Raw genomic sequence first — 63,873 nt, 5'->3', positions numbered from 1 at the left:
TATATTAGATTATTACACATTTATTCAGATAGGCCAATGAAATTGAAATAAAATGCATTTCACTCATAAACAACTGGTTTATTTTTAGTTGAGTGGATAGGCCAGGCCTACATTTTTACATCTGACCACCTGAACCAACTCACCACACTAAACTCAAGTGGGAGCTATGAAGAAAGTTAACATCCTGCCTTAAAAATGTAAATGTGCAAATGTATGAAAAATAAAATAAATTTAACAAACATAAGTTAGCAGTGCATGAGCAATACGATCAACTGATACGATTAGGTTACATCAGATCAAATAATTTTGTAGGCTAGGTGGCGGTGCTGTGTAATAGGCTATCCACCATAAAGGCCAGATCCTGCACCCATTCCGGGCATTTAAATTGCTACTGGTCTGCCTTTTTTCTCCAAGAACTGTCCAATTTCCTCTCGTAGTTCAAAGAAACCCTTGAGTACGGCACCTCGGCTTAACCACCCTACTACAGCGTGGTATGGTAAGCCAGAAAGAATGCCATTATCACTAAGAAAACAGTCAAACTGACGGTGAGTCAGACCTCGCGACCTGATTAAATTTACAGTTTGCACAACCACACTTTAACATGATCCAAGTTTAGTGTTTTACAACACAACACTTCCTGGTGCAAAATACAATAAAATGCCCAAACATCTTGTCCTCCGTTTGCAGGCTGCACTTTGTCTCTGAATTTTGTCGCAACGCCTGCTTTTCTCCCGACAATGTAGCCAAACTGACAGCACAGGACCAGTCAACTCCGAACTTTTTTTTTGTTTTTTGGCTGCGCCTAGCGGCTGAATTGAGCATTTCGGTTATTTTTTTTAAAATTCATAACTCCTCACAGGAATGGGCTAGAGATTTTTTTTTTTGACATCGTCAGAAATGTATTCTCTACAAGTCTGGGCCGGATTAAACCATCTAGCGGGCCGCATCCGGCCCGCGGGCCGTATGTTTGACACCCCTGGTTTAGTCAGAATTTTTTTTTTTTTTTTTTTTTTTCTTTTTCGCATGTCCAAATTTCTGTCAATGATTCCCGGGACACTGAAAGACCGGGGTAGACGAAACTTGGGGGGCATGCAACCCCATATGGATAGCATGGAACCATCGTTTTTCATTTTGATCTGTAGCCTGTCAACCCATCCCATTACCACTTATTTCATGTATAGGGCCACCTAGTTAAAAATTAAAAAGCAAAAAATTAGGTGTTTTCATCACAATATCTCTGGCTGACAAGGTCAAAACTGCACGAAATTAAAAGTGTAGGATCATTATGACACCCTCCGAATGCATGCTAAGTTTTGTGTACTTTCGTTCATAAGGGGCCTTACAATAAAATAATTTATGTGTACATTTAGTGACGTACACCAACAAGGATTCCCGGGACACTGAAAGACCGGGGTACACAAAACTTGGTGGGCATGTAACCCCACATGGATAGCATGGAACCGTCGTTTTTCGTTTTGATCTGTAGCCCCCCAGCTGGACTGGACCCCCGAAAGGAGGGTAGGGCAGACACAGTTCTCTGTGAATATCTTGAGAACTGTAGGGACTAGGATGACCATTTTTTTCCGTATGTTTGCCTCCAGGGGTCATGTTAACCCATTTCATGTGCACACATGTGCACAAACAGCTATACACACACACATACATTCACAGTAATCATACGTATGACACATACTCACACAGTAGACATATGTACGCTTGCATGCACATACGCAGGCACACACACAAGCACGCACACACACACACACACACACACACACACACACACACATAACATAAACATGTACATGCACACATGCACACAATTCAGTATTATTACTCAGAATTATGAACAGGCAAGATGGAGGTGGGGTTGTATAAAATTAATTTTACATGTGAAATCTATGAACTAATCATGTTTTGGTACTTGTTGTCTAGCAGATATCAGTGAGAATTGAGTGTGGATAATGCAATTTAGTGAGACAGTTAGAATCATATAGGCCTTTCAGCGTGATTTATTTTTGTGGAAAAAATACTGGACTGGGCGGCGGTCATATTTTGTACCACTCTGCGGTACATCTAGTTTCTATGAAAGTAGTAATATAGCCTGCTTCACTGTTGAACTCATTCCATCTTGCCATCTTTTGTGGCCTTGAAACCAGATGAATCTTAACGGCAATTAAAAAAAACCCGGATGAAACAGATGAGTTAACAGCAATTATAACTATAAACTGATCAAACGCAAAAAAGGGTAATTCTAATGTATCAAACATATTTAATAACTTGCCTTCGGTTTACAAATCTCATTTAATACAAATTAAGTAGTCTTATAGTATTAAAGTCAGTCTTCAACATGGTCTTCAGCATATTTGGCCCGGCACATAATCAACAAAGACAAAAAGCTCAATGATAGTAGACCCAAAATCGAGTGGAAATAGAGGAAATGGTGTGTGCTCTGGTGATCCTAAGAGTAGCCTACCGGTAATTGTAAAATAATTTTACGCACTTTTATTAGATTTATTTTGGAAGACATCAGATGTAATGACACAACCTCAAACAGAGAAATGTTCTCTCACTGTTACAGTATGAGTCACAAATAACACACTGCTGCCCTCTCATCGCTGAGTGATGGAGGTGTAAGTGGTGTCTTTTATATGCTAGAGAAATATGCCTGTGATGTCAGAGAAATAGTCCTCAGGAAAGTGTTAACTGTAGCAGTCACTGTCACCATATAATAGACTGCTCAGAGAGAAAGAGAGATAGTTTGTGTGTTGAATTGTATATAGCCTATGCATTTTTACATCTTATACAGTATAACCGCTCTTGGACAGAATGTTATGTGATGAACATCTTTGCTGAGCTTGTAGTCAGCCTCAGTTTAATATGCGATACAATATTTACAATTTATTTTCATTTGATTATTACCCAAATTATAATCCTCTTTATAAACTGAGATTAAAACTCAAATTTGGTCCTTGTCTCTCTGATAGTAGCCTAGCCTACGTCATTATGCAGTGACATTTGTCTTTAGGTCTATAGACCCCTTTGTTCAAGTGATGTCAGAGAAAGCATCTTGCATTCAATGTACATTCAAGAGACATGTAAAATTGTTCTGATAGAATGCAAGGAATAGTACACTATATTTGGACATTTGAATATATAAACACATACTAATACACTAATGGCCAAGTTTTCTATAATTTACACAGTCAACAGCCCACAATGGTCTTTTTCAATCGATAATCTTAACAGAGAGCTTACTAAAATTGTATATAGGCACATCCTATATATACATTCCTTTATCCTGTTTAATTATTATATTCATAGACAATGATGATAAATATGACATAATGAGAGCAAGATACATGTGTCATTGCCATTATTTCAATGAACTGTTTGAGCTAAAATAAATACATTTCACATGTCAGATTGGGTCCCTCAGGTTAGTTCATCCCCTGCAGTCCCGTTTCCCTCCCGGTGTACTGCTCGCGTCTCCTCTGTTGCTCTGTGGAAAAAAAAAGAAAAAGATTAAAGGCACCCTCTAGATCAGCTTTCAATACAACCCACATGCTGCACAAGCACAGCACATACCACATAATCACTCAACAGTCTCACTGATCCAGCACTTAGGCCACGCTGGGTAAAGATTACCTTTCAGGAGAATCCCCACCTCCTCGCTCTCCTCCAGCGCCACTGGCCTCACGATCAGAGCAAAGAAGATTGCCACGGCTATCACCTGCAACATTACCATAAGGATTAGCTTCACAGGGAACACTCTCGCTCGCCTGTGAACTGAGGGATACTGGGAATTATGATGATACTCATCTTCGTTTGAGTTCACAGAACCAAACTGTAACAAGAGCTGAACTGGAGATTGATTGCAGGACTACCCAAGTGAGGAGAATGTATTTCTGATATGAAAGGAGAGTATTTGAGAGTTCTCCTCCTCCTAACCTTACCATTCTTTCCCAGCAAGATGGCTGTGACCGTTCCAGGAAATAAATTTTCAGACTACTAGCTGGTGAAGGTCATACCTTAAGTGGCTGCAGGACAAAGATGCTCTGGAAAAGTGACAGTCCGAGGGAGATGACCCATTGAATGGACATCTTCTTCCCGTAGACGAAGCCGTAGAGCAGGGTAAAGAAGGTGGACACTCCACTGATGGAGAACAGCAGGAACCAGCCCACAAACACAAACCACCAGGGGAGCCCACTGCTGGACTTCCTCCTGTGTTCCACAAGCACTGGCCTGGCCGAGAGGGTCAAAGAAACAGGCTCACATGGAGGAACACAGGCAAGTAAAAGTTTACACACACACACACACATACACTCACACTCACACTCACACACACACATGCACACGCACACACATGCACACGCACACACTGGAATTTATCCAAAAGGTAGAGCTAATTAAAGTAATAAAAGTGTGTGTGTGCCTGAGCGTGTGTGTGTATGTGTGTGCCTGTGTCCCACCTCTGAGTGGTGTGAAACATGGCCACCATCTCTGCCTTCTTCAGCAGCAATCCCATCATGCTCCTGATGCACTGGTACTCCTCTGGGCAGGAGAAGGCTCCAGCGCCCAGACGCTCCAGGCGCTCGGACAGGCGGGCCAGGGAGTATAGAACAAAATGGCTGCAGTGGACCCAATGGCAATCGCTCTCAGTCTCTCCTAAGGGACCAAGGGTAAGGACTCAGTAGCAGCAATGCATATCTGGGCGATTCTACCGAATTCGTGCAAATTGCTGTCCCAGACCCTAAAAAGTAATTTAAAAAGCATTTACACAGAAAAATATATGAAGTATGAAGATCTGGGTATTATCTATTAAGAACTAAAACAATAGTTGAGGTAGCATCAAGCTTAATATATATAAAATCATCATGTTTAGGGTACTTTCAATTGAGAGGTGGCTGTCCCAAACCCTAAGGCCTTTCACCTTATCAAAAAAAATATGAAATCATTTTTGTAATTTTTTCCACTGATGTTTTTATAAAGATCTTTTGAATACCTATGATAAAAGCAATCAAAAAAATATATTTATTGCATATTTTTTTCAAAAATCATAAATTATTATGTAAAAAATGTTGTCACACATTTTTGTGTCACAACCGAAACACTGTAAGGTTTAGCCCATAGGATGGTAATGATTTTAGCCACACCCCTCCACTTTGGACCAGGAAGTGTGTGTGCCTCCCTCTCTCTCCTTGCCACATGGTGAGTAGATCAGTGCAATAATTTTTGAGTAAATGCATTCAAAAGTCTCAAAATCAGGCTGGAACATTTAAGAACGTCACTACCGAACACATATTTATTTCAATTAATCAAGTTGTTTTGGTTGTTTTTTTTGAAAATTTTTATTGGTGTATAAATGTTCAGAACTGTGCTATCTAACCATGTGCTGACTAGCATATTTGAGATAGGCTCAAAAATATATTTTTTCGTCACTACCGAAACAGTCACAACCGAAACATGTATTGAAGTTTCGGTTGTGACGAGATTGTTTTGGTAGTGACTAAATGGAACATTAGGTCCTATATTTTGGTAAATCAGTGATATGTCCAATTGCACATTAAATAGAATGCATTTTAGGATATTTAAGACTAGGCCTACAACCTAAAATACAATTTTAGTTTCAATGATTAAGCTAGTGCTATTCATGGGTTTCATCGTCCCTTTCCACAGGTGTATTAGTCAAGCACCATGCACTGTCTAAACATGTCTAACCATAAAAGAAAACAGTGCATTGAGGAACCAGGCGCGACACAATTGTTTTCCTAGTTTTAGGTCAGCGCATTTTATCATTGTTCCGCCAGACACCCATACTGTGTGATCGATGAAAAAAACAGGTGTGGTCAGGCATATGATTACAAATTGCTATTTTGACACCACAAAAAATGATAACACCAAGGAAGATAGGGCTCAAAGAATGTGATCTAAATGGGCATTATTTCAGTTATTTTGAGGGTGCACTGTCAGGAGTCTAACAGCCTGGTAAGACCTAAGCCAGTTTTTCTTGAACAGGGGGTCGGGACCCCCAGGGGGGTTGACAAAAATATGGGAGGGGTCGCGAAATGATTTGCAGAAGGTTTTCAGACCAACATGTTTAAAAACTGGGATATTCAGTAGGCCTAGATATAGGGTTACAGTTCACAGTGTTTCCATAATGTTCCTCCGAATGTGGATGCTTTTTTTACGCAAACTCAAATCTCTATCTGCGCCTCTTGCAACGATAACTTTAAAGATGCTGTGCGTAAGCTTACCACAGGGTTCCCACGGGTCATTGAATTTCTGGAGTATCATGGAATTTTGGAAAGTCTATTCCAGACATGGAAAGTCAGGGAATTTTATCATTTTGGGGCAAAGTCATGATCAGGGAATTTTGAATTCAGAATTGGTGTATATCTGGTTATTAGCTTTACTGCTTGCTTGAGTACTGTAGTTGTGGTTAGGCCAACTTTGTTCATTCAATACCTACATTTATTCATCTCTCGCTCTAAAAAAAGTGAAAAATTCTTGAATGCTACACGACTGTTCTGAAATCTTGTACCCTTCATTATAATAGAAATTTAGTTTTTTGTCAGGGAAAGTCAGGGAAAAGTCATGGAATTTTACATTTCACTTAGAGTGGGAACCCTGTTACCAGTGACAGAACATTATGCAGCCTTTTCTTGCCACAGAACTGCCAGTTATACATTGGATGAGTGCTAATTATCCTTTGGAAAACAATAAATCAGATTGTCAAAGGCTTGGTTTTGATGTTGACATAGCGTACCATTTCTGCCTCTGCCTCCAGTGCCAGTCTTGCAACATTTTCCAAAATGAAACCAAATTTCATTGGCTGGAGAGAAGGGGGTCTCGAGACTTGGCCAATGTTTTTTGGGGTGTCGCCAGTCAAAACGTTTAATAACCACTGACCTAAGCAACAAGTCCCTGGCAACACAATTCAAAGTCTGTGCTGGTGTGCTTAGATGAATGTCCTTAGCATTTTTAACATTCATTGTAATGTTATCGGGGTGTTAGGAAGCAAAGTGCATGAGCGTAGACAGTTCAGACACATACATACTCCATACACCTGGGGACGCTGGTTTGCCTGTGTAATCTGTGTTGTGTTGAACCACGTAGCTCAACCTGTCACTCGTCTGGAAACCCGCAAACAGCAGCACCTCGGATCAGGAGTCGAGCATGCTAGCAATAGCAAAGCAAAAGCCAAGGCTGCAACACTACTCTATAGGCGTCTGCAGGGAGGTTTACCAACATACTGCACACCTACTGTTACACTCCTAAAGCCCCCTAAACCTAAACTCCTGATCCAGGTCATGGTCCAGACCTCCTACACAGTGGACCACCCCTCCACCCTCGTTTTGTTTTCATTGTTGAAATTTGGGAAAGAACCTTGTCTTACATTTAAAAAACAAAAACTGAACTGCGGATTTGCTTAACTACTTGGGCTGTCTGACCGAGTGGGTCAGAGTTTAGGCTGGCTATGGACGAGGCAAACCGGTGTCGCCTGGTTTCAAGCATTCCAACAATAGTTCCATACATACTTTCACATTTTGTTTTGCACACTTTCACATTTGTGTGAGTACCTACAGTAGTAGGGTTATACCTAACAAACATTCATGCTTAAAGGGATACTCCAGCGTAAAAACAACCAAAACAAAATAGCCTTACACTTCGGAGGTAGTGTCCATGGGCATCCTACAGATAAAACCGAAATATTGTAAACTTAAACCCTAGGTCGTTTTTACTTTGAAGTAGCCCTTCAATTAAGGGGCGAGGGACATTAGAACAATCCTTTTGAACAATGCACCTGCCGTCTGATCACTTATTCGGCTGTCAAACTAGGAAAAGTGAACTAGACACTCCTTAGATACTGTACATCTGAACCATATGCTTCAGATCATGCGTCTTAGGTTGTCAAAATAGGGCCCTGAAGGTAACAAATTGAACACTAAAATGAGATCTGGAGGTTATGTGTTCTTTGAGCAATTGTCAACAAGTTAGATACTAATACTTTTAAATGTGACCATTTTTGAACACTTAATAAATCTTTCTTGAAGGATTATAAAACCAAGCATACATTTTCTATCTTGCATCCCATAACACCCAAACTATCCATCAGCTGTTCAGTGAAATATTAAACAGATTTCTTTAAATATATATATATATATATATATAGCTGTGTGAATGAATAATGTATGGGTTAGCTGTGTGGATGGCAGACCTTGCATCACATGAATGACCACATGAATGATGTCCAACGCTGCGGACAGGTCTGCAGACGACTGCAACCTCCCTGCCAGCGGCTTGATTTGGTTTTTGGGGCTTTTGCTGAGCATATTCACCACGTCCTCCGTTTCCTGGTTAAACAGCAGCAGAGTTGTTCAGTTGTTCAGCTGTGTTGAATTTGTAAGATTTATATTCAAGCCTTGAGAGTCATGGAGGGTATGTCAGATAAATTCACACAGCATGCATTAAACATTCAGTTCTAAAAAGAAGATGAAGATCACAGTGAAGCGGCTGAGTGACTCAAGACTAAGATTTCATGAGACACACACACGCACACACTCACATATATACATACACACACACACACACACACACACACACACACACACACACACACACACACACACACACACACTGGCCATCATTTCAAAGTGGACCTTGAGAAGAGTTGGCATGGCAACAGCCACAGCCTTCTGGTTCTGCGTGCCACTCTGCGGGGCCTTTGGCGGCTGGAGGCGTGGCCTGATGCTGCGGAAGATGGTGATTATGAGGATGTTGATGGGGAACATGAGGAGGCCGCTCTCCACACCGATGATGACCTCCGCCCAGGTGATCTCCAACGGACCTGTGTCACAGGAGCATCACGTGCTACAGCGGCAGTTTTAACGGGACCAGCGACATTTGCAGTGGCAACATCTAAGCAAACACTCATCACTGCTGACTGTTCTGGAGTGTTTTCAATATAAAATAAAATATTCCCTATTTGAAATGTTCTCAGATCCAGTGTTATTATGCAAATGTAGTAAAAAAATGATCCATCATGATGAGACCCCTTCATTTTATAGCTCAATCCCAGTCTTCCAGTGTCAGCACCATTTCAATAGTACCGTCCACTCCTATCCAATACAATTGTCCTGTCAGAATACACAGTCTTTTTACCTAAGTACCAAGTTGACCATAGCAGAGGATGACTCACCTATCTGGACGATAACAGGCGAGGTTTCGTCGACCGGAGCCTTCCAGAACATGATGTTGATGGCCATGGTGCAGAGCAGCAGGCTCATGCAGCAGGAGACCCTCTGGGCACGGGTGAAGGGGCTGCGTCGTGGCGGGTCCACGATGGACACCCAGATGTGCTCATCCCTGAACCCGGAGGAGGTGCGCGTCTGGAAGATATTGCTGAAAGGAATGGTGGTTGTTAAAGGTGTGAAGGCAGTTGTTAAATGCGTGAAGGCAGTTTAAAATGTTCTGATCAGCTGCAAGAACGTTTTGCCACTAAACAGAAAGCACTTTGTGTAATTGCATCTAGTGCCTAAATCCACCTGATGGGCATCTAAGATATTTAAAAGTATTGTGAAATACTATATGTGTGGAGCAAATACATTCCACATATCTTTGAAAACATGATATGATGATTCTACAGATTAATGACTAAAATACCACTTACTGCATAACATGACAGGTATTTAATAAATCCTCCAGACCAGTGAACCATGGAACACCATGACTACTTAGCTAGTTAAACTGAGGGTATCCACCTGAAGCTGGCGAGCTCATTTTTCTTGGCTGGGGTGAAGGTCCTCTTGATGAGCTCATCCCCTTTCTTTGAGCTCAACCAATTGTAACACAGAAAGTGCCAGACTTTACGCGTCTGCAGGTCCTGTATGGTGACTTTATTCAGATACCTAACAAGAGGAAGACATATTTTGATTACTGTAATGCAATGCTTCTCATCAACGCCTGGTTTGACGAGCCGATGGAACAGAAGCGCACTGCTGTGTGAGAGCCGATAATGTACTCTGTTCCCCTGTGCAGTCACTTAAGGCACACTGCTCATTAGTGTGTAGCAAACACCTTTCATCAGAGCGCAGCTATAATCAGCTTCATTCACTCGCTAAGCTACTTTCGAGACAAAGGGAGCTGTGTGGGTAAGCAGAACAAAAGGGTGAATGAAATGGTAGGTCAGCTCCGTGACGTTTAAATACCGTCTTGAAATGTCTAAAATGAGTTGAAGTGGCCAAGCTCTTTTCTGGTGAGTGGATAATAGCGTGATAATGTCACTCCCAAAATTCCACCTTTTAAGACTATGAATGAATCATATCACAGATGTATCATAATTGAAAAAAAAGGAAAAAAAACAAGAAAAAAGTATCACATTTAATTTAACTTGAGGCATTATCTTCACGGTGGTCAGAGGAGATTTTAGAAATATAGCTAAGAGGTAAAAGTAGAACACGTTGGAGGCTTTTCAACTCAGGGGGTCTGAAACTAAAGTGGGGTCATTGGGGTTCCTCCTCACCAGGCAGGGTGTCCTCCTGCGTTGTCATGCCAGAGCCGGATGCTCTGGAGCTCGCCCAGGCAGAAGGGTGTGGAGAGCATGAACATGTCCACTCCGCCTCGCTCAAACACAGGCTTGTCCGGGTCAGTGAGATGGTGGGCCTCACTCTCTCCATCCGTCCCTTGAAGGACAATGGACACCTAGGAGACAAGTTAGCACACACATGAAGAAACATCAGCAATATAGTGCCTAATGGAGAAATGATTAGGTTTCTAATCTTCTAGAGCATCTTGTATGTTAATATCAGAAAATCATGCTTAATGTATGTCCTGCTAAAACTGTGACTGTTTTGACTCCATGGTGTCACCAACTTCATTTGAACTTGCAAGTTTATTGGGGATTTTTGTTGTCACACAACACAAATAAAATAAACGCTTATCTGCGATTTTCAGCCTGCATCTTCCTAGGTGCTCACCGTGGCAGAGGTGCCTGCCCCACTGCGATAGCCTGTCTGAATGTGCAGAATGTAATTATAGTTGGCACACGGATGGTTGTCTTCCAGAAGTGTCATCTTTCTCTGAGGAGCACAAATCCGACACGCATCAGAACATTGAATATCCTTCAGTGTGTCTATTTTTAGTGAAGGGGAATGGGGTGGGGGGTGGGTCAGGGTTGAAGCACTATACCTTCCTCAATGCCCGCCGGTCTGCATAGCAGGCCCAGAGTAGAGTCAATATATACAGGCCAAAGAAACAACTCAGCAGGACCACAACCACGTAGTTCTGCGACACAGTGGCAAAGTACTCGTTTATGCGAGACAGGTCGATGTAGTTGGGTGCCACGAAGAAGGAACTCCCGAAAAATGTCAAGTGATTACAGAAGCACTGGGTCAAATTAGGCTTTGTGTTTGGCCCCACCTAGACACACACACACACACACACACACACACACACACACACAGCAACCCTAAATATGTAAAGACGTATGAAAGACAGCATGTTCATATGACGCAAAATAATATTTACTGAGCATCCATAGGTGCTCCATGTGGCATTGTCCTTGTCCCAGAACATGCACTTCGTGGTGAAGATCGTGATTGCGACTTGGAGACCCTCGCTCCAGCTGGAGTTGAGGCTGGCGTTCACAAACCAGGTCCCGTTGATGCTGCCGCGCAGCTCTGGAGTCACTAACCAGCGATAGTTATCTAGTCAACAAAACACCCAACGAACATGAAATAAAGCAGTGACTGATAGAATACAAATAGCACACTGTAGCTCAGACAATATGTATACAGGATTTTAAAAGAGCCTGATCAGTGCAATAAAGCTGATCTGATAACATGGCCAATTAAAATAACACAAATCATTTTGACAATTTAATACCATAAGCAAAGCAAAACCCTAAGTGCAAACGTGAGGGGGTCAGTGCAATGAATCTGTGGGCTGGACACACCACCACATTTGCTGAAGTGATAGAATGAGCATTTGGGCAGGTTTTGCTGTTTGATATTTACTGCCAAGTTTTAGCCACGTGTTTTTCATTGTACCTCTGGAAGTCAAGAAAGCTTCCTTCTTATATGTTGTGTCGTTAGGCGAGGAGCCCTGTGCTAAGAGGAGGCGCAGAATGACCTCCTTGTTGGGCTTCATGGTGAGGACCACTGTTGTGTTCGGGTCTGTGACGTTGAATGAGGTGATGATGGCTATTTCATTGTCAACGTTCATTTCCGTGGTGGGAGGTATTGATGCATTCGGACGAGACAGATAAATCTGTTTCAGGGTGAACATAAATATTAAACCACAATGTGAGCAAAATGGGCTCTTTTATTTCATATATTCATGTATTTATTTTTGGGCCTTATTTAATTCATACATATTTACATTTTAATCATATATGTCTGTTGTATTGTATATTGTCCATAATACTGTCTGTGCTGCTAGAGTGACGCCATCGGCTGGAGACAAATCCCTTGCGTGCGCTAACACCCTCACTTCAGATTCTGATTGAAAAAACAAATGTACCTCAAAAGACTCAGCTAGGTTACTGACGCTGATTTCGGCTGAGCCATTCTTCAGCTCCAGTCCGCTCACGGTCCCGCTGATAGGTTCATCTGAGTCCGTTTTGAATGGGTTTTCCTTGAAGCTGTACATCTAAAACAAACAGCCTGGACCATCAGTTTACTTTCACAAGCACCATGAACAGGGTTTCACCATCATGACAATGCAGCGAATCTCTAACCTCAGTTGTGACAGAGGCATACTTGTCCAAAAATCCAAGTGAGGAGGGCAACTTGAAGTACGTGCCTTCCATCTCTGAACCGATCACCTGATTCTTCAACTTTTCTGGCTTATGACTAAAGAACATGTAGAGAACACAGGTAGCAACCTTCAACAGAAGTGACACATGGGGCCCTTATTTAAGTGATTGGCAAAGTGGGAAATGCTAAAGCTCATTTAAAAATGAGGCCAAATGTATTTGCTAATTTAATAACATGAGCAAGATCCTAAACACAAACAGCAGCTTTTGTACATGTACATGTACAAGACACTTGTGTTGGTGATACTTTGAGTTTGTGCTTACAAACCTGCTGGTATAAATAGTGACTGTTGGAGTGATTATAACAACTTCATTGTTTGGGCCACTACTGCCCCCTGTAGGTGTGACAGCTCCATGTATTTTCAACACCAAAGAAAATATGTCACCATACTGAGAGAGGAACACAACAAAAACAGAACTTCATCACTGGTTGGCCTCATCAAGAAACAGTTCTTTTAACAAATGTGTGCATTTTGATTTAAGATTTCCCTCTTGTTGCAAAACTAAACTACAATGCCCGCAATAGATGAACCGCACAAAGTGATTTTTAGCTTACCTCCTGAACAGGGTTACCTGAGCCTTGCTTACACCGAGACGCCAACTGGGAGAGTATGCCCCCCGTGCAGCTGATGAGCAATTGGATTTGGTTGTCCTCTAGCTGACTGGATTTGCCAGCTGCATCGAGGAGAAGCTCCATATATTGCGTCTGACGGTGTGAAATGAACACGGATGTTACTTAGCCAACATGGTCACCCTGCACCAACACCATGCACCAACACCATGCATGCACCAACACCATGCACCAACACCATGCACCAACACCATGCACCAACACCAACACCATGCACCAACACCATGCACCAACACCATGCACCAACACCATGCACCAACACCATGCACCAACACCATGCACCAACAGTAGCCTACACAGGAAACAATGCAATGGTCATACCATCTTGCTATGTGGGGGTCCTTCTGCCATTGTCTCTAGCGTGTCTAGGAAGTTAACGGCTGCCTGTCAGGAATAAGGCACAGGACATTCATGTGGCAGTAATGCAGAACAACAAAGGATGTGAGAATGTCTTAATGAAATCTGACCTCTAGGAAAGCATCAAGGTCATCCATTCCTAGCTTTGACGACATTGTACTCAAAATATTGTCAATTTCTGCCAAAAGAGAAAGAGGAGGTGGATTAATGTTTTGCCTATAATAAAAACAAAGCAGAAAGTGTAGGCTACATTTCTTAATAAAAAAGCTAAACTGACATCACTGACCATTATAGGTGTTCCGCTTGGCTCTGTGAGTTGATCTCTGACGAGTGTTGTTCTATAAGGATAAACAGTGATTTGTGTGATCTTAATAGTAAAAGCAAAATCACCAACAACTGCAATGCATGATTGTTTCATAAATATACAACTCACAGCACTCTGAAGTTGTATTGAAGGTTTCAGATCTATGAGGACAACAAAAAAATTTTTCAAAAGATTCTCTGTGAATATATTTGTTATGTCTTATTATTGTTGTTGTGCAACATGTTGCTTTGTACGAGTTAAGTGAGATCTGATGCATGGTACATTACAGAATAGTATTATTCAGAAAATATCATACCTAGTTGACAGATGTATGAAAGGTTCATGGTGCAATACTGCGTGGTTGCCAGTTTGAATGGATCCATGACCACGTATGAGCAGTAGTAGGATGTCTTATTCAAAGTATTCACCACTGATATATATATATATATATATGAAAACAATTTTAAAAACACTTGAATCAATATAACACAATATGAAAATATTATGATGCAATTCTTTTCAAATCCGCTTTTAAATTTTAGGACACCCCTTACTCCTGCCAAAATGTTATTTTATTAGAGCACATGAGAAAGGATGGATGAGCATGCATTTGCATCAGATGCTTTGCTTCTACTTCAGACAGTGGAGCTGAGTCAGACTGCAGCTGTTGTGATTTTCTTACCAGGTGCTTCCTCCTCTCTCCCTCGCAAGACTTTCTTCCCAGTAGATTCACCTGACAAATACAAAGGGAATCAATTTGTTAAGAAAAATCAATAACCTAAAGGAAAGATAGAGTTTTTTTAAAACATTATTTTTTTTATCAAAGAAGTGCATGATTTGTAGCATGATCGCAGGTAATGAATGCATTCTGAAGAATGGAGAAAGCACTGGAACACTCTCAGAAACAGAGTTGTAGAGCAGTGTTTGAATAACTATACCAGTGCCAGTAGTTAAGGTTATGAATGGTATGTCAACAATGTTAGATTTATAATAACATTGATACTAATAATACTGCTACAAATAACAATAATAAGTAATACGTAGGTACATAGTAATAATGGCCTACCAAGTGGCAAACACAATAAATTGAAACTGCCCTGCTGTTGTATGCATGATGACATACTGTAGACATTGAATGGTTTGGCACAGAACTAGATGATGGTGAAATAGATCTATCTACACTCTATCTACACAGTAAAAGGGCTTGTTTTATAAGGGAGTTATTTCACATTCAGACATTTGACAATACAATTACTTGTGTGTGTGTGTGTGTGTGTGTGTGTGTGTGTGTGTGTGTGTGTGTTATATTCTTCAAAATTCTTCATCATCTTTTCCTATGACGTGGTGGCACAAAATACAGTCAATAGTATGTGTAGGACCGTGGAAATGACTGGGAAATGTCATGATTATTCCAGTCATCCCTCTCTAAACTGGTCTGACAGCCAACCTGCAGATCGTGATATGTTCAGTGGTGACCTGCCCATCACAATACACTTCTTCTTGGCCTCATAAAAACAACACTTTTGATACGTCCAGACGCCCCTTCTCACCCTAAGTGACCCTGACAAATGACAACTGCAGTTTATATCCCAGTACTATGGCGTAGTCCAGTAAACACTCACACTCCGTCTTCAAAAAAGTCCTCTGCCTGTGATGAACACTGTCAGTCGATTTATATAGGAGTCAGGACGTCCACCTGCCAAGTCACTTTACGTTGTCCTTATTTCTCAACTGCTCTATTTATAACTACAACTAACCATAACCAACTACACAACACACCAAAACAGGATTTTTTTGTCACATTAATTAAAATATCATGATCACCATCATCATCACCATCACCATCATCATCATCACTATCACTATCATCATCATCATCATCATCATCACTATCATCATCATCATCACCATCATCATCATCATCATCACCATCATCATCATCATCATCACTATCATCATCACCATCATCATCACCATCATCATCATCATCATCATCATCACCATCATCATCATCACCATCATCATCACTATCATCATCATCATCACCATCATCATCATCATCATCACCATCATCATCATCATCATCATTATCATCATCATCATCATCATCATCATCACTATGGCCATCACCATTACTCACCATTTAATGGATTTTCCTCATATCTGCCCATCAGGCTCTTGCCTACCCACCAAGCCTCTGATCTCCTGCCCCTTGCCACAGTCATGTCCTGCAGAGCGTCTCTAGTCGGACAGCTCAGGGCCCGAAGAAGCCGTCCTCCCCGTTTCTCACAGGCACCGTTGGCCTTGGTCCAGGGCATCGCCTTGGAAGAGAACTCATAAACCACATCATTGAATTCAGTCCTTGGCTTTCCTGTATAGGAATATGACTGCTCAGCACACGCGCTTCCATCTGCTGACGAACATCTATCAATCCACAAAAAGACACAGAAAACTATTAAAATGGACATTTCTGACAGAGACCAAAAACAAACACACTTGTGTATATCAGCAGGTGAAAAAGACAGTGAGGACATGTCTACTCCAGCTCAACTTATGCAAAACAAGTAAATCTGGGAGTAAAAACAGTGACTGTGAGATCACTTGATTAGGGAAATAGCAACGCAAACTCAAACAACATGCAAAGTGGAACTTCTTGTCACTCCATCCCAGACTTCAACAAGTGCTGGTAGAGATTCACCATTCCAGAGAAGACCATGGAGCATCTTAAAGACTACAGTAAATGCATACCTAAACCTTTTGAGACCTCTGCTATGTTTGAGGTTTAGGACCAAATTATGCTATTGACTGAAGTAATTACACATAATGTTGGCTTTTGTTATAGGATTGTTTGTTTATATAGCTCTTATTATTTCCACAAAAAAGATGTGATTAATCGCCTACAAAAACTGTTTTTGTTTACATCAGTCTACATCACAAAGGTCTACATCACTTTGAGTAGTTTTACCCTTAAGCTAAGTTTGAAGGGATCATCAGAGTGATGCAGAGTAAACAAAGAGACCCAAGCAATGAAGAGAAAATTCCAAATAGACTAGGCCTACAAATAACAACATACAGTATGAATCATGGGATCATTAAGCTGTCACAATAGTTTAAAAAACGGAACTTCTTTGTAATATACCCATAGACAGTAAAATAAATGTAGCCTACTATTCTTCAGGACTGATTTTTTTTTTTTACACGTTGACGTCAGAACAGTCACACTGTCGCGAGACCAACTCCCGGAAGTTGCTGCTGCCTATGTTTTGAAGTTGTGCAACACGAACATGCTTCTCAATGTGATATAATGGTATGGCGGGCAAACTGAAGGTAATGACAATATCACTGGATGATCGTAGTAAAGGCATGACTTTAACACTATTTATTCTGAAATGTCCTTTCATATCTCCTTCGCCCATTTAATTGGAGAATACATTTATCTTGAATGAACATCGATAACCTAGCGAGCTAATATTAACTTATTTTAACCTGATAATCTATGTGGCTAACACAGCTAACTGTGTTAGGTAACTTTTGAGTAATATAATAATTTTGTGATATAACGTTGGAAAGTGTTGATTATCATATCGTCAAATGACATGGAGTGTTGAAATGTCTGGAGAATCATACTTTAAAGGAAATAAGTAGCCTACCTTAGCAGTATCCTCTGCCAAAACTGTGGGCAAAGTACCATACCCATAGATAAAAAGCAATGTCTAGTCTTGAGTGTGTGTTCGTTGTGTTTTAAACGTGCTACATAGATTTTCATACAAAACTGAATCAGAAAAATCAGCAGATTTATTTGTAAATGTGTTCATCTCTTAAAGTTGTTTTATGGAATGTGCATTGTATGTGTAGGGCATGATGCTCTTCTGAACTGTCTGTTAAAAAAACTTGTTTTATCCACCACAGAAACAGCTGAAGGAAGCCGCCGGTATAATTGGGGCGGGCAGTTTTTTGTTCGCCTCATACCTCACTGCCGTTGGAGATGAGCGCTTCTATGCCAACAGTCTCATGCCCTTGCTCCAGAAGGTGGTCAGCGCAGAGACGGCCCATGTTCTGGCCGTACGGATCCTCAGCTGGGGTCTGGTACCTCTGAACAGATACCAGGATCCGGCCTCACTGGTTAGTGTGTGAAGAAATGAACGTGGGTTATGAGTCTCATGCCTGGCCTTCCCCTCCAGATCCTGCTTTGCAAATCTTTCATCAGATGAAACCCTACACGTCTCCTGGCTAATTGTTTAAATGAAAAATGTTGTGTGTGGTAATCATCAAGTTAGAATTACCAAGGGAATTACCATGGACTTCATGTCATTTTTTTTGGCCAGTAAAAACTCCATTCAAAATGCTCAAATAGCATGACAAATATTTTAGGCCAAAACTTGAGCTTGGAATGTGTTTCAAGTGCTCTCCGTTCCTGTGGTAGTTTTGGGTCGTTTAAGAGGGGTCTAAAGACTTTCCTGTTCAACATGCACTTAGTTCTTTAAAGGAGAATTCCGGTGTGATTTTGACCTAAAGTGTTTTGAAACATGATACCGAGTGTGAACGTATGTCTCATAGCCCATCTCGGCTTGTCCCCTGCACTCCGAAATCTGGCGCTAGTTAGCCGATGCTACCAACAAGGCGGTCAATGGTGGTGCCTCGGCATCGGCATAGCCATGCAAATAAATCACTGTTTTACACCATTTACGAGGCTCAATGTATCTCCACACTTCATTGGTAGACTTCCGAGGGCCCTGACATTTAAAACGAGACATTGAGAACTTTGAAAAAGCACTGGTAGTTTACTTACAAGAAGATTTATCCAGACAGCATCTTCACGAAGTTTAGCGTTTGCAGCCATCTTGAATTTAGTCACGATAAGTCGAGCGACGAGTAAGAATGAACAGGTATGATAAGGGATCAGATTCCAAAAATAATTCTGTGGAAATGCATGGATTACAGTTTCTTCCAGTAGCAGCAACTGGAATCCATGCATTTCCACTGAATTATTTTTGGAATCTGATCCCTTATCATACCTGTTCATTCTTACTCGTCGCTCGACTTATCGTGACTAAATTCAAGATGGCTGCAAACGCTAAACTTCGAGAAGAGACTGTCTGTATAAATCGTCTTGTAAGTAAACTACCAGTGCTTTTTCAAAGTTCTCAATGTCTCGTTTTAAATGTCAGGGCCCTTGGAAGTCTACCAATGAAGTGTGGAGATACATTGAGCCTCGTAAATGGTGTAAAACAGTGATTTATTTGCATGGCTATGCCGATGCCGAGGCACCACCATTGACCGCCTTGTTGGTAGCATCGGCTAACTAGCGCCAGATTTCGGAGTGCAGTGGACAAGCCGAGATGGGCTATGAGACATACGTTCACACTCGGTATCATGTTTCAAAACACTTTAGGTCAAAATCACATCGGAATTCTCCTTTAAGCGCTTCTTATGCGTTATGGTTCGTATAATATTGTTTTATTTCCATTAGGCTGTTGATTAATTTGACATTATTGTTTATTATTGATATTCTCCTTAATATAGTCTTACCATGTCATTGTTTTTTATATTATTGATTGAATGGACACTATTTTTTTATTACTTTTCCCCTCATTTTCATTGCTTATGCTCAGGCTATTTATTGAATTCTCCTTATAGTTTGACCAACATTCTAATCTGTTCCCTGTTATATTTTAAATATTAAGTTGTTTTTTTGTATTTGTGTGTCGCATTGGCGTCTGCAAAGTCCCATAACCATAACCAAGTATCTATTCATATTGGCAGAAAACAAATAGTTTTTCAAGGATGGAGATCTGATCTGGCTGTGGAGCTGTGTACTTTCTGATGGCCTTAAATTGCAGGGACATGCACAGTAATACAAATGTGTGTTCAATAATATTTCATTTCACTGCTGTTGACAATTTAAGTTTTCAGTCAATACTCTACTTTCAAAATGTAGCTCTCAGATCGGTCTGTGTGAGGGCATCTGTCCCTGAGATTTCCGTATGTAGATGTCAGTACCAGGCTGCTTGCATTGTAAATAATAAAGCTTGCTCTTAGATTTATGGATGGTAGATATTTCTGCAGTATCACTTTTACTCATCCACATCTAGGGCAAGCTGTTTAACCTTGTTTATTTTATGTTTGTTTATGTTACTGTCAGGCTTTTAAAAAAAACAAAAAAACAAAGACAGGTGTCAAATAAAGACGAAAAGGCTCTTGTCTGAAGCCTCTGTGAGATTTTCATGCAAAATGATGCAGCCTCTGATTCGTGCTGACCCATGGCAAGCAGACCGATTGAAATGCATAATGTGAGTTACCATATCATAGGCGACAGCAAAAATGCAGTGTTTACTTGGCTTAGATGGAACTGTCTTTGGAACAGTAACCCCTAATCAAGCACCTGTTTGTTAGATTTCATTGCTCCAGAAGAGCTTTTACTTTCCTTAGCTGGATTTATCAACAGATTTCATCGAGGATGTCTCAATGGCAGACCTTTCAAAAAGTTGGTTGTTCTCAAAGGCATTAAGCTGAAGAGACCCCTGCAATGCAGGCCTAAAGACACACACACATGCACACACACAGTCATTACACTCCCTCTTTCATATATGTGTTTGTAAATGTAAATGTTTTCTGTGTGTGTGTGTATATAGTTACAGTTGCAGTTATAGTTATGGAAATTCTATAAAATAGAATCCCTTTTTTTGACAAATGTGTTTATCTGTCATGCCAATTACAAAAGCCATAAATATCTGGATGAGCTGTGACTGCACTAAATAAACAAAAACTGTTAGGATCTATCATTTAGATCAAGGAATATTGGCCTATGTAGACTTTCATGTCAACATCCATGGAAGCATGTCGGATGTCGAGAGCAGCAGTATCTTATTGTGGAAATACTTGTGCGGAATGTCTGATTTTTTTTTTATTTCTGTGTTAAGGAAGTGAACGTCATGGGTCAGAGGTTCAGAAACCCTGTTGGCATGGCGGCTGGCTTTGACAAGCACGGAGAGGCAGTGGATGGCCTGTACAAGTTGGGCTTTGGGTTTGTGGAGGTTGGCACGGTAACACCAAAGCCCCAGGAAGGAAACCCTCAGCCACGTGTGTTCCGCCTGCCTAGCGACCAAGCAGTCATTAACAGGTGGGCATCACGTGATGTGGTTCATTAATCATTAGAAATGCTGCTCCTTTGCCTGGAATGCATGGCATAAATGTCCAACCTGGAATGAGACACTAGTACACTATGGGAGGTGTTTAAACATTCACCTCTTTATAAAGGTGCTCTATCAGAAACAGGAATTAAGACTGTTCCAGCAAAGCTGGTCTGCTTACTATATACACAGATACAGACAGTGAGTATTTCTACATTGGGTTCATGGGGTAACTCTTATTTGTGGTCATTTGCTCTCTTGTAATTTGCCCTTCTGCCCTCTGGTATACAGTCAATATTGTCCTTGGGTGTTCAAGGGTGTAATGAGAGAGAGGAAATACATGTGTCTGCCACACACATTATTTTACCTTTAAAATACAAGGCCACTGCATTTTACACTACCGTTCTAAAGTTTGGTAAGTAAAACATACAGAGAATGGGGTTGAAGAGGAAATGTAACAAATTGAATGGGAAATACATTGACACCTTGTTGACACAATTGTAACCATTGACATGGTTAGAAATGATGATTTTGAATTGAAATAAGAACTATGTCCTTTAAACTGTACTTTAGTCAAATGATCTTTTATGTGCTTGAACCCCAAACTTTTAAATGGTAGTGCACTTAAGATATTTTCCATAGTCCAGTGGTGTGTCCAGTGGAATCAGGCGAGCTTTTTGGAGACTTCACACACAAATTCAAGCAGCGTGATTTGTTTTTGTTGTTTCAATATGTTTGAATAGCAAATTCGGTCTTAAAAGCCAACGATGTGTACTAAGTGAAAGGCTTGTGTGTCTCCCCTTTTTAGGGTAGAACACACACTCAACTACCATAAAGTTCTCTCTGATGCTCTCACGTCACATGCCACCAAGCACAATGTTTGGCAGGCCTCATGTACTGAACTAATAGACTTGCCGCTATACATTCTCAGTGGACCTACCATGCTCAAAGTAGAGCAGGTGAGGGAAAAGTAAAAAATCGATTTAATACATTTTGAGTTGTTTTGCTGAATGTGGTGCCCTAAAAAAATCATCCTTTTAGCCTTTTAGCCATGACGTCTCGGTTTTGCCTTTACGTGCTGTAAGTGGCTTGATTTGTTATTGTTATGGTTGAGTTTTGCATTTGCTGGAGGATGTCTTGTCTGGCGGTTATGTAATGTGGTGTCAAGTTCATTACGTTCTCCTAATGATATTCAATAAGTTGCACTGCTCCTTAAAATGATATCTAAACATCTCTGTGTTGATCCGTGCCCTAAGCTTTCTACATGACTGAGTGAATCCCCTCATGGTGCCTCTGTGTAGTCACCTGCCTGAAAGCTACTTATGTTGATTTGAGTGCTTTTGCATCAAAGGCTTATGAGTGGTAGCAAATGAACTAGTTTGTTGTCTTCATTCTTATTCATTTGTGTGAGTGAAGTGGAAGGGCTTCTATGGCGAACACGATAAGAGTTTTAATGAGATGGGTTTATGCACAGACAGTGTGTCGCTCTACCAGAATATTTGGATATGCTGATTAAAGGTTGACCTTCAACACCCCCCCCCCCCAAAAAAAAAAAAACACACACATTCACACGTAAACACATTTACATTTACAAACACATATGCACTTGGGTGTATGTCCAATAAGTTGCTGCTTTAAATCGTAGCAAATTTCATGTCAACATTCTCATTCATAGTGTGTTCAATGGTGTACATGTGTACTTTTCACAGCATGACCTTATTGAAAAAAGAATCTCACTGTGTTTCTAGGACTTACTGTGTGTGTGTGTGTGTGTGTGTGTGTGTGTGTGTGTGTGTGTGTGTGTGCGTGTGTGTGTGTGTGTCACAGGTATGGCTTCAACAGTTGTGGCCTCTCTGAAGTTTTCGAGAGATTAAAAGCAAGGGAGACAAAACAGGCAGAGCTTACTAAAGGTAACAGTCCGGACTGACTGTAAGAATTGTTTACATTAAAACATTAAAAACACATTGTAACACAATAGCTTTGGACACTTCTCTGATTTTTTCCCCCTTCATGTTAGTACCCATTTATGAGAAACATTTGTTACGGTAGCCTGTAGAATATAATTTGTGTTTATATAGATTTATATGTGTGAAGATTTAATTTACAAGGCAGTGGAAAGATAGCCACCACCTTCTTATGCTGCTAACAGTCTGACGGCACTTTTAGTGGGCCTTCCTCTGGGCATCAACCTGGGCAAGAACAAGCTGACCGAAGACGCGGTCTCCGACTACCTGAAGGGGATTCAGACGCTGGGCCCGCTCGCGGACTACCTTGTGGTGAACGTCAGCAGCCCCAACACACCAGGCCTGAGAAACTTGCAGGCAAAGGGTGAATTGCGCCACCTACTGGTTAAGGTGAGAGAAAAACAAACAAAATGACAGCATCATTAAAGAGCTTAGACAATGCCATGAAGATGTTTGAGTCGCATATGCATGCAACCTGCTTGCACAGCTTTAAGCTAAGTGATGCATCACATCCGTATGATGGAGTTCTGTTTGTGTTTCTGTGATTTCTGAGTGTATTTGTATTTTGCATTTTGATTGTTTGTAATGATGCTTTGCCTGTGTTATTGTGTGAGAAAGACAACCTTCACAGCATTATCTGCCATGCCATGGAGGCGTTTGTGTCATGCATATGAATTAATGCACCACCTTGCACTTAATTTGCACAATTTAAGAAGGAATGACATTAAATGTTTTGAATTTGAATATGGAATCAGTTAAACTATTGCATGATCTATCAGTAATACAATTGCAATAGCTTAGGGTCACATCCTAATGGTGTGTGTGTGTGTGTGTGTGTGTGTGTGTGTGTGTGTGTGTGTGAGTGTGGTCCTCTGTCGTATTTTTATGTTTGTGTGTGTACATGTGCTTTGTTTGTTTGTATGTGTGTGTGTGTGTGAGTGTGGTCCTCTGTCGTATTTTTGTGTTTGTGTGTGTGCATTGTTTGTTTGTGTGTGTGTGTTCCTGTCTTGTGTCGCAGGTGCTGAGGGAGCGTGACCTGCTGCAGGGTAGCAGGAAGGTCCCCGTTTTGCTCAAAATCGCCCCTGACCTCTGTGCTCAGGACAAGCAGGACATCGCTGATGTCGTCCGGGAGGTCAGTACCAAAGGGACACACAACACCTGCAGGGATTGTGTGTGTGTATATGTCTGTGTATATACGTGTGAGCTTGTGTGTGTAGTCACTGGCACTGTTCTGTCTGGTGCCAGACAATAATTCTCACACCTTGCGCAATCGTGCATTAGAATGCATTGCATAATGGTAGTCTCCATGTTATTCTCCAGCCTTAGTGCTCAAATGACCTTCAATTGCAGCCTTGTCATTTAAATAAAGATGATAGGTGCAGTACATTAGAGGAAAGCATTCCCATCATGTAATCATGTAAGACATGTAGGCATCTCCGATTATTATGTGAGCAGATATTCATATATACCGTAATACCCATAGTGAGCATGGTCGGTCAAACCAGCCGGAGGCAAGTAGATGTAAAAGTTGGATATCGTCACAGAAAGTGATGTATACTTGTAGCATTTCTGCGTGCTATGGCTATTTCATTCCAAGCTGGCTAGAGAATGCGTCCCACCTTGTGTATGTGCTCTTCATATGGATAGATATATAGATAGATAGATAGATAGATAGATAGATAGATACTTTATTGATCCCCAGGGGAAATTCTTTATATGTATGTGCTTCTTTCTTTTCAGTTTAGTTGTTTTTTTTTTTCCTTTTTGCAATGTAGCTCCGTGTCGATGGAATCATCGTCTCCAACACAACAGTGTCCCGGCCCGAGTCGCTGAGGGACTCTTCGAGCAAAGAAGCCGGCGGTCTCAGTGGTCAGCCGCTCAAAACCATGGCCACTGAGGTGGTACGGGACATGTACCGCATGACCGAAGGTAGGCTGATGCCCCACCCACACACACATCCTCCCTCTGTTTACTGCCAAACACTAGCACAGGGCTACTCTGGGTTAATACTACAGAAACCCCCTGACAAAACTGCACCGGCTATCTTTTGATCAGAGCTGTGTGTCTGTGGTAATGTTTATCGTTGATTGAAATCAGCTAGAGGTGGCCAGATTCCCCTCTTCAGGGACTTTATTTGGTGAGGAGAACAGTAAATGAATTGGGGAAAAAAGGCTGTGATTTTTTTTTTTTTTTTTATAGCTATATCGGGTGTAATGTTGTTGTTTGCTTGTGTGTTTGCCCGCAGGGAAGATCCCCATCATTGGTGTGGGTGGCATTGCCAGCGGGCAGGACGCCCTGGATAAGATCCGCGCCGGAGCCTCGCTGGTCCAGCTGTACACGGCCCTCGTGTACCAGGGGCCTCCGCTCATCACCAAGATCAAAAAGGAACTGGATCAGCTTTTACAGTGAGTGAACTGAGCAAGAGTGTTTGAAAAGAAACCGATAAAAACACATCTGCTTTCATGTGTGTGGAAGAGACACAGATGGGACACACATACTGTAAGAGAGACACACATGATAGATAGATAGATAGATAGATTATTGATCCCCAAGGGGAAATTCAAGATCGCAGAATCGAAGAATACGTGATCGCAGATCTCTGATGTGGGTTTGTTTCTTTCCCTCTCCTGTCTCTAGGGAACAAGGCTTTGCTAGTGTCTCTGAAGCCGTGGGAGCTGACCACAGGTCAGCAGGCACTACAGTAGCAGCAGCAGCAGCAGATGATGCAGCGTTGGCAGTAACACATAATCTAGAGAGCAGAGAGCAAACTCACCCAGTCTCAGGTGCCTCTGATCCAGCGGTCAGTTAGAGGGGGAGCAGAGCCTAATCTAAAGTCCTGTCCTTACTTGAAGCCAATACAGATGTGGCATTGTCTCACTGGTCCATACAAAACAGTATACCTACATGTATTTGGTGCTCAGGGTAGGTTATATAAGAGAGTGACTCTTGAAATGTTTCAAAATAAATATAAAAAGTAAAATAATGTTGGTCAAACAATATTTGACAATAGATGTATGGCAAGTCACTGAATGTGTATCGCTTGTTCTGTGCACTATGATTAATGGCATCTTTGAAATGATTATGTGTCAGCAGTATGTATTGACATAGTGTATATCGCCCAACAGGAATAATTTAAATTTAGCTTTAAAATTCAGTATTTAATGTTAAATGAACAACCTCTCCAGAGGTCAATTTTGTCTTTGAAAAAGTCCTTCAATGACCTTTTAGAGGTTTCATGTTTTGCCAAATACAAAATAAGCAAAATAAGAAGCTGACCTTTGGATAAATTATGAGAGGAAGAGGAAACCAACCATTTCTGTTTTTTAGCAAATAGAAATGTAATCATAGAACACCCACTTGTTGTCATGCTTGGCTTTGTACAGTTTCATGCTACTCACATGAAGGGAGTTGTTCATAAAAGAAGTGGAACGAGTTCAATTAAATTCATGGCTAAATGTCATTGAAACACATGATTAAACATATTTATATGTAATCCTGATATTTGATATTCCTTTGTTGTATTTGTTGATAGATGACTGCTATAGCTGTAGAACTTTTGTAACTGTTAAATTTGAAAATATTTCTACTATCTTCTAATACCCTACCACTGATTACCCTGATTTATCAACATTCTATCACACAATGTCCAGAATAATGAAACGTGAATTGTTCAGGTAATTCAAAATCTCTGTGCCCCTTTAAATCTGTGTTAACACTGACCCATATTTCCTGGTACACGTAATTTTTCTGTGCCGTCCGCCTCAAGGTCTTTGACCTCAAGGAAAATGACAGAAAAGTGGAAATACTGGCAATACTATTAGGAAATGTTGGAATTACTGCCAAAGGTGGAGCTTCATGATGAAACGTGAGCACACGTTAAACCTGCTGCAGTGTTAGGTAGAGAATAATCTAGACAGCCTTTATAATAAAAGACATCTGAGGCTACATGAGGTAACCATTGTGTTTAATTCATCTTGCCGAAGGAATACTGTAGAGCTGACAAGACATTCACCAATTTCCTTTCTTTCTAAGGACCTTGTCTGTCTCCTTACAACCTTTGGATCTATTGTCTGTCTAAAGCAGGGGTGGGCAACTAATTTCCCCAAGGGGCCACATGACAAACTGGGACTTGAGGAGGGCCGGACCCAAAATACCGAACTCAAGTCTGAACTCAATTCTGTTTAATTCTATTCTGTTCTTGTATAACATTAAGTAAATCATATGGTTTTGATTGCTACTCGTAAGAACAGATGGAAAATGTAAGGGAGACGATGGAAAAATTTAATATATGTCCAGTATTTAATCCTCATTCTCGAAAATATTTTTTTGACATTGACATGTTTTTTTTTTTCAGTTTTCAAAGACTGATATAAAAAAGTAGTACAATATTTATATAATTAGGCTAGGCCATGAAAATGTGAAGGAGTCATTAAGACCATAGGCCTGTGCCACCATTTCATCAACAATATTTCATCATTAAATCATTACCACCATTAAATTAACTCTATGCAGAATTAGACTATGAACATGTGGAGCAGACAATAGTAGGCTGTCATTAGTTAATCAACATGCACAAAGAAAACTATTTTGAAAATGTAGGCTATGTTTTTGCTTTAACTTTATACACAAAACTGTGATTGGTCAACTCGCCCTGTGTGTTGAGCCGGCTGCTTCAAGCAACCTGTGGGTAGTAGCATCATAGTCGCTAACATAAGCTTTGCAAATAAACTCGGACATATTTTGGTAAAATAAAAGCAACGATATTGATTTGCGTGCATTATGTCTATGATAGGCTCTTGACTACTGTTTTTTCACAGACCTTACGCGGGCCGGTCAGGGAAAGCCCACGGGCCGGATGTGGCCCGCGGGCCGTATGTTGCCCATGTGTGGTCTAAAGTATCTGTGTGTGTGAGCTTGTGCGTATGCATGTGTGTTTGTGTGCGCATGTGTCTGTGTGTGAGAGAGAGACCTCACTACACGTATTACACTATAAACAGCTGCTAAACGTAGGTCTGAGCCTCTACCAAACTCCTGAGGATATTTTGTAACTATTCTTGTGTCTCCTTGTATGTGTGATTGGGTGTGTGTTTGTGCCGTTGCACACTAACATATTTCCTCAAGGCATGGCCTGCTTTGTGACTTGGTGAATGTCAAACAAGCTGCGTGTGACAATCTCAGAATAGATTTGGGGGAGTTTTTTGGTTGTTGTTGCCCAGAGCCTCCTAGTACAGCTAATTCTGTTCTTTCATCCTCAAGGGCTGTACCGGTAATTATACCCATTTTTTAGCAATCATATACAGTATATATCCTGTAGGGGCTTAATGAAGTAAATATATTTTTATATCGTAATTCAGTAGTAGTACAGTAGCAGTAGTAGCAGCAGTAGCAAGAATAGCATATCCTTACAATTCTGTTTGGATTCTCTATAAGCCACATTATATACTGCAAATGATTTTACACTGCATTGATCCTCTTCATCCTCTATGTAGTGAAACAGATTGACTCTTCAGACTTAAATATTTATCTGCCTGGCCTCTCCATTCTATTCCCTCTGCTTCACAGGCATAATCTGTCAAGCCAGTCGTACAGATATGTACCCTAAAGAGATGCACACACTTCCAATCCTTCCTGCATGCAAAAGTCAGCACTGGGGAGTAAATCCCCAGCAGCAACTCAGGACCATACCTGTCAACATTTAGCTTTTTTTTGGGGGGGGGGGGGTCAGTGTTTATACCGGATCTGTGTTTGCATATTTAATACGTTTCATACACGTGTTTCAACACTGCATTTCGGTCGTTGCTTGCTTTTACCTTACCATTACCTTACGCATGCCAGTTATGTAGGCTATCCACCAGTTGCCTACCTGCAGCCTACTTCCAAAACTCCAAAGCTGCTTGCTGTCAGATTTGGTTCCGAGGGAACAAGTTCAGTTTATCAACAACACTCAATAACAGTTTATGTGATGTGTTAATCAATTAAATTCCCAACTATTTCACAACAGCTAGTTCTGGAGTAGGCCATTCATTTAGCCCGCTTGCTTACGACGAGACTCAGGCTGCGCAGTTGGCACCCGCTTCCTTATTTGGGTTTTGGGTTGCCAGGTTTTAGCCTATGACAAAACGGTTGAAATTGAAACTAAGTGATCGTGTATGTGTAGGGTGTATTTCATGCACAATCTGGCAACCTGAATGCATCAATGATTTTAAAATTAAGTTTGATGGCCATGCAAATTACGGGAGTTTTCCGGGAGAAATAACAAAACGGGAGGGTGCTGGGAGATTACCTTAATTGAAATACGGGAGAAACTCGGGAAAAACGGGAGTGTTGACAGGTATGCTCAGGACAAATTTGAGCTCCATCACCATGGCAATAAATAGCAAAGAGGAAATATATTTTCCTATCTCTGGATGGCCCTCACTCTGAGTTCCCCTTGCCAGCATGACATGTTGCGTCACAGTTTATATTTACCTCAAGGAACTCACTCAGCTCCTGGCAACAATAGTATGTGTGTGTGTGTGTGTGACTGTGTGCTTTTTTGAGCTCCAATTGCTTTTGGAGACTATTAACCCTCACTGTCGCAAGCAAAGTAAACCCATGGGTCTTCTACAGTTCTCGCTGGCAAGAGAACTCGATGTGTCTTCATCCTTCATACATGAACTTTGTACTGTCTTGGACAGTTGTTGAACATGCCTGGCTCTACAGAGGCCATGTTTGTGTGACTTAATGTCCCCAGTGAGTGGCTGGCTATTCTCGGAAAATCTTGAGAGAGAGAAGGAAATTGGACCTTGATTGAGGTGTGATGACCGGTGTGGAAATGGTTTCCATTAAATGAATCAAGTCCTTTCAAGAATGTGTATTGGTGTCTTTAATTGCCAACCATTAGTTTTGTTTTTCTGTGAAGAGGCGAATATTCCTGTCCTTTTCACTATGCAAGAAATTGATTTGTCAACCGCATACGGTTGTTATTACTGATGTCTTGTATGAGCCATAACTACAATGTTATATCTGATGTCAAACTATGAAGCCCCCCCCCCCCCACACACACACACACAAAATCCCAATAAAAGGTAGACCTGTCTTAACCCTCCATCACCACCTGATAGCTTCGTACACACTAGGACCTGAGCTGTATCCAAGCGTGGCATCCAAACGCTGTATCTGAGTGAGCACCGCCGCACATGTAACGGGCACCTGGGCTATTTCAGGCGGCCTTGTGCCAGCTCCCTGGGTGCCCTCCACCGCTTGCTTTCTCCGCCGCGGCCCAGGTCTGTAGGCGCGCACCGGGGGACTTGGGGATGGCGAGACGGGATGACATAATCCACAGTGCCCATGGCAACCCCGGAGGGGGTCCAGGATTTGCCGCGGCTGGCTGAGTGGATGAGAAGTGACAGCGCTGACCCCGACGGGTTACTGTGGGCTACCCACGCGGGGCTGGTGTACGGAGAGGCCCATCGAGCTGTCGTTTCCTCACTCTGCCCGTCGCCAGTGCCCTCGCCACACTGCAGGTGTGAAAGGCAGCCAACGCTTTAGACTGCAGATCCAAACAGCTCATTCATTTTGCATTGTTGGAGTATTGGGAATTCAATGTTGACAAATGTGTGAAATAGAAAATGTTTATTTAAAAGTGAACACTACTATGAGAGACCAAAGTAAAAAAATAAAAAATAAAGTGTGATACACACATCAACATCATGTCTTTATATGACTTCTTATCCGCAGCTGAATTTTTCCAAGACCTAACAGATGGTTGTGGATTTCTGGAGGCCCATGTCCTGTCTGCAACCGGTCAATGGGTTGGTTGATGTGGAGGTGGTCATGGCCGTTACTGTGTCTTCAATATTGGGGGGGGGGGGGGGGCTGGCAGGGACAGATACTACAGAGAGTTTAAAACAGTGGTCACCAACCTTTTTGAGCCCAAGATCCCTAACCTCGCCCTGAACAAAGGCAAGATCTACCTTGAAGCGTCAAAAGAAAATCAAAGCTAAAATACTTCCAATTTAAGGCCTTTTATTTAGGCAAATGTATCAGGTCAAAAATATCACATCCTCCACCCCCTTATACAGCCGTCAATGAGATAACAACACTTTAACATAGTCTTTACTTACATGATTTTGGTTTTGATTTTCTAATTGGAGTAAGTGTTTGTGACAATAAGTCATGATAAATTTGATGTTTGATCGCTGTTTTGGTATGAAGCATCTTTCACGTAATTAATGCGTAGCCTACTCTAGAAAGTGAAAGTAACCTAAGCCTAGGCCTACAATGCACTCCGTGTCTGTGCACGTCCGCAATCGATTACATTCTTCAAATGGAGATCAAATTCCTGATCGCTAAACTTTTGTTTTAGCAGTTAGCAGTTGATATAGAAGCACCTAACATAATTTGACTTCAGCTGTGAAGTCCTGTTGCGAGAGAGAGACAGAGAGAGCACCTGCAAAGTGGTGCTGTGCGCGTGCGTGTGTCTGCCTGGGGTTACGTTCGGTTCAAGTCAGAAGTTGGTTCGTCCAGTCCCGCATTCACGCTGCTACATTATTAGATTAACTTTATCAGACAGCACTGCAAATGTATGCAGGAATTTCTCGCATTATGATCGCTAGGTCTTGAATAAATCATGCGCTACCCTATCCCACGCTGAAATGTAGGCTACGCCCTGTAAACGTTGGCGAACATGTGGGAATTTGGTGACTGTTTTTAATTGTCCTGTTATTCTCGGGATCTACTGGGCAAGTCCTAAAGATCTAGGCCTACTGGTCGATCGCGATCGACGGGTTGGCGACCACTGGTTTAAAACATTCGCTTAGCCTTAAACTCAGAGGGGGTTCGGGGCTGTCACCCGTAGGAAATTTTTTCGTAAATACTGTTTAAGGAATTATCCGGAGTAAAATGCACTTTAGATCAATTTACGGATGATTGGGAGTACATACGTTGAGTTGACATCAAAATCATGTCATTCGGATGTGTTTTGAGAAAGTTCGATTTTACCGTTTTTAGTCAAAACTCGTTAGCGTGGAAGTGAGAAGGGCATATTATTTCGCCGCTACAAAACGCTATCTCTTCTACAGTTCCAAACAACATTACACTTACGTGGTAGTGAGTAGAGGGTCCCTAAAGCCAAACCGAAGTATCCCGAGGTCTTTATGTGCCGTTTAAAAAAAAAACATAGTCCAGTCCATACAACTTCATTTCAATTTCAAAAGAAATACTAGACTATGTTTTTTTTTTTTTTTAAACGGCGATGAAATTGTGAATTTCCAGAGCGTGTTACTCCACACTTGGCAATCGACTCCTACGGACTTTCCCCTAATAATGGCAGCAAAGATGGCAGCAAAGATGGCAACATTTCCGGAAACGTACTGGCTTGATGAAATTCGTCTCTATCCGACCACATAAAGACCTCGGGATACTTCGGTTGATGGCGTTTTGGGGCCCGGGCTGATTACTCTGAGAAAATGTTCATTATGTAAGAGATATTGGATGACACTCCATTAGATTATCCGAAAATAAACGCACGTTCAAGGTTGTAATGCGGCCACGAGTTTATTTTTCGGATAATCTAATGGAGTGAAGTCCATTATCCCGCTTATTCTACTGTTAACAACATGTTAAATATTAAGTTAATTTTACATTTTTTTGTTATCTAATTTGGATAGTTAAAACTGTTAAATAAGTAGGCCTATTTATTTCAAACTGCTACTAGTCCCGCATGAATGGTTGCTACGCTGGAACACTAACCAGCGGGTCTACCACCTAGGCTATACTGTATATAAAACAGTCAAATAATTGATGGAATCAAAATAAGGCATTTTTATTTTTGTAAATTGAACTGCACGTTCCCATTGATGGTGAAGTTTGATCTGCCGGCTCTCCAGTCCAGCCTCGGACAGCAGCTGAACGGCGGTAGCCACTCAAATGGACCAAATTTCCCTCACGGGATCAAAAGAGTATATATACTTATACTTAGATACAAAATATGTAGGCCTAAGAAGGTCAAAAAAATGGAACTACTTCATAGCCGTGCAAATTAACGATTTTTAATTGCACGTTCTAAAGAACCTTCACAATGGGAAACTGAATCAAGCAGTAGAATAAATCCATAAATTTAAGTCAGACACCACCGTTTTGAAAGTTGAGGGTGACACGTCCCCCCTGTCCACCCCTTAATAATGCCCCTGCTACTACCTGGAACTGCAGCTGGACGATAGACTGGGGTGGTCATTAAACACTGATATTCTCAACATGGAAGGGGCAGAGACGGCTGTATTTCCTGAGGAGGCTGCGGCCCTTTAATAACTCTTGCTGATGTTATACCAGTCGGCCAGCATTCCTATCGTGTGGTGGGCTGGGAGACGACATTCGACTGGACTGGCTGATGACGACAGCTGGCTCTGTGGTGAGAGTTGGATGCTGGCAGAGACAAGGACCTTAAATAAACTATACATCATGGACAATGCCCATCACTATCTGCACAACACAACCACTACGATGAGGAGTATGTTCAGTGGCAGACTGCTATCACAGTGTCAGTTCCTGAGGAAAACTTTTTGTCCCTCAGTGACTTTGTTTTTGAGTGGTTTTATGCAGTGTAAACAAACTCCACACCAAAACCCCATGCCAACGTTTAGCAACCATCGCAAATGGATTAAATTGTGTGATTGAGACGCGTCCCTTTGGGGATCTTTGCCCAGATGGCACTCCTGAGAGCCGTGGAGATGGTGTCTATAAGTCTGACATAGGTGTGGGTGGCACAGCCACACGCTATGACCCACAGCATCCCTTCCCCACAAGACACATAGAAAGACACATGAGAAAGACACATAGACTTTTAGTTTGGAGTTGATGTTAGATGCCAGGTAGTAGTGAATTAGTCTGATTAGTTAACTGACCCTAACTAGCCATTACTGCCTGCCCTTCTTGTGCCTACTCTAGGTCAGTGTGTGGGTTCAGGTCCTAAGTTCGTTGAACTTATGTTGTGTTTATTGCTGATGATGCTACCATATCCATAACAGAAAGGAGCGTTATTTTGAAAGATTGTATTAAATAGCACCAGGTTGTTGACTATCAGTGTGAAATAATTCCAGACTGTATGAAGAAATACCTCACAATTTTCTTGCATGCTACCAAGAAACAATTTGCAAACAAAACAAAAGCGCTGAAGGGTCCACATGTTCACTCCCCATTTGTGCTAAGTGATTTCTCATCATGAAGAGAATTCTTATTTGTCTTGTGTCTTATTTGGTAAACATTGTGCTCACAGACCAAAACAGCACTTCAAATGTTTTCTCTCAATGCCTTTTGATTTGAACAAAGGTGAAACAAAAAAAAAATCTAATTTCCCTGAGCTTTTATCTTTGCCACACAATGGCTATACAATTCATTTCTGATAAAGACAGCGGGAGAACTCTTCGTCCTCAGCCAGGAGCAAATCAGTCTCCTCTGAACATCCCCCCCCCCGGAGCACAAATGCAGTGCGGGGCCACAGGTGGCTGTCGTTACGATGTTCCCTAAACACAGCATTTCCCCCTGAGAGGTTTCCTAAATAATTAAAAACTCATCAACCACCCTCCCCCTCCCCCGCCGCCCAAAAAAGACACAAAGAAATAAAAATACACGCCTCTGACTCATCACACAGCCGGGCTCGCAATCTGCCCTAGACGCTGTCCTTGCCCCCAACCTCGTTTTCAAAGAACTCATTTTTATTCTCTTCACATCAGGGGCAGAGGAATGCGTTCCCTCAGTGCCCTGGGATGCGTTTTTTATTCAAAATCTAATTGTGTTTTTTGTTGTTGCAGTTGTTTATTTAAACAAACACATGGGCAGGAGAGCGATATTCTATTTAATGTCTTGAATGAATGGCTGTCCTTAAGGAATGTCACAGAATTGATAGTGGGAAGATCAGATGAGTGAAGCAGCCATTTGCTTTGGGAAAATAAATAGGAATCTGTTGCAGGTCATCTCTCTGAATGCTGTGTTTGTGTGTTCATTTATTTTAGAAACAGTGCTATGCCTCATTATTTGGAAAGCGTCCGACTCTTGCTGCCATCTCACAATTTTGTCAGACCAAAGACGCGTGCATTTGCGACCAATTCCAGCTGAATTCATCTCAGGTAACACGGTTAATTTCAAAGCAGCCATTCAACGCATGTATTCATCTGCAATTCTTCCAGCTCAAGCCATGGGATTCTCCGTCAAGTGCATCTGTTGCAGCTTTGTCTAACTCCTGGGTTTCAATATTACATTCCTGTTCACTCAGTATAATATTTGCCGAGTTCCTCAAGCTTACTAAAGCATACTCCACAATTTTTTTTACAAATTGTTACCTTGAGCTTTTCTTGTTTGTGAGGAATGCAAGGTGTGCTGGCTCGTCAAGGTTGCTGAAAATAAAAAATGTGTTGGGATTGGATTGCTTGGATTGCTTCTGTTCAAAGCGTCTCTCCTAGTAGTGAGCAAACCCTCCCCTAGACCTTAAGGGGGAAAAATGTAGTCTGGAACATGTCCAAACCATTTACTTTTCCACTTCATATACTAAAACAAAATGCATACGAATGTTGAACAATTCATTTAAACTCTTGGGGAAACCACACTCTGGAACACAAAATCCTCCACAGGGTTAAAAGTCTTGACACATAATTTTTGTACATATACATGTAGCTTTGCGTGGTTGCACCGAACCTCTATAAGATAATCATGAAAATAACACTACATTACCATAATAAATATACTGGTTGAGTCATAACATGGAATTACCTTTTTGTTTTTGTTTTATTTAGTCTGAATTTTAAGTGTTTTTTTCACCATATGCTGAAGGAGGAACAAATGTCATTAAGGTCATCGGGTTTGTATTTGTTTATTTTTGTCAAGTGCATTCCCTCTATTCCATGAATCTGGCAACCAGTCATGCATTTATGCAGGCGGTCTGCAGATAGAATAATGATACGATCAGTTCCTTTAATGAGCACTTTGCTTGGCATGCAGACCTCATCAGATGGATGCCACTAAGGACATGCTTGCAGGTACAACTAGGGACAGTGAAGGAGGCTGCAATTATCCACTGCTGTTATAGGCTGTAGTGTCCTCCATCATGCAGATGATAGTCACTGCCGCCTGTGTGTGTCTGTGTGCCAGTGGAACATTGAGAGTGCCACTCTCACCCCAGCATGCTGAGGGGGTGAACATCTGTGTTTCAAGCAGGTAAGAGCTTTGATGATCACACATGTCACACTCACATGAGACTGAGAGGTTAGAACACTCTACCCCATGGACAGTGAAGAGAGTCATCATGAAAAAAATCAGTTGTGTAAGCATCATATTCTATTTTTGCATACTAGAATTAAAAAGTATGCAAAAACTAGCGAATATTCAAAGGTTGTTTTAGGGCAGCTTTTTCTTGATATATTCCCTGCTAGCTGATTCATTGTCCTTTTAGTCGGTAATATAAATCCATTATGATGAACAATAAAATGTTTCTTGGAGAGGCAAATTGAATAAAGATAGTTGTCAAAGGTCAAACAAATTAACACAAATAGACTGCTAGATGCAAGGGCTTTGGTTCCTATCGATCTTGGTTTAATCTCTCCACTATCTGCTCTTGCAGTTTCCCTGCTGCTAAGAATGCCTCCATCAATGTTCAATTGAAAAGAAATACGCTTCTAAAAGCCTCCATTAAATATTGACATGAGGAAAGGCTAAGCGCAGCCTTGAACCACAGCCTGACCATAAATTCAAAACAATCAGTTTCATTGGTTACTCCTCATACAATGATCAGCCAGGCATAATTGCATGGCATTGTAGCTATGCTCTCTTTCATTCTCTCCCTCTACAGTATTGTCTCTCTTTCTCAGTTTCTCTTTAACTCTTTTTTCCCCATCATCTAGCACTTTGCTTGTCACAGTGCAGCTCTGGCAACATGTGACTACCCATGTGTCAGATCATGTATGTCAAGTGGACTGCTGCAGAAGGAATATGCTTTGCTTCCGTCTCCTCTCCTCAACCATAGCCTGTATGAACCACCGTATATGCCCACATTCCATGTTCCTTTGAAACATTTCAGGGTTCTTGGGTCCTCCTGAGTCCTTTTCAAGAAGAGACGATCAATATGGTTTGCAGCAACAAAGTGGATGATTTTTTTGGCTGATTATTATAAAGACAAGAAATCATCACACCTTTTCACAATCCAGTAAAGAAATCTTTCTGCGATATTCAGTTTGTATCAGAAAAATCAGCAATGTCTTCTTCTAATCATTCTCCTGTACATTAGGCTATGATTTGAAGGTGGACGAAATGTTGTGTGTGTTCCTTTAACATAAATGTGATGCGACCACACACTGAACATCCCAGTACTGACTGAGTAGCCCCCTCCGACTTGCACTTATTCTTATTTTGCTTTCTGATTGATAGTTATATGCTTTGTTTCTTACATATTTCATATTTCATTTTTGGGAAATAAACCCATCTTTTTATTTAACCCTTCAACCTGTGTCCCTGTGTCTATTGCACGATCCATCACAATAAACATATACATGTCATTTAGTTACATGAGAATTGCAGGCAATTTCTTCTCCAATATTACCATCACGGTTCCTCATTGCTACTTCAGCTTTGACTTTAATTATTCATTTTTTCGGGGTAAAGGGAGGCCTTGAATCTCTCGAATCATCAAAACACAATTATAAATCAGCAAGTTCCCAGCCCCCGTCCTGCCTTACATAAGGAGGGAGTGAGAGGTTATGGCCAGACAGAGTCAGTGAGATGGGTTTGAGGGTGAAATGTGTTTTAATGGCGAGTCTGTCGCAACTGTGACTGCTGAGCTTAAGACTTTCGGTTGGGCCGCTCCGAGAGACATCCAGAGCTGTCTGCTAGTGTTAGTGTCGCTGGCTGCGTCGCGTCAGAGAGAGCAATGATTTTCAGAGGTGTTTATTTTTAAAAATCTGAGGTCATCATCTGATCAATAATGCAATACAAGTTTACACAGTTAAGAGTATTGACCATGACAGACAGAGATAAAACAACAGAACAAAATCCTATTTACTTTTTAAAACAAAGTTTTCATCACAGTTAGCATGGTCTGGAAATGTTTACATGTTTGCAGTTGTTTGCAAAGAGGTCTCCTGAATAAAAGACCGAAACTAATTCATTGATTCCTAATCTATATATACCCTGTTCATTTTTTGCATGTCAACATGTTGCCCATTTATGAACACATAAAGAAGTCTACACTTTTGACAGACAACAGTAAATGCGACAGAATGAGTCAAAAGTACAGGTAGGAATGGCAGAACATATTTGGTATTGTGAGCAGGTTGGGTTTCTCTTGAAGGCTTACATACAGTACCGTATGCATGAAGATTTGAACAATAAGGCAATTATCTTAGCTTGTCTCTGTCGCAATGTCATTCTGAACCATGATTCCGTGCAGTCTGTATGAAAAGTTGAAAAATCCATTTAGTGCATTCAATTATGTTTATGTTGATAACAAAATCACATCACTGTAAGAGTGACAATCATAGAAAAAATAATATTATAAAAATACACAGAAGTTGTGTAAAAATGCAACATTAAATTAACACGATCTGGAAAGGAAAATAAGACATTTTAATATTAATGTAAAGTGCATGGCAAGATAGCGTTCTTGATTGTCCTTGTAATTTCTAAAACAAAGGTGAAGTCCGTCATAGTTGTGCCTCAAATGTCAAGAGAAAACTGTGCAACCAATCCATAGAGTTCAGCTTTCCAAATGGTCCCTGAAGTTGAGATAGTATTCAAAGCCCTACAGAGAGAATAATTATTCATCCTCCATGCGATCAGAGGAAGTTCACCTGGTATTTGTGTGTGTGGTCTTGTTTAGGGGGAAGAGTGGAGGGGAGGGATTTGACACTGGTCGAGTGGTTTCAGTTTTTTTCCCCTATGGGGATAGAGCGGTCCCTCTGAAAGAGCAGTGTAACTCCCTTACGGAACCGCTGGTCCCTTACGCTGTAGATGACCACATTGCAGCAGCTGTTGCCGGCCAGAATCCAGAACGCGAAGAAGGAGAAGTTGCACCAGGTGTAGCCCACCACGTTGCCCAGCACGAACACGGCAATGGGCGAGAAGGAAGCGGTGAACGCGAACGTCAGGATGCCGATGGTCTTGGCCGCCTTGATGTCAGAGAAGGACGGCCGGTGCTGGCACCAGCCCCCACTTCCTCCTCCTCCTCCTCCTCCACTTCCTCCTCCTCCTCCTCCTCCTCCTCCTCCTCCACTCTCCCCGCCCAGGCTGCCCTCGGCCAGCAGCTTGCGTTTGCGCGAGTACCGGCGGATGCTGGTGAAAGAGATGATGTTGACGGCTAGCGTGCCCCCGAGCAGCGTGAAGTCGAAGGCGGGGAAGAGGAGCATGACGTGGGCGTCGCTGGGCTGCGGCTGGCGCAGCACGTCCCAGAGCGGCGCGTAGTTGCACATGCGGCTGCACGCGTTGTACTCCAGGGTGAAGCTGCGGCTCAGCACCAGCGGCGCCACGGCCAGCAGGAAGCTGCCGCCCCACGACAGCAGGATGAGGAGCAGCGCGCGCCGCCGCGTCACCAGCGTGTCCTTGTGCAGCGGCCGCAGGATGGCGATGCTCCGCTCCACCGTCATCAGGAAGATGGTGCTGATGGAGACGAACGTGCAGCCGGCGAACACCGGGCCAATCAGCATGCAAGGTTGCCATGGCACCGACAGGTTGCCGTGACCCGGCGCGTCCACAGGAGCCACCGACGACTGGTACCACACAGGGGGAGTGCTGGTCACCATGAGTGAGATCTCGGTGTAGACAGAAAATGGCACGACCAACACGCCGACCAACATGTCAGCGATGGCGAGAGACACTGTTGGAAGAAAAGAGTGAGAGGGTTGGGTCAAAAGAGTGAGGGGGTTGGGTCAGTGGTACATACTGTAGCAAAAGAGTGAGGGGGTTGGGTCAGTGTGACATACTGTAGCAAAAGAGTGAGGGGGTTGGGTCAGTGTGACATACTGTAGCAGCTTATCAAGGCCAAAGCCAATATTGCAATTGCTTTTCTCCTTCTCAAGTTCTCAGGTCTATTCTGTCACTAGTGGCATTGATGGCAGTCTGAAGGATGGAGGTGGGCTATGGCATTCAAGCTGCTCGACAAAGGCTAGCAATGGCATCTTACTTTGCAACATTCTTGTACTTGACTAAAACTTGACTGGCAAATACTGGCAAATCCTAAATCCACTGGTTATTTCACAGATAGCAGCATTGTAATGGGAAATTCAAAGAAACAGAATCACAGCCACAGGTTTGACATGCCTCCGGAGAGACCACGTGCGGCCGGACACCCTTACCTTTGAGGTAGCCCTGTGGAGTGCGTGACTGGCGGGTCTGCATGAACACGGTGAGTGTGATCACGTTGCCCGCGACGATGGCGAACGCCAGGCTCACCATGAACACCACGGCCAGCGTCCTGTTGAGCAGACCGCAGCAGCAGAGCGTGCAGAGCGGGTCCTGGGACTGCCCGTCCTGGTGGCCAGGTGGCATGGGAGCGTGTGCCGTCAGGTTGACGCTGTCTGTGGAGCCCATCAGTGCCTCCGTGCCCCAGGGCATGCTCAGGTTGGCCAGGAGGGCCGTCATGATCCTCACACACACTCACTCACACTACTGACTGGAGGAAAACCGTTGGGGTGTGTGTGTGTGCTTGAGTTGGTGGAGGGATTGAATCTAGGTTAGTCTCCTCCGCATCATCTTGTTGAGAGCTAAATGTTGACCCTGTAATGTTAACAGAGAGGGAGAGAGAGAAGATGTAAATATGATTTAAAAAACAATGGGTTACACTTTACTTGACAGACATAAGAGTGACATGACAAACATGTCATGAACGTGTCATAAACAAGTCATAAACATTTATGACATAACATTTCTGTCATTAAGTGTCATTCGGTTTTTGTCATAACAAGTTAGGGTTAAGATTAGGGTTAGGTTTAGGGTTAGGGTTAGGGTTAGAGTTACGGTTTGGGTTAGGGTTAGTGTTAGGGTTAGGATTAGGGTTAGAGGTTAGGATTAGGGTTAGGGTTAGGGTTAGGGTTAATGTTCATGTGTCATGACAGTGTCATGTCACGGTTATGTCGATACTGTCAAGTAAAGTGTTACCAAACAATGCAAAGCAAATGACAGTCTCAATCCAACCAGGAAAGACTATTGTGGCTTAACTGTGGTTTAGAATGACTGTGTGTGGACTGTAGACATTTCAAATTGAATCCCCCTCAGTACAACAAAAGAGTTGCATCAGCTCGGGGGAGAATGGGAAATCAGAGATAATGGCTGCAGGATGGAGGTGATGTAAGAATTACAGGCTTTGACAGGCATATGAAGTTTCCCTCTTTCAGACATTCTCCTTTAACACATTCACCATCCGGGAATGAACAAGGCCTGTCTGATGTGTCCACAGTTGAAGTTTTTAGAACTTAATAATATAGAATAAACCATTTGGTGCATACAAATATTTTTTTATGAAAACAATATAAACACATTGTTGGTGTTTTTGTCGAAAGAACTCTTGGACCTTGTTAAATCTCGGTTGGTGAATGTGCTAAAGGAGAATGTTTGAAACAGGGAAACTTCATATGCCTCTTTTAACGTCTCTAGCTTGCATTCAGAGCGATGCCAATGTCCTAAATTCTCACGATCAAGGTCCTGTACTTAAATAGCCTGGCGAGTCAGACCCACATTATAATGTAGGGTCTGGGCACTCACCGTTCGCAGTGCTCAGTCCGAGGGTCGGGATAATCAGTTGTCTTTCAAATTCCCTCTGCACGCAATAGGACGCAATAGGATATTTGTTTTCAAGTAGCAGGGAATTCAAGCCAAACCGTTGCAACTCTGCCATCAATCATTATGTTAAGCCCAACAAACGACTCTATACACGATTTCAATGCCAGATTTAGTTTAGATTTCTAGAGCTCACAAGTCAACGGAGAGTTGCTAGACTAGCCCTGGCAGCAAATATAATTTGCCGCTAGGGGCGCGTCTAGATTTCTAGGCTAGTACTTAAAGGGAAACTTGGCAGGATTTCCCCCTCTGCTGGAGAAATTGTGCATTATGCTATTTCAAACTGTGGAAAAAGGTAACGATAAAGCACATGGATTTGTTTACAAGCTAGCAAAACGGTTAGCATAAGTTCGGCAGACAATGTGGATGTTACAAGTAGTGATGTAGTACTCGAGTCCGGTCTCGAGACCAATTTCTGCTTTCTCGGTCTCGTCTCGGACTCGTTCCTTCAAAGACTCGGTCTTGACTCGGTCTCGGGCCACAGTGGGAGGAGAAGGACTCGTAATTTCAGACCGAGTCCTCGAGACCAACACATTTTTTTATGTTTTTATAAAAAAAACAGACAACACATAACAACAATAATAATAAAATGCAATGTTGATCGGCATTATTTGAAAATGACATCGGTCTTGACTCGGACTCGACTGTATTTGAAAACCAACAGGTCTCGACCCTTCAAAGACTCGGTCTTGACTCGGACTCGGCATAGGCGGTCTCGTCCCCATCACTAGTTACAAGGTAAGAAACACGATTTAAAACGAGTTTCTTGTTTCTCACTTCTCTTTCCGGGACGGTAGTCTCAATGTTGCAAGGTTGGTTTTCCGCCTGGGGACGCTAGGGGCAGCGGGAAAAGTCACCATTTTCACCAGAACAGGTCATTTAACCATCCAAATGATTTCTAAACGGGTTTATTACGTTGAAATAGTTGCCAAGTTCCCCTTTAACTTTCCTTTCAGCTGACAAACTGGTGCGTCCACCTCTCAGTCTCCTCGAGCAGTCACTCAACTGGAATGCGAGGACAAACCCGAGGAGGCAGACATCGAGAAAAATAAGGGCGACTGGCAGGGACGCTAACAGACCTGAACAACCAAAGCTCTGGATTTAGCTGTAATGACACATTTGGTGATGTTTGGAAGAAGGAACAGGGAACAGGAACTGCACCCAAAAACAAAGGCTTTAAAGAGGGATTAAAATATCAGAAAATTGGGATACTAGGAAGTGGCCCAGGGGGAGAAGACAGGAGGCCAAAAGCCTGCAGAGTTATTTATTTACTTTGACATTGTGTATTGGTACGCAGGGATTTTATTACATTAGAAATGGATCATGTAGTTACAGCTTGGACACATTTCCATCTGAAGTGTCCAGACATGTTGCTCAACAACAAGGCCTGACAGTTTATAGATACAAAAGAAAAATAATTAACAAAACCAATTTAAATTTGTCATTATCATCCTTTGGTCTCTAAATGATGTTTCATGCTCGTTATAAGGCAGTGGTGTGAACCAGGCCTAATGGTAAAAATAAAATAAAATAAAAAAAAGTGTGTGTGTGAGTGAGTGAGTGAGAGAGAGAGAGAGGGAGGGAGCAGTGAAACGTGTGATGCCTCAGTCATTGAGTCACGCCTGTCACACTTGTCAACTATCTCTCCTGGTGGCCCACCTTAACAAGTGAGCATCAATGCACCTGCTAGGCTCAAGCACAGCACAGCACAGCCACACACACACACACACACACACACACACACCAGGGGCCCTGGGGACTCCAGTGCATGCTTAGTTTGGCCTGCATCTAAAGCCACCAAACACACACACACACACTGTGACATATGGGATGTTTATTTTCCCAAAGAGCACCCCAGTGGAACAATGACACACACACACACACACACGCACACACACACACACACACACACACACACACACTAATATAAACTCCACTAATTAGACTTGAAAAATGCATCATCCTCCTCATTATCATGCAGCTTTGCATACAGATTGGGACTCATGGGTGAATAAAATGTGGGTTATCATTGTGTGAGGCTGTGTGCATAAGCAGACATTACCGGTTTAATGATCATGTTTTTTGCATGCATTGTCAATTAGTTACTTGAAAGAAGATACAAAAACAGTAGGAAATTCCTAATCTACATTTGGACCGTTTAAATGCTAGTATAATGAAGTAAAAAGACCCAAGAGTACATCTCACTTATACTTTCATTTATATTTATTATAATGTATTGATTTATCTATTTATTTATGTGTTTGCTTGCTTGTTTATTTTCTTGATGGTGATAGAATCATTTCAAGAAGCCAGATGCTTCCCCCCTATTTCTGATGCATGTACTTGTGCTTGCACACATGTTTGAACTTCACCAGTTTACCTGCTGGCCCCTCCAACATAAAAGCAATCATGCCAAGATAGCAGCTGAAATTCAGTCAAATGAATTCTGAGATGATGATCTAAGAATCTTTCCTGTCACAAATGGAAGCTGGTCGCCGGACAGCCTGAAATAGCCCAAGCCTGCTAGCAACAAGAAGCAAGGCAGCATGCTCGAACCACACATGAACCGAGAGAGGACCTCATGAACGCTTGACTCATTTCACTCACTAGTGGGGCTACGAGCTACAGGCCTTCTCCCTGGAGGACACAAGAGAGAGAGAGAGAGAGAGAGAAAGAGAGAGAGAGAGAGAGAGAGATAGAGAGGGTGAGATAGGGGAGTGAGAGAAGGAGCCAAGGGCTAGGTCAAGACTCTGGAGCAGGGCTGTTTGCAGCAGCGAATGGTCATCTGGAATAATGGACATGCCACACAGCACAGGGTTCCCCGCAGCCTGGGGAGGCTGCGCTAACATGGCCTGCACGTGCTCTCTTTCTCCCTGTTCCTCTCTCTCTCTATCTCTCTCTCTCCCTTTCTAACCCTCTCTCCCTCTATTACTCCCTTCCTGCACACAAAAAAAGCTTTTTTGGCATCAATGTTTGGCATTGTGTTGCCAAAGAATTGTGTCCCAGTTAAACAATGATAAAGATTCAAGGGGGGAGGGGGGGGTTACAATCTCTCTCTCTCTCTCTCTCTCTCTCTCTCTCTCTCTTTCTTCTTTTCCATCTCACTCCACTGACACTTGTTCCTCTCTTTTCCACCCACCGTTTGTCACTCAACTCGTGTTGTTCTCACTTTTTACCAGCAGTCCATTCCGTTCCATTCTTTTGCCCATGACTAACACACTTCTATTCAAAGACTGTCGTCATTGTTCGATCACTTCCACCCGTCTTACTAAATGATTACAGATAATTAGGTCTCTCGTCGATTGAGTAATTCATCTTCCCCAGCGCGTTTACGCACATAGGAAGTTCCTGTCCTCACTTGATTGATGATCTGGCTGTAGTGTAAAGACTCTTTGGCATCATAAACACAAGCATCAAATCCTACACTTGTGATCCGGACTGACGGGTTTAAGGTATCTAGCAAAGCAGAACAGGCAAAAAGAGAGAGAGGAGCCACAAGCCTCTTTCTGCCTGTGTTTTCCCTGCAACCATTTCACCTGTGTCTCTACTGTACGGATTTAGAGAGCATGCAACAGCCATTCAGTTAACTCGCTCTTGACTACTGCATGCTGTCCCCCAAGCAGCTCCAATAAAACTGCCTGAACATTTGAAATTGACATCTGGGTGTGTCGAATGTTTTGAAAACACAAGAAAATCTATTTTGAAAACACAAATGCATCTGTCACACACAGTGCACCACACATCAACACACACACACACACACCAGACACACATGCACCACACATACACTGCACAACATCTACGCCTTCACCATTGCTGCATGTAGTCCTCAGCAGCAACAGGATAGAACTCAGTCAACCAAATGAGCAAAAGCCGTCAGAAGCTCTCTAATTCCACATCTCCTATGTTTCAAGTGTAGCAAGTCACTGAAATGAGAAGAAGGAGGCTTAACCCTTACCTGCATGTCAGCGGACTCTGGAATGCTCTCAGGTGTGGAGTTGTGGCCGGTGGTATCCAGTGGTGTGCAGGTCCAGCTGTAGAGGTGTGTGTGTGCGTGTGCTGTGTGGAGGCGGCTGTGAGGAGTGGTCCGTGGCTCTGGCATCACATGCTGCCCCCCCCCCCCCCCTCCTGTGACTCAAACTGATGTCACCGATGTGTCCACGGAGGCTGAGGTCCACACACACTGCTGTAACACAACTCTGAACTCTCCTTCCTTTTTTCAGCACCCTCCTACATCCACACACACTTTCTCCCTCACTCACAGCCTCTCTCTCTCGCTCTCTCTTTTCCTCTCTTTCTCTCTCTCTCTCTCTCATTCTTCTCTCTCCCTCCTCCCAGCCAATCTCAGTCAGTCTCCTCCTCTCTCTTTTTTCCGCCTTCTTTCGCGCTGGCTTTCTCTCTCTGTTGTTGTCATTTGAGCCTCGTTCTTTGTGAAGCTACTTCTATCCATGTCCTTCTGTTGTTGTTCTTTGTGAAGCTACTTCTATCCATGTCCTTCTGTGGTTTTCAGTTCTGTGGTGCTACTGACCACTGTACAATCTCTCGCTCGCTCTCTGATTTGCTTTCTATCTGTGGACATGTCTCTGCCCTCCCCATCCCTCTTTGCCTCTCGCTTAACACACACACACACACACACACACACACACACACACACACACACACACACACACACACACACACACACACTCACACACACACACACACACACACACACACACACACACTCCCCCTCTTCCCGCCTTACCACCACTGACCCTGCCTCTCTCTCTTTCCTTCTCTCACTCTTTTGATGTTGTCCTTTCACATTTCATCGGAGCCCCCTTTCCCCCCAGTCCATGTCCTTGTGTTTAATTCCTCATCAGTTCTGTCGTGCTGTTGATGGCTTTGGAGAAGCATTGGCATTCTGCAAGTGCATGACCCTCCTCCCCAATGTTCTGTCTACCTCTCTCTACCTGTCTCCCTCTCTCTACCTGTCTCCCTCTCTCTACCTGTCTCCCTCTCTCTACCTGACAGAACCCTGTTCCTCCCTTGTCTGCTGTACCAACTCTCACATGAGATCACTGTTTGCTGTCGTTAACCATGTGACCCTCGCACAGGGGTCGTTTGCAGTCCACTTCCAAAAACTCCTTCCTTCCTGTGCTGAAAGGAGACCTCAGTTACCTCTTGTCCTCATCACATACTCCACTGCCATAACCCAATTCAAGTGTGTGTGTGTATGTAGGTCAACAGATTTTTATTCATCATTATTTCTTTGCACACTTTTCCTCTTGTTTAGTAATAACACAGACATCGTACAAGTATTTGAGCTGTGTCTGTGCTTTGGGGAGGTCGACTTTTGCGTGAAGCGCTAGCCTCTCATTAGTTGGCTGCAGCTTTACTGAAAGTCTGGTGGATTTTGGGTTTGCAGTGAAGAGAGCAGTCAGATGCATGTCTCCCTCCTGCTTTCATTACTTCCGTACTCCAGACTCCCCATGATGAGCTTGACCAAAGCACAGATTAGCGATTCTGCAGCAGCAGCTGTCTGCATGTTGGCTGCCTCTCAGTCACACTTAATGACTCTACTCCATCCTGTAAACATGGCCGACCTCTGAGGGGGAGATCTTTCCATGAAGCTCGGGGAAGATGAAAATGAAGGGATGAAGGGAGCTGGAGAAAATTTGAAAGGAGTTTAATAAAATAAACATAGAGCGAAATCCCCCCCGCTTATCATTTAATCATCTAATGTTCTGAGCAAAGTCATTAACCCATCAAACAAACTGAGCTAACCAACAAATTTGAGGGGAAATAAAGTGTATTTCTGTACGAGGAGGTCATTAGAGAGACGGAAACACATGAACGCATGCCAGAACACTGCTGTTAGCATAAACCTGCTAGCCAACTTTGCTACTGAATTGTCTAATAAATGTATTATATTGATTGATTTTATTCATGGATAGAAGACACAATATAAATCTAAGGAATAACAAGTAAAAGTGAGAATGCTTGTTTCTCTGGTGAACAGACCTACTGTTTCAAATCCAATCTCATTGGATGGTCCACAGCAATGGTTTTGTGGTAAATGACAATACATGCATACTGATGAGAGACTGGTGGAAATGGTCTAAATTGGCTTTTCAAAATTGGGGTGTGACGGAAGCAAAACAGATTGTAGAGTTTCATTCCAGGCAAGCATGTGTTCCCCGTGTCTTCAGCATTTGCCCACTTTTAGAGTAGCTATGGAGATGCTTTCTGTCTCCGTCACCGTCAAACAGTCCTCAGGGAAAGAATATCACATTGCTTCATCTCTCATCATATTCAGTCTAAGCAATTTGACTGCCCCCCTTCATCTCTCTCTCTCTCTCTCTCTCTCTCTCTCTCTTTCTTTTTCACCCTTCCATTCCCTTCGTTACAGAGCATGTAATGCACACATCATACATGTGTCCATTCCACGCTGTTCGGCATAATCACACGTCCTTGTGCATGCAGAGTTACAGTACGGTATTACTTAGTGAAGCCATGTGTGCTATCCACATGTTCCTCTCCTCAGGCCAGTGAGTCAATTGCACAGAGTATTCTGAGAGGCAGTTTGAGGCATGACCAACCGTTATATGCACGTATAGGCACATCAGGCTTTATGAATTAAACAAGGTGACAGGTGGAAGAGAAGTGCATTATTCATCGTAGGGTCTTAAAGCCAGTGTCAGAAAGTCACAAAGTGTAACCAGATTCAGTGAGCACTTGCTGTAGGTTGACGGTGTGAATCAGAAGCATTTTTTATGTACGAGACATTCAACTTTTGAGATGTGGTTATAACTGCTTCTACTGTAAAGGAAATAAAACCCAGCTGTTAGACAGCTGAAAAGAAAATGATGCAAATGCAAACCTCACGTCCACAATCAAATCTGTAGAGATGCTCCACTTTTATAATGCAGAAATATGTAAATCAATCTTTTTTCTCTGACCAGCAGTAGAAATGTAAATAATACATGCAATAATCAATACTTATGTCTTTTTTCTATGTTCATTTAAGTAGCATTTTACCTTAATCAATTTTTGGTTGTAAAATTAGCAAAGTTTATAGATTGTCTTTCATAAAAAACCTTCCTTTGCCGTATCAACTGACAAAGAACAAAAATAGAGCCTATTGCTGTCTTACAGGCTAGAAAAGATTTCCCAGACATCACCATAAATAATTAATTCAAGAACATTGACCAAGGGCTTTCAGAGGGAGAGATTTGCAGAAACAAACCAGCATAGAAAGAAACCAAGGAGGGATTGCATTTTTCTGGGAATGACCTCAAACACTGGTCTTTTTAAAAAACACATTGAGAAGTCTCAAGCATCAGCTCAGTGCCTCAAAGATTTTTGAGCATACATAAAAGTGCTTGCAGTGTTTGTTGAACAGTAGCAGTAGATAACTTTATTGCCCCTGTGGGGCAGTTGGGTTCTGCAGTACCGTCGCAAGGCAGTTCATGACAGGACATCAGACATATGACACAAACAAATAGTCCAGACACCGACAGACATAACATGAAGAACATACATCACACAATACAATACACTATACACCCTTGGGTATGACCAGGCCAGCTGGACATCTAGCTTATTTTGACTGATTTAAGGCTTTTATGGCTTGTGGTACAAAAGAGAATTTGGATCTGTTCTTGGTCACAAGGAGCGGGAAGAAACAACGCCTAGATGGCAGTAGTTTAAAATAAGATGCCGGCCCCAGCCGTGGCGCAACTGGCTGGGGCACCTGCACCGTACGCCGGCGACCCAGGTTCGATTCCCACCCGTGGTCCTTTCCGGATCCCACCCCGACTCTCTCTCCCACTCGCTTCCTGTCATTCTCTACTATCCTGTCAATTAAAGGCATAAAAGGCCAAAAAATATACTTAAAAAAAAAAGAAAAAAAAATAAGATGCCAGGAGGTGTGTATAGTCACATACAGTACAATGTTATTGGCCTTTCTCACCAGTCTGTCTTTGTAAATATGTTCAATGCTCGGTAGTGTTATCTCAAGTAAACAGATGAAGAAAGCAACATTTTAACTATGTGATTGACTCATGATGACTCATGACTCATTTAACTATGTGATTGCCACATGATTTGGCCTCAATACAAGATGTGACCCTTTCATTTGAACTACACCGTTACAGACTACATAGCACACTAGTGCATGCAAGTATCAACATGATACAGTATCTACCTACAAAATGAATAAATGAGTATGTGTCAAGTTATAGTTTAGTGGCCTTGCACAGTAACATCACTTCAGTGTCATTAGTATTCAGCTTGAGGAGCGGTATGAAAGCGTTTTAAAACAAGGCACGAGGAATCATATCTGTGCGGCATATGCCAGGAGCAATGCTTCACATCTCTGCCTCACTCGCACATCACACATCTGTGTGTGTGTGTGTGTGTGTGTGTGTGTGTGTGTGTTTGTGTGTGTGTGTTTATGTGTGTGTGTGTGTGTGTGTGTGTGTGTGTGTGTGTGTGTTTATGTGTGTGTGTGTGTGTGTGTGTGTGTGTGTGTGTGTGTGTGTGTGTGTTTATGTGTGTGTGTGTGTGTGTGTGTGTGTTTGTATGTGTGTGTGTGTGTTTGTGTGTGTGTGTTTATGTGTGTGTGTGTGTGTGTGTGTGTATGTGTGTGTGTGTGTGTGTGTGTGTGTTTATGTGTGTGTTTGTGTGTGTGTGTGTGTTTATGTGTGTGTGTGTGTGTGTGTGTGTGTGTGTGTGTGTGTGTGTGTGTGTGTGTGTGTTTGTGTGTGTGTGTGTGTGTGTGTGTGTGTGTGTGTGTTTGTATGTGTGTGTGTGTGTTTGTGTGTGTGTGTTTATGTGTGTGTGTGTGTGTGTGTGTGTGTGTGTGTGTGTGTGTGTGTGTGTGTGTGTTTATGTGTGTGTGTGTGTGTGTGTGTGTGTGTGAGAGTGTGTGTGTGTGTGTGTTTGTATGAGAGAGATTGGATTCATGGGGCTAAACTGTGACTGTGACTGGAGCTAAACTGATGCTCTTGCTACTCGTGTGTGTGTGTGTGTGTGTTTATGTGTGTGTGTGTGTGTGTGTGTGTGTGTGTGTGTGTGAGAGTGTGAGAGTGTGTGTGTGTGTGTGTGTGTGGGAAGTGGAGGCAGCAGTGTGTCCATCTGGCACATCTATGATTGGCATGCACTAAAGTTCCATCCCAGCCTCTCACATCATGCTAAGCTTCTGCTGCTCATTATGACACAAATGAGAAACTGCCTGCGCTGCGCCATCAGAATTTGTATAGTTCTAGGATTTGTTCTTCTTTTAAACCAGTCAGAAAGAGGCGCTCTGTGACAGTTTTGTAATGTGCTTATGGATAACTTGTGCCAGTGGGAATACCAATGAGTTGGGTGCCAGTGAGTGGAAGTTAGGTAGTGACACACATGAATGCTGTGTGGTGTCTTCCATGACTTTGACATCAGACCCAGCAGCATGCTGAAATACTGGGCCCTTTTTATTTCACAGGCGTTTTTTTTTTATTTACTTTTTTGTCTTATCCAAAGCGATCTGCAGAGTAGTAAAGGTTTGCTCTTTCATGAGTAGGTGTTTTTGAGTTCGCTCATGATCATGATTTAACTCATGATTGGAGTGTGAATAACACCATGTTCTAAATGAATACAGAATTGATGCAAGTCTAATCTAATTTCATTAAAACAATTTGACACATTCGTACGTCTTTTGCCAGGTATATTTAAATCACAATAACACAATGCAGATTTTTACCTTAACAACGGCTTCAAATTCATTTTGATGCTACACTGTCTTACAATATGGAGAAAGGAGTCTCTGCAGTGCGGGAGCCACGTAATGACAACAGGCGGTGAGACCAGTATTTGCTCATTTATTTACACATTGCATGGTGCAATGTAGAAATCAGTTGAGTCATTTGTGGTGTTTTATTTCACAACTACAGAAACATGACAGAAGTTGGCTTTAAATGAGTTTGTTGTCTATGATTTTTAGAAGTTTTACGGAAATGGTGTCACTTTAAACAAATTCATGTAGGCCCACTGAAAATAACCCACTGGTGCTTGCGTGTAACATGGTGTGGTGTGGTGTTAAATTAGTATTAGCTCGTCTGGGTTGGTATTACCGCATTGCATTGCACATTGTGTGTAATGCAACTAAGAGCTCATTGTGTTACTGCAAATTACTTGTTATTAACTTTAATATTAAATGAAATGTTGTGTTGTTATGAGAAAATCACCAAAGTGTCTAAAATCCCCCAACACCAGAAGGTCAAAGAAACTTTCCTAAACCAGAGGACAGACCACTCATTAGTGCAGCCTGTGTCTGCTGTTACTAATGTTAAAAGAAAACATGCAGGTTTGTAACACTGGGACATACAATCCTTTCATATGCGGATTTAATCATTAACTATATAACACACTCAACCTATTTGTGATCCAGCATGTTTAAGCAGAGACTTTCTAATGAGGAGACACAGCACTCAAAAAATCCTCCATAGAAATGCATGGGGTTAGTTTGTAACGCCAATATGGCAATTGTCTAATGTGAATACATCGTGCCAATCATGTGTTATGATCTCGCCGCTGGAGCAAGGTTGGTGTCCTGATGCCTTGCGCAAGCACATTTCTGCTGAAAATAGATGCCCGATAAGTGCCCAAAAAGCTTTACAATATGGCTGCTGAGTGGAGGGACTTGCCTAAAAGGACTTTGGTTTAAGAAAAGAAAAAACCTGATCTTGTAGAGATGGAAGAAAAATGAAGATATGGGGGACTAGATAAAAGCCTAAATTGCATTACTAATGTCAGTAGTGATGTTCATCATTGTGCTAAACTGTGATTCACTCTCATCAGCATGCTATTTTATAGAAATAAACTTACTCAACTCGGCCATCATTTGATTTATTTTCTGGTGTTTGCTGAGGTCACGTTTGAAGTTTCTTTGGAACATCTTCTAATAGTGTATGCAGTGTTGACCACATCACACATTTGTCTAAGTCTGTATGTTCGCATGTGTGTGTGTATGCGCGTGCGCTGTGTATTTGTTGTTTTTGTGTGTACAAAACACACAAAAAGAAACAGAGAGCAGGACATTTCATTCAAGCCTGCGGTCATTTGCCTAAACAGACATCAAGCCTTGGGGACGTGAGGTGTTTGTGTGTTTTGTATGCGAGAATGTGACACAGACCGACGATGACGTTCTCGCTCGGCCTGGGCCTTACATAACGCGCCGCCGGACGGACAGCTGGGAGGCACCGGTAGCATTGTTCCGTCCTGTCCTGGACTCCCCTCACCAGATGCCCATCGCCTACCGCACTCATGCCTATGAATGAGCGCATCTGAGGCACAGCTTGCCGGCCGCAGCCTTAGTCTGGCCCTGACACACTTTCTGAGTGGACATCAACACCTTCCATTAATGTAAGGCTGTATCTCCTCAATTCGTCCACTGATAAATAGGTGATTCACAGGCACCAAGGCCAGTCAGGGCGCCATTGACCCTTAAAGGAGTACCGTCACACCGGTGTGACGGGAATGTTGAGAAATGAACGTTCTAAAGAATATCTAGGTTCATTGAATTCAACATAGAATTTTAGAACCTTGAATTGTTGCGGAAAGGAATGTTAATAGTAAGCAAGGATCTTTGGTTTAGCTGCACTCTGTTCAGTGAGATTGACCAGAGACAAGGTAATAGCAGCTGGGTTTACCTAATCTGTAATCACAACCACAGTTCCACTGCCACAAGGTCACTGGATAATATGCCAGTAGGGTATTGAGTGGACTTGTATGTCCAGTATTGTCTGTTGAAAACATATCCCTCACTGAGAGATTACTTTAGGCTGAAATGTGGGACAGGAGATGTGCAGATCCATAACATTGCATAATGAGGGAGATGAATCGGAATTATGGCATATATAGTTTCAGAGAATCCCCTGTACTTGATTATGTTTTGGGCAGGGATCAAGCTTATGTCACAAGAGAGTGATCAATACAAAAGATGGAGACATGAAATGTTCCTCTCTGTGAAGACACTGTAGCTCTCACTGTAATCCCCCCCCCCCCCCCCCCCCCACACACACACACACACAAACACGTTAAACCTGAGGCCTCTCTCGCTCTCTGTGTTTCATGTCTCTATATTTATGGACAAGGGCATATGTGCAGCTGTCCTGCCCTGTAGATATAGGCTGTCATCAAAGCTTTCCATTGGCTGATTTTTGCACTACAATCGTACTATGTCCCAAGAGATTTATGCATCCAGCTCTATGTTGTCAAGTAGGCCTCAAGATTCTTCAGAGGGGCTGTCTTATTAACAGTTTGTTACATGGTTTTTAATATATTTAATTGGAATTTTATTTTAATTGGTATCTTTGCCAAGTGCAATGGTGGCCAGCAGGTAATTTACAAAACTCTGTCATGAGAAAATGGATTTCTTGTCGGCTTCTTCTGGGAAATAAAGAGAGTGGGCTCCAGTCCAGTGTGGGGAAACAGTCTCTTCTTGCTGAGACACAGACATAATGCCACATATTCTTCATGTCTTAACACAGAAAAGTCATGCTAATTTGTGTGAATCTGTGAGGAAAGATGAGACAGCCGTCTGACAACTACCTGTTCAGTTCACAAACATGCTGTTGCGAGTCTGTATTGGATTACTTAAAAAAATAAAAAGATAAAAGCAGCTTCTGAACCTCAGTCAAGTGTATACGTAGGATGCAAGCAAAAATGGAACACCACATGCTTTTGACAAGTTCTTATTTCAGGAGAAAAATCCTTTCCTCTTCCTTTTATGTACACAAACACATGTCGACTCACAGAAAGAGGATATGCAGTGCATTAGGGCAGACTGGCCGTGTGACTACTCAGAAACATAAAAGATATTGGGACCTCTTTTTTATTCTGGGGTGGGGGGGGGGGGCTTTTAAGCCTTTATCAAAAACTGTGAAGAGAGTGACAGGAAGTGAGTAGAAGAGAGAGATGCGGGATCAGGAAATGACCGGACTCAAACCTGGGCATTTGGTCCTGAATGTGGTATGGACATACCCTGGAAAATCCAGAGTTCTCGCAAGAGCACAATTTGAATTGTCTCTGCGAATCACTCTGGCAATGAGTAATGATGCACGTTACTTTTGCCACTTGTATCGCAGGGAGCCAATCACATCGGTGTATCGGATATAGGTGGGCCAAAGGCGAGCTAAACAGAAGTCAGTAAACGTTGGTCGTATAGTCTTATCCAATTGCGTGCAGTGAGATTTTCAAATGCACGCTTGGTGCCGCCCCTTGAGATAGGCCATTACATTATTCGTGGCCAGACCCTTAATCTTTCTAGATTACCAAGGTCTGGAATCTCCAGGCTAGTATAGACGCTCTAGCCAGTTGCTCCACAGCACCCCCAATATGGGGGTCTTTTGAAGTAATGAAGTTAATATACTTAAGTAATATATTTAAATAGCGTTTTCAAGTATGGAATATGGAAAGTGTGTACGTTTGCCATCTCTGCACTTGTGGTGTATAATGGTCCTCTTTGCACATCAAGTGAGTATTCCATATTGAACGACATGCCCATTGACATGAAGGAAGAATGGTAACACTTTACTTGACGGGTGAGTTCATAACACATTCATAACAGCTGTCATAAACTGCACATAAAGCATTCATTGCTGTTTCATGAGACATGACTCAACATTCATATCAAACCTTTTATGAATGTGGAAGACAGAACAACAACTTGTCAAAATAAAAGTTGTTTTAAATTATCCAATATTTCATAAAGGATACCATTAATTTAATATTTCCAGCCTTTGTAAATATTTCATGAATATCTTCATGAAATGTCACTTTACTATACAAGTTGTGAAGTATTCGCAATCACTGAGTTTAACACTGGGAGGTAAACTAGCCTACTGTACATTCAGCTGACCCGTATTTGTGTAACCTGGAACGGCTGGACATTCCCAGTAGCAAAAGATGAGAAATCATCTGCAAAGGTTACATCATAAAACAAATACATTTTTATGAAACAAAAAATATTTGCTTGACCATGTTTTGTTTTTTTGGCACTGGAGTAGCCCATTGACTCAGATGTTAGAGGTACAGGTGATCAGGTAAGAGATTTGGAACAAAAACGGCAATACTGCTTTGCGATTGTTGGACTTTTATTTTGACAAGTTGTCATCGTTCTGTCTTCTACATTCATGAAAGATTTGGTATGAATGTTGAGTCATGTCTCATGAAACAGCTATGAATGCTTTATGTGCAGTTTATGACAGCTGCTATGAATGTGTTAAGTCAAGTAAAGTGTTACCGGAAGAATGAGACTGGATCAACATTTTATATGGAACAAAAAGAGAAGAAAAACCCTATGTGATAATGAGGGGTGGGAAATTACCTTCAGGAACAAACATACTATTTTCTTTTCAATTACTGGCTGTCTGGCTGTGTGCTTTGTAAGGACATTATGTAAGTGAATCAATCTCTCCAGATCTTCATTAACTGCTAGGAAACTTCACAATACTGCAGGCTTCATGGTTAAATGTCTAACCACTGTAAATGAGGGTCAGTTTGGTAAATACATTATTTTATAAATAAATAACATGTCTAATTGTTTTTAATCAATGGTCAATCACAAAAAATAGTCAGTCTTTGACTTTAAATTCAGCAACATAGCCTAGTTTTACAGTGCTATTGTGTAGTTCAAGGGGCTCAGGTTTGTTCAGCCAAGCCACCTTCCCAGTTCTTTGGTTTTACGGGAAGGATAAACAAAGTCAAACAGGAATTCAGGACATTTTGAGCCAACTTAGTGGTGTTGCGCAAGCTTGGGATTTTCTGTGTGTTCTTCATTACAAACATGATCTTTTCTACTTATGTTTGGCTTTTGTCTACTTGTCAAAAGATGTCAAAGAAGAATTCAAACCCTGTTTAGATTTTTTTTAAAAATACTTCTGATTACCAGTTCAGCATGTTTGACTTCTGTTCATTCCATATTTGTTTTGACAGTACATTATCTACTTGCAACATCATGCCATATCTTGTTTAAATCACCATATAAGTAGCCTGCATTGTCATACTCAAATTCTAGTCAGAATATGCATTTTCCATCTGGTGTCTTAAAAGCCATCTGTCTCCTTCTAGCCACAGCATTTTGTTGCAAACATAGGCCTAATCTAAGCGTGCTCAGATGACGTGATAGACGAGGCACTGTTGCTCACCTGTCCATCATCGCAAAGCCCGATTTGATTGGTCCGCCAGCTCTGGGACAAGCATAGTTGCTGCACAATGGAGCAATGCCAGACCGAACTTCCCGACCATAAAAAATGTGGTGTGCTGGACTAAATTGGGCTGGCACCCAGGCTACCATATAAGACATTTCAGCATAACATTTCCCAAACATGTACAGTTACATTGGTTGGGGGGGGGGGTGTTGAAACCCTCTCCTCCCTCCCTCCTGTTCCTCCCTCTTTCCTCCGACATCTCCCACCCCTCTGGCAGGCACTGAGAGCGGAGCAGATCCTGACCCTGGACTTGGCACCAGCGCACAGACTTTTTCCCGGACAGCAACAATCAGGAAATTCCTCCCTCCAAAAGAGTCAACAGCAAGTTAGTATAAAATGAGACAAGCTGCACACATTGACAATAATCCCACTGACGGAAGGGAAGAAGCCACTCTACCCTCTGCAAAACCTCCATCATGATTTGGTTTGTATTATACTTAAACCATTTCTCTTAGCAAAATCAGGCAAGCGTCACTGGTTAATGTTCTTTGCAAAGTCTCTTTTGGATAAATGGCTAAATCAGCAGAATCTAAATCTAACAATTCAGGCAGTTGCCCAGTGCTAACAGCTGCTACGTGTGTGTGTGTGTGTGTGTGTGTGTGTGAAGCCCACTCTGATCCTTTTACTTCTGTCCTACAGGCTCTCAGTCGGAGCTCTCCTGGCTCTAGTGGCCTGTCTACCACACACAGCCACTCAGCACCAGGGCGCGAAACAGTCCCAGGTCTCGGAGGTCTCAGGTAAGCAACGGTTATGTCACAGACAATTTTGGTCGACTGAGTGCAGACTCCTTTGTCAAGGGAAGCAAAAGCTGAGGAAATACAAAGCAACTGCCAAATATGGTCTTGAAAAGTCTGAGAAAAGTAGAGAAGTTTCCATTTACCATTAGGTCTGCCATGTCATGTACAATACTGTACATTGAACAGAGAACAGAAGAATTCTTTGATATTGTTGCTTTTGATGCATTATTGCTGTTGCTGTTATGTAGCGCCCTTTCTGCAACGGTGTCTGTGGCTCTGGAAAACCTGTGTGAGCTAGAGCTAATGCTAACTTGATCATGTTTGGGCTGTAGCCTTCGAAGGGTTCAGCGCCAGTCAGCCAGAAATCTTGACCTTTTCTGAAACCGATTTATTGGGTTTGCAGAAGAAAAGAAAATGTGGAAAATGATTAAAAGCATTTAGGAAAGCCTTCAATGTCAGCCAGTGAGCTCTACTGATCCTCGAGGGATGTTCATTATCAACCCAGGCTCTGCGGATGATACAACAAACTAATCGGACAGTATCTTGCCTAAGCCTAGGGTTTTAATTTTGTATGTTTTCATTTTCCACATAATATTGCACATTCATCAAAGATTCTCAAAGATATCAAAGAACCAAAATAACTAATCTGATTCCCCTCATATTAGAAAAAAAACTGTTACTAATTACAAAATGTGCTCTTCACTGTGTACCTTAATATAATCATATCTAACATTATTCCTTGTTCTACACAATGAAATTTGTGAAATTATGCAAGTATTTTCTACTTATCCTGTTGAGTCATGTACAATGAAAGACCTTTTCGCAATGACGAAGTGCTTCATTTACATGAATTACGCATATCTATATGATCATTTGTCAACAGCTCATGAATTACGCATATCTATATGATCATTTGTCAACAGCTCATGAGCGGCAGAGGAGGATGGTTGGGGGCCTCTTGGCGAGAAGAGTTCCTTGGCATGTGATGGTGTATCTGGGCGAAGGGGTGTTTGATGGCGGCTTCGCTGGCGGCGCTCTCATCTCAGACAGCTGGGTGCTGACAGCAGGAAGGAACCTCTTCATCACAAGGAGTCGAGACGCCACTCGAGGAAAAGAGCCCCTCATTCCCAAAATCTACATGAGAATCACTCATCGGGCCTATGCTGATGCCTCCACAGAGGCGGCAGTCGACAAGGTAAGTTAAGAGCCCTCCTGGAACACACACACACACACACACATGCACGCACGTACTGTGAAGAATTGAGTTTTTCTACCCGGAATCAGCTCTGGCTGCTGAAACAGAAGTCAGATGGAAGCAGCAAGCATGCAGAGTGTGAGGAGTGTGAAGCAGCAAGCATGCAGAGTGTGAGGAGTGTGAAGCAGCAAACATGCAGAGTGTGAGGACAGCATTGATTTCACAGGATGGAGAGGAGCCTGCACACCTTGATGATTCACAAGAACAACTTATGAGCAAGAGAAAATGGTGCAACCAATTTATTAATCGAAAGAGATTACACCATTATTTATTGGAAGATATTATACTATGTCTGAACGTAAATAACAGGATTTACTTGTTTTCAAGGTTTACCTCCTTAATGTGACCTGGCTTCACCCAGGATCAGACTTTCTTTCATCAGTTTATACTGTATATACTTTCATACTTTGACGACTAATAACAACTGACATTTCATCCAGCTTTAACAACAATCATAGCCCCCCCAGAACACACCCACAATGGCCATATTCTTCCCCACAGGTATTCTTACACCCAGGCTTTCAAAACACATCAGACTGGGACAACGACCTGGCCTTGATCCGGCTGAAAAAGCCTGTCACTTTCAGTGAGTCAGTGATGCCCATCCCTCTCCCTGAGCGGGGGGATGACCTGGAGGAGACGCCGGGCACCCTGGGCCTTGTTGCCGGCTGGGGCTGGGGTCGGGACTTCATCCAGTCCGACATCCTCAAGTTTCTCAAGCTGCCCGTGGTCTCCCGACAGCAGTGCCAGTCCGGTTACCAGGGCAAGTCCGGCAAACCAGTGGTGGACGACAACATGATCTGCACCGGCCCGGGAGAGTACGAGGCCAACGTGTGCTTCTGGGACGCAGGTGGCGCCCTGGCGGTCCTCAACCCAGAACAGAACAGGGTTTATGCGGCCGGGATTCTGTCTTTCGATAAGAGCTGCGCCGTGGAGAAGTACGGCGTCTACACAAAGATATCCCCCTACCTGCCGTGGATCCACCAGGTCATGAGGGGGGATGAGGACTACGCCTCCCAGCGCTCCTCTGCCCTGGCCCGCATGTTTTCCAGGAAGTTTTAACCTGTGTGTCATCTCACCTACATTGTCTGACATTATTCATTAGCAATGTTTTCTATGCATTTATATGCCTTGTGCAATACAACTTTATGCAAATACAGTACTTTTTCTGCTTCCTCCAAATGTGTGTAAATGTGTGTCTGTTGTAATTACTGGCTTAATTAGTTAGGAGTAGCTGGCTGTGATCAGGAAATGTTCCAATATTTTAGAGAATGCCACAGTCATTGATGAAATGAATTGTTAATGTATCATTGAATAGTTTAATTGAAGATAAGCATACCGGTATACAACAACTTGGCTCTGATAAAAAAAATACAAGCAGAGAAAGCTATTGTTCTGACTAATGTTTATTTCTAGTCAATGCTGTTTACAGGCTATATTACAGCCATAGAAAATGCAAGGAGGACACCTAGTGGTGTATTTGGGTATAATTTATTTTCTGCATTTAGTCTAGAAAGTAGTTGTCTGTGTTCAAAAAGATGTCGGCAAGAAGTTGTTTTTTATGTTCAGAGCCTTGGATAAGATATATCTGTAAGTGTTGTTTTCACCTGTTGTTGTGACATCAGAAATGAATACTTACATGAATCTTTATGTGAACTAAAAGAAGATATTAAAGGAAAATTCTGGTATTTAGCACTTTGAGTCCCTTTTCTGGTTTGTTTGGGATGAACGAGAGTGGTGGACACCGAAATTTTGACGATTGGTCCTGTCTCAACTTTTCTGACTCGTTTTGAATCGCCTTTACTGCTTCAGAGTGGCTGCCTACAGGCATGCACAAACATGTCCTTAAAACAACCCTTAACGTTCGTTTTCAAAACTGTGCAACTCACGAGTGCACAGTTAGTGGTGGTTAGTGGTGTTCATTGATTATTAAAATCAAATATATTGGCGCAATGTATGATTTCCAGCCGTCTTATTTGCTATCGTGGAACTATTTTTTCAGACACCTCACAACCGCATATAAACTTCCGCTCAATATTTGAGCCTGAAGCATAGACAGTAAGGTCTCGCGGAAAGACTACAACCAAATGTAAACAGCCCTCGTTTCCCTTTCCAGTGGCGCAGTAATATCAACGTGCAATGAGTCTCCCAACAGAAATCAATGGGATTTTACAAAATGCCAAATAAAACACGACAGAAACTGTATTTCGCTACGCTACTTGTTTTGGAACATTAACAAACACCACTAACCACTCGGTGAGTTGCACAGTTTTGAAAACAAACGTTAAGGGTTGTTTCAGGTTTGTGCATGCCTGTAGGCAGCCACTCTGAAGTAGTCAAAGGCAATTCAAAACGAGTCAGAAAAGTCGAGACAGGACCAATCGTCAAAATTTCGGTGTCCACCACTCTAGTTCATCCCAAACAAACCAGAAAAGGGACTCAAAGTGCTAAATACCAGAATGTTCCTTTAAGTTAGCGAAATGTTGTAAGAAACGTTTTCATGTTAGCAGTAGCACCACTGACTAGCTGAATTCAGCTCTGTCTGAGGTCATCCTATAGGTTCCCAGGGTCCTATGTTCCCACGGCCCTATGCTCCCAGGGGTTAATGTTGTTTCCCTGAATTTCCCCACATGAGTTGTGCTTTTCTTTTTGGAGCTTTTGTATTTTCTTTGTTTTCCCACGGGAATCTAAGGGTAAGGGGGTGTGGTGTAGGTGTGACGTGGGGCTATGCTCCGCAAAAATGAACTTTTAACTGAGTGTCCCAATACCACGGGGGAGAGCACCTGCATGTGATAGCCTGTGTACGAAAATAAACAAATTCAGTAAGACCCAGTTTGAACGTCACGTCGCATTATTTCAACTTTTCTTTAAAAAAAACACAACGCAGAGGATATTGAGGGGGAGTAAAAAACTCCCGTTACACCAGGACAGTTTTGGAGTTTGCAAACGAACTGCATTACCACCATCTGCTGTACTGAAGTGTGATGGCAAGTGTACCCTGTAGCCTCGTTTCTGGCCCTCGCGTGAATAAGACGAAATGCTTAATAATTTCAGAAGCAAGCATTGGCTTCCTTTATGTCCAGCATCTTGCAATAGTTGACTCAGAGATGACTCTATGGATTGGTTACTGAAATGGCAAGGGAGTTTAATAATTCAATATAATTTGGTGAGAAAAAAAAACATCAGCCACCCTCCCTTAGCTACATCTAAACCAATGCAACTGGTGCACCTTGCACCCCATCTGGGGGTGACGCAGATCTGACAGCAACGTCAAAGTGTGGCCAGAGGGAGCTGACTCAGCACTTCAGCTAGCCTGGCTAGCGCCACCACTTCTCAATGAGACGTGGTCTGGGAACCAAACGTTAATTTTCTCGTATTTGAAAAAAATGCCCAGATCCGTTTATTGGGTGCCACGGATGTCTATCAATTGCGTCTGTGCATAGCTCATCATCGTCTTGCTTTCCCCCTTGTTCTGTGATTGGTCCCCTATCTCAGTCGAAAATTTGCTCCATGGTCTCCAGGCTGCCTTAGCAGCATGAATAAAATCGCGCGCAAGGCAGCATGGGAACACCCAGGCTACACTTCAGCAGCATTTTGAAAACATTGACTGGAGAGTGTTTGGGACTCCCTTGCCACCCTTGACTCCCACACGGACATTGAATCATATGCCTCCTCAGTTCTGGACTGTATCAACTCCAACATCAACAGTGTCACCACCCTCAAACAGATTGAGACTTTCCCTAATCAGAAGCCATGGATGAACAGTGAGGTCAGACTCCCGCTGAAGGCACGAGACATGGCATTCAGATCAGGTGATGGTCAGGCCTATAGCTCATCCAGGGCTAACCTGAAAAGGGGCATCAAAAGGCCAAGCACAACCACAAGCTAAGGACCGAGGATCACTTCAAGAGCGACTCTGACCCCCGACACATTTGGCAAGGCATCCAGGCCATCGCAGACTACAAAACTACTAACTCCACCCCCCTACCATTGACACTTGCCTGATGAGCTGAATCACTTCTATGGCCGCTTTGATAGGGACAACAAGGAGGTGGCCATCAAGGCTGTGGTGTCTGCAGAACACCAGCCCCTCACACTCTCCCCCACCGATGTGTGTGCGGCACTGAGCAGGACTAATGCACGTAAGCGGCACTGAGCAGGACTAATGCACGTAAGCAGCACTGAGCAGGACTAATGCACGTAAGCGGCACTGAGCAGGACTAATGCACGTAAGCAGCACTGAGCAGGACTAATGCACGTAAGCAGCACTGAGCAGGACTAATGCACGTAAGCGGCACTGAGCAGGACTAATGCACGTAAGGCTGCTGGTCCTGATGAGATCCCCAGACGCGTCCTCGGGGCCTGTGCTGTGCAGCTGACTGAGGTTTGGACTGACATATTTTACCTGTCACTTGCCCATTTAGCTGTCCCCGCATGCTTTAAAACCACCTCCATCGTGCCAGTGCCAAGGAGCCTTAATGACTTCCGTCCAGTTGCACTCACCCCCATCATCATAAAATGCTTCAAGAGGCTGGTCCTGGCCCACCTCAAGACCTACTTACCACCCTCACAGGACACTTCGTATCGTATCATCAGCTCCCCGATGGCTCCTTGCCTGTGCCTGTTGAGGTGTCCACGACCATGGAAACCCTG

General features: G+C 42.5%; 4 protein-coding genes across 5 annotated transcripts; 2 read left to right on the top strand and 2 right to left on the bottom strand.

Annotated features, from left to right (window-relative positions):
* Positions 1-3,440: 3,440 nt before the first annotated feature.
* On the bottom strand, positions 3,441-12,845 carry LOC143126065 (polycystin-1-like protein 2). The gene is made up of 15 exons (XM_076287985.1): positions 12,740-12,845; positions 12,523-12,651; positions 12,051-12,270; positions 11,530-11,708; positions 11,191-11,421; positions 10,980-11,081; positions 10,526-10,704; positions 9,765-9,911; positions 9,203-9,405; positions 8,664-8,851; positions 8,222-8,357; positions 4,473-4,668; positions 4,032-4,245; positions 3,649-3,733; positions 3,441-3,502 (listed from the first exon to the last, which is right to left on the bottom strand). The coding sequence occupies exons 1-15, from the start codon at positions 12,809-12,811 to the stop codon at positions 3,441-3,443; spliced, it is 2,343 nt and encodes a 780-aa protein (XP_076144100.1). The 5' UTR covers positions 12,812-12,845.
* Positions 12,846-17,368: 4,523 nt separating this feature from the next.
* Positions 17,369-27,148, top strand: dhodh (dihydroorotate dehydrogenase). 2 transcript variants are annotated; one of them, XM_076286799.1, is made up of 9 exons: positions 17,369-17,436; positions 18,019-18,231; positions 21,030-21,229; positions 23,067-23,149; positions 23,406-23,593; positions 24,222-24,335; positions 24,979-25,132; positions 25,449-25,608; positions 25,841-27,148. In XM_076286799.1, exons 1-9 carry the CDS (start codon positions 17,419-17,421, stop codon positions 26,010-26,012), a joined length of 1,302 nt encoding a protein of 433 aa, XP_076142914.1. In that variant the 5' UTR covers positions 17,369-17,418; the 3' UTR covers positions 26,013-27,148. The 2 variants fall into 2 exon arrangements, with proteins under 2 accessions (XP_076142914.1, XP_076142915.1); XM_076286800.1 differs by lacking the exons at positions 17,369-17,436; positions 18,019-18,231 and adding an exon at positions 19,543-20,399.
* Positions 27,149-38,064: 10,916 nt separating this feature from the next.
* LOC143126136 (trace amine-associated receptor 13c) lies at positions 38,065-46,247 on the bottom strand. Its single transcript, XM_076288044.1, has 4 exons — positions 45,954-46,247; positions 40,516-40,936; positions 39,456-40,037; positions 38,065-39,392 (listed from the first exon to the last, which is right to left on the bottom strand). Exons 2-4 carry the CDS (start codon positions 40,799-40,801, stop codon positions 39,088-39,090), a joined length of 1,173 nt encoding a protein of 390 aa, XP_076144159.1. The 5' UTR covers positions 40,802-40,936; positions 45,954-46,247; the 3' UTR covers positions 38,065-39,087.
* Positions 46,248-57,564: 11,317 nt separating this feature from the next.
* On the top strand, positions 57,565-60,915 carry hp (haptoglobin). The gene is made up of 4 exons (XM_076286798.1): positions 57,565-57,652; positions 57,868-57,965; positions 58,889-59,160; positions 59,722-60,915. Exons 1-4 carry the CDS (start codon positions 57,645-57,647, stop codon positions 60,280-60,282), a joined length of 939 nt encoding a protein of 312 aa, XP_076142913.1. The 5' UTR covers positions 57,565-57,644; the 3' UTR covers positions 60,283-60,915.
* Positions 60,916-63,873: the final 2,958 nt, after the last annotated feature.

The sequence above is a fragment of the Alosa pseudoharengus genome, unplaced genomic scaffold, assembly GCF_046254945.1.
Source record: "Alosa pseudoharengus isolate Yale_2024_CS ecotype anadromous, Long Island Sound unplaced genomic scaffold, YU_APseudo_1.1 YU_APseudo_1.1_scf_16, whole genome shotgun sequence".
Classification (NCBI taxonomy): Eukaryota; Metazoa; Chordata; class Actinopteri; order Clupeiformes; family Clupeidae; genus Alosa; species Alosa pseudoharengus.
This window is presented reverse-complemented; position numbering and strand designations above follow the sequence as displayed.

Coding starts and splice junctions, on each gene's coding strand:
- LOC143126136 (XM_076288044.1), bottom strand. CDS start 40,801: ATGACGGCCCTCCTGGCCAACCTGAGCATGCCCTGGGGCACGGAGGCA. Junction 40,038..40,515: donor TCCACAGGGCTACCTCAAAG/GTAAGGGTGTCC, acceptor TTCTTCCAACAG/TGTCTCTCGCCATCGCTGAC. Junction 39,393..39,455: donor ACGCAAGCTGCTGGCCGAGG/GCAGCCTGGGCG, acceptor GAAGTGGAGGAG/GAGGAGGAGGAGGAAGTGGG.
- LOC143126065 (XM_076287985.1), bottom strand. CDS start 12,811: ATGGAAGGCACGTACTTCAAGTTGCCCTCCTCACTTGGATTTTTGGAC. Junction 12,271..12,522: donor ACCTAGCTGAGTCTTTTGAG/GTACATTTGTTT, acceptor ACCCTGAAACAG/ATTTATCTGTCTCGTCCGAA. Junction 11,422..11,529: donor GGAGCACCTATGGATGCTCA/GTAAATATTATT, acceptor GTGTGTGTCTAG/GTGGGGCCAAACACAAAGCC.
- dhodh (XM_076286799.1), top strand. Junction 23,150..23,405: donor ACAGGCAGAGCTTACTAAAG/GTAACAGTCCGG, acceptor CGGCACTTTTAG/TGGGCCTTCCTCTGGGCATC. Junction 25,609..25,840: donor GAACTGGATCAGCTTTTACA/GTGAGTGAACTG, acceptor TCCTGTCTCTAG/GGAACAAGGCTTTGCTAGTG.
- hp (XM_076286798.1), top strand. Junction 57,966..58,888: donor CCAGGTCTCGGAGGTCTCAG/GTAAGCAACGGT, acceptor ATTTGTCAACAG/CTCATGAGCGGCAGAGGAGG. Junction 59,161..59,721: donor CAGAGGCGGCAGTCGACAAG/GTAAGTTAAGAG, acceptor TCTTCCCCACAG/GTATTCTTACACCCAGGCTT.